Source organism: Haematobia irritans, chromosome 4 (genome assembly GCF_050003625.1).
Source record: "Haematobia irritans isolate KBUSLIRL chromosome 4, ASM5000362v1, whole genome shotgun sequence".
NCBI lineage: Eukaryota > Metazoa > Arthropoda > Insecta > Diptera > Muscidae > Haematobia > Haematobia irritans.
Window position 1 is genome coordinate 94,897,757 of NC_134400.1, and position 60,948 is coordinate 94,958,704.

The 60,948-nt window shown below is 34.9% G+C and overlaps 1 protein-coding gene and 1 long non-coding RNA gene across 4 annotated transcripts; one reads left to right on the forward strand and one right to left on the reverse strand.

Moving 5' to 3' along the window:
* The first annotated feature begins 38,316 nt into the window (after positions 1-38,316).
* On the forward strand, positions 38,317-42,176 carry LOC142234262 (uncharacterized). Its single transcript, XM_075305351.1, has 2 exons — positions 38,317-38,390; positions 39,901-42,176. Exons 1-2 carry the CDS (start codon positions 38,388-38,390, stop codon positions 42,055-42,057), a joined length of 2,160 nt encoding a protein of 719 aa, XP_075161466.1. The 5' UTR covers positions 38,317-38,387; the 3' UTR covers positions 42,058-42,176.
* A 5,691-nt stretch (positions 42,177-47,867) lies between these two features.
* Positions 47,868-49,295, reverse strand: LOC142235070 (uncharacterized). 3 transcript variants are annotated; one of them, XR_012721785.1, is made up of 5 exons: positions 49,071-49,295; positions 48,888-48,976; positions 48,674-48,733; positions 48,353-48,576; positions 47,868-48,285 (listed from the first exon to the last, which is right to left on the reverse strand). It is a non-coding gene; the product is annotated as an uncharacterized LOC142235070 (long non-coding RNA). The 3 variants fall into 3 exon arrangements; XR_012721786.1 differs by lacking the exon at positions 48,674-48,733; XR_012721784.1 differs by having other exon boundaries at positions 48,674-48,976.
* Positions 49,296-60,948: the final 11,653 nt, after the last annotated feature.

A 60,948-nucleotide genomic window follows, 5' to 3' on the forward strand; every position in this document is an offset into this window, starting at 1 on the left:
TAGCATGTCCGCCTTTCATGCAAAGGGTCGTAAGTTCAATCCCTGTTCCGACCGAACACCAATTTTTTTTACACATTTATATTTATACCATATTACATTTTTATAATGAAACTTCAAAATGTGGGTTATTAAAGATTTACAGTCAGAAACAGTGCTTGATATAAACGAAATGGGCTGAGCTTTTGGATAAAATATTATTTTTTTTTTATTGGAAAAATAACAATTTTGTAATAAAAGAACTGTTTTTGGTATAAAAGTTTGAAATTTTGGAAGGAATTCAAAAACTCCAACAAAAGAAGAACGTGGAGTCGAGTATAAGCATACATAAATAATTTTATAATATACACATAAATTTATTTCGGCGTATAAAGTTTTTTACTAGCATTTAACACCATTTTAAATGCATTTAAAACTTATCGTGTTTTGTACTTAATTTCATTTTTACTTTTAAAGCCGATATTAAGTTGGCATTATTGCTCTAAAAGAAAATAAATTTAAAGAAAATAAATTTTTCAATAGTTGTAGCTGCAAAACTCGAACTTAATACCCGCTTTTATATAAAGTGGAACTAAACTAAAGGGGAACACTATACTCTACAAAGAGTATAGTGCGCTTTCGTTATTTTTATGAAGATCCCTTTGTATTTTTTTTTTACTTACTCCACGTACGTTCCGATTTCTTTTAATGAACCAAGAAAGAAATTGCGCCCACACGGACGAAAAAGACTGTTTTTCATATGTTTGGGTGTAAAAATTATATGTTTGGAACTCAAATTTTTAAACACAATATTTTGAAGTGCAAGCATATAATGTTCATAAACTAGCATAATATGTTTGGGAAATATATGTTAATATGTTAGAACATATTATGTTTGGGAAATAAAATGTTTGTAAATATAATATGCTTGGATGCAAGCATATATTAATTTAGAAATAGACTATAAACATATATGAGTTTAGCAAGAGAGACATAAAGTGTATGCTGGAAGTAAAATAATTAAAGTAACCAATTGGCGCCTTAAAAATAAAGGGTGATTTGTTAAGAGCTTGATAACTTTTTTTTTTTTAAAAACGCATAAAATTTGCAAAATCTCATCGGTTCTTTATTTGAAACGTTAGATTGGTCCATGACATTTACTTTTTGAAGATAATTTCATTTAAATGTTGACCGCGGCTGCGTCTTAGGTGGTCCATTCGGAAAGTCCAATTTTGGGCAACTTTTTCGAGCATTTCGGCCGGAATAGCCCGAATTTCTTCGGAAATGTTGTCTTCCAAAGCTGGAATAGTTGCTGGCTTATTTCTGTAGACTTTAGACTTGACGTAGCCCCACAAAAAATAGTCTAAAGGCGTCAAATCGCATGATCTTGGTGGCCAACTTACCGGTCCATTTCTTGAGATGAATTGTTCTCCGAAGTTTTCCCTCAAAATGGCCATAGAATCGCGAGCTGTGTGGCATGTAGCGCCATCTTGTTGAAACCACATGTCAACCAAGTTCAGTTCTTCCATTTTTGGCAACAAAAAGTTTGTTAGCATCGAACGATAGCGATCGCCATTCACCGTAACGTTGCGTCCAACAGCATCTTTGAAAAAATACGGTCCAATGATTCCACCAGCGTACAAACCACACCAAACAGTGCATTTTTCGGGATGCATGGGCAGTTCTTGAACGGCTTCTGGTTGCTCTTCACTCCAAATGCGGCAATTTTGCTTATTTACGTAGCCATTCAACCAGAAATGAGCCTCATCGCTGAACAAAATTTGTCGATAAACACATTTCGAACCGAACACTGATTTTGGTAATAAAATTCAATGATTTGCAAGCGTTGCTCGTTAGTAAGTCTATTCATGATGAAATGTCAAAGCATACTGAGCATCTTTCTCTTTGACACCATGTCTGAAATCCCACGTGATCTGTCAAATACTAATGCATGAAAATCCTAACCTCAAAAGAATCACCCTTTATATATACACAAAGAAAATTCCATTAAAGATTGGAAAAATACTATGTGCGTATATAAACAAGTGTAAATACAAATTTGGAGTAAACAAATATATGTTGTGATATAAGACCGCCAAAAATTGTATATGCTTAAGTAAAAAGATTAAAATGAGTATTCGGAGAGAAAATTCATTCGGAACCAAGAGAAAAGACATTAAAAAAAAAGCATGAGTTTTGTTTATCATTTCCGCATTACGGACACTTTTTTCCGTTTCGTCAAAACAAATCGGAACGTACACTGAAAAACCAGTGAAACCACCAGGAAGAAAACTTTCGATTAATTTTAGAAAATTTTGAATATTTGTAGAAAATTTTAACTAAACAGTATTACAAACGTTGGCATCACGCCGATGTCATAAAAATAAGTAAATGTTTTTCGACAAATACAAGAAAATTTATAAGACATAACTAAGTTTTTTCACTTGTTAAAGAAAATTTTGTTGTTTGAAGAAAAAACTTGGAGTTCAAAATTGCAAGAATGTCTTTAGTGACATACGAATTTTTGGTAAAATTTACAAATTTAAAGAAATTCTGAACTATTTTGTGGAAGACACGAATTTAGTTAATCTTTATGCTTCATTTGAGTATATTGTTTTCCTCGGGTTTAGTTAATTTAACTAACGTACACAAAAAAGTATTAGAGTAAAGAAAACTTTCTCCAAACATAATATTTCTATGAACTAAAATAAAGTTAAATTGGCTTTAGTGAAATAGAGAGTTCACTTTTTTTTTTTTGAGTGTAGGACGAGTAAGTCAAAATATTCAAACAAAGGTAAACAAAGGGATCTTCATAAAAACTAACGAAAGGGCACTATACACTGAAAAATAGCATGCCCGGTTCCAAAGATTGTGTCTCTATTTTAAAAATTTTGGTATTGATTCCGAGCCAATGAAGCCGAGAATTCAAGTAAGGATACTTTTAAGACACAATTCTCTTTTAAATGTGGGTTTTGTGTATTTGACTCTATGAAGCAAATTTTAATTTTTCGCTTTTTCAGCTTTTTTCATATGCTAGGTTAGGTTAGGTTATGTGGCAGTCCAATGTATCAGGCTCACTTAAACTATTCAGTCCATTGTGATACCACAGTGGTGAACTTCTCTCTTATCACTGAGTGCTGCCCAATTCCATGTTAAACTCAATGCAAGGGACCTCCATTTTATAGCCGAGTCCGAACGGCGTTCTACATTGCAGTGAAACCATTTAGAGAAGCTTTGAAACCCTCAGAAATGTCACCAGCATTACTGAGGTAGGATAATCCACCGCTGAAAAACTTTTTGGTGTTCGGTCGTAGCAGGAATCGAACCCACGACCTTGTGTATGCAAGGCGGGCATGCTAGCCATTGCACCACGGTGGCTCCCTTCATATGCTATAAAAAGTCCGTTAAAAACAAGACAGTAGGAATTGTGCTATGTTTCAAGTAAAACGTCTTTGAAATAAAGTGTTGAAAAACATGTCCTATTTTTTAACGATTTTTGCTTTGTAGTCAAGATGCAAAAATGCAACAAATTTAAAGACAATTTCATTAGTTTTAAAGACTGTTTCTGAATTATTAAAGTCAAGTTGACCTTAGTTCAAATTTTTTTCTTTCATGTTATGATACCCATTTTCAAGTCAAATCACTTAATTATAAGGACAACACGACTTCATTGAAAAGTTTATCGACTTTTGAACATGGAAAAAATTTTATATTAGAGAAATGCGTCGTCTAAGCTAAGCAAAATTTGTATTGTTATTTTAAGGACATGAAATCTTTGGCGTCACGACAATATTTTTTTCAGTGTACTCTTTTTAGAGTTGTTACAGTAAAATGAAAACATTGGGAAACAGTGAAAAATTAAACAGTAAGATCTATAAAAACAAAGTTTAGTTCCTCTTTATTAATAAGTAGTCCAAGAGGAGATGACGGATACTTTCGAAAATAAAAGCGGACATTGAGTTTGAGTTTTGCCACTAAAAGTATTTCTCATTTTAACGGCAAAACTCGCATCGGTAAAACCAGAATAACATTATAACATTTTTAGGCAAATTGTATTATAACTTGGTGGGGAATGATCCAAAGTAGAGGTGGGCACGTGACACGAAATTTTCGTGACTCACGAAAATTTTCGTGACTCACGCGTGAGCCGTGAGGCACGATGGAGTCAATCTCGTGAGCGTGCGTGAGCGTGATCAAGCTGAAAATTTTCGTGCGTGAGCGTGAGTCACGAAAAAAAATTCTTCGTGAATGTGCGTGAGTAAAAATGTTTGATAATTACACTCACGAAAACAAAATCACGCTCACGATTTGAATCACGATAACTACTTTAATCACGCTCACGATTTAAATCACGCTCACGATTTTAATCACGCTCACGATTTCAATCACGCTCACGACTTGTATCACGCTCACGATTTGAATCACGCTCACGAGTTGAATCACGATCTCGATTTGAATCACGATCACGATGTCAATCGCACTCACGATATCAGTCACGACCACGATTTGAATCACGCTCACGACATTGGTCACACTCACGACTTTGGTCACACTAAACCTTCCAATGTATGGATTGTGTAATAGTTTTTTTTCATTTAAAATTAATTGATTAAAAAAGTAATGTTGAAGCGCTGGTTTTCGGTGCAAAAACCGAGTATAGTGCCGTTCCTTAAACAATAAAACCTTTTATAAAATATTGCTGTGTTTTTTTTTCTAACGAAAATGAGAAATATTGTCGAAAAAGTGTACCATAAAAATTGGTAGATTAAATAAAATTCGAATTAACGAGTAAAGTAGAAAGTCGGGCCGGGCCGACTACATCATACCCCAAATCACCCCTACTGAATTAGTGAACATTGTAGGGTATCAATGATATAGGTTTGGGGAAAACCACATTTCCAGATTTAATAACATTACTGGGTACATGGGAGTTTTATCATAATCTGAACAGAAATGCCTGATATTAACATAGGAGTATAGTTGATTCTGAACCTACAGAGTTATTTAGTATGCTACTAATGTTGAGTCCTTTATTAAAAAAACTGGAAATCACTCAATTAGTGTGGGTAATAAATTCAAATTTCTGAAAATAGGGTAATAGATTTATGTAATAGCTACATACAAGTCTCAATACGATCGGCTAATACATGTTTATTTGAAATTTGAGCTACATAGGTTAATAAATAAGAATATTATGGTCAAATTTGGGAAAATCGATCGACGAATTTATATGGGAGCAATATCCATATATTGGTTGATACCACAGAGGGTTGCCTTGTGCTAAATTAGAGTAAGATCGGGTATTAGATAAGGCTACTATGGTTAGAAATAAAGTTACAAGGGGTACATTTTTCAAAAACGGGCGAAAAATATATATAAGAGCTATATCTAAATATGACCCGATTTGGATTATATTTTGCAGGTTTTGTTGATATTACAGGACATTACCTTGTGCTAACTTTGAGTAAGATCGGTTAATAAATGAGGCCACAATGGTCAACAATAAGGTTATAAGGGGCAAATTTTGAAAATTGGGCGCTAGCTATATATATGGCAGCTATATCCAAATCTGCACCGATTTGGATGATATTTTGCACGTAGAGTCAGTGGATCACATTGTGACAAATTTGACGCCGATCGGTTAGTAAATGAGCGCAATCTGACCCCATTTATCGAAATCGGGCGATACATATACACAGTCTTACACAAGTTTACATACGGTTTAAGAAATTGTATTTTCTTTAATTATTAAAATATAATAAAATATGCATATATATATATATATATATATATATATATATATATATATATATATATATATATATATATATATATATATATATATATATATATATATATATATATATATATATATATATATATATATATATATATATATATATATATATATATATATATATATATATATATATATATATATATATATATATATATATATATATATATATGCTTTAGATTTTGTAAATTAATTTGAAAAACAAAGTATTTGTCCATTTTCAAGAAGATGTTTTTAGTCTGGATTATAAACAACAACAAGAAACATGTTTAGTTATAAGGTAAAAACCTCAAGGGTATGTAAACTTATGTGAGACTGTGTATATGGGAGCTATATCTAAATTCAATAGCGTTCGTCCTTGTGCCAATAAAGAGCCACATACCAAATTTAATCAAAATCGGTTAATAATTGCGACCGGAATCCTGCGAACAACAAATACATGGACGGACGGACACCAAGGGCTAGATCAACTCAGGAGGTGATTCTGAGTCGAACGGTATATATGTATTTTAATTTCCATTAAGTTAGCATAGAAAAATATTTTAGTTCATTCGTACTAAGAAGTATTCAACCTTTCAATTAAGCCAACTGCCTAAACATTTGAGAATAACAATTCGAAAATTACCAAGAAGTATTTATTTTTGTCATTACAAATAAGTCATTATAACTCACCGCAATGTAATGCAACGTGTAATGACAGCTTTACTCCTGGTAATGCCAATTCTAATGAGATGTGGTTGCCTAGTTTTTGCTGGGTATATATATTATTTATCGTCAAATTAGCATTTCTACAGTCGTGAATGTGCATAAATTCTTCACAAAATTTTTCGTGCATTTGTAACAATTCTTTGTCGCGAGTGTGAGCTTCAAGAACAATTTTCGTGCGTGAGTTTTGGAAAATAAATTCCTTCGTGAGTGTGCGTGAGCGTCTTGAAATATTTTCGTGCGTGAGCAAAAAATTTCTTTCGTGAGTGTGCGTGAGCGTGATTTTTTAAAATAAATCCATTCGTGAGTGTGAGCGGCTCGAATATTTTTCGTGCGTGAGCGTGCGTGAGCAAAAATTGTCTTTCGTGAGTGTGCGTGAGCGTGAATGCCTCGAATTTTTTTCGTGCGTGAGTGTGCGTGAGTAGAATTTTTCTATCGTGAGTGTGCGTGAGCGTGATTTTTAAAATAAATTCATTCGTGAGTGTTCGTGAGCGTGAGCGGTTCGAAAAATTTTCGTGCGTGAGTGTGCGTGAGTAAGATTTTTCCGTCGTGAGTGTGCGTGAGCGTGAGTAAAATATTACTCACGTGCACACCTCTAATCCAAAGCAACAATTGAATAAGTTTATTTTCTTTAGAATGAATTATTAAAGAAAGCAAACAATTGTTCACACCTCAATAAGTTTATGTGTTGGTTGTAAAATTATTGTTTCGAATTTAAATATAATGTGCTTTTGAATGGTTATCGTTAACTTTAGGAATCGATGGAAAAATATTTATATATTACTCGAATTCACGTTCTTTCTTGGTAAGAGTTTTTTGAATTTCTTCGAAAATTTCAAACTTGTGTACAAAACCCTTTTTTGTTACAATTTTTTTATTTTGGCAATAAAAAATAATATATGATTTGAAATCAGTCCATTTCGTTTATATCAAGCACTGTTTTTTTCTGAATTTAAGTCTTTTATAAGACACACTTTACATTTTCGTAGTAAAAAGTTAATATAGTAGTATGTAATGTTGAACACCTTTTCGGGATATTCCGAACGTATTTGGAATATACGTAAAAAAATATATGTAAAAAAAAAATAAAAATAAATGGTGTCGGTCGAAGCAGGGATCGAACCCAGGACCCTTGGCATGCAAGGCGGACGTACCAACCACTGCTCCACGTCGCCAACAAATGTATGTTTAACAATGTTATGTTTGCATCGGCTCGTGGGCGCCGCAAGCTATGCTATATAAATATGACTTATAACGATAATTATCTCTTGATGACCATAACAGCTACGTAGCCCAGTGGTTAGTGTGCTGGCTTACAAACTGTGTGGTTCGCTGTTCGAATCCCCGTCCGCCAAAAGGTAAAATTTAAAAAAATTATAAAATTAAATAATTTCTTCTACAATGTTTATATTACACATGCTGTTTTTTTTCAAATCTTTTTTCTTTACTCCGAATACTCATTCTAATATTCAAATTAAATAATATTTAGACTTAAGCATATCAAATTTTTGGCCTTATCATAAAGCAGTTTTCCGAAACAAGATACAAGCGGTTTCACAGAAGTTGCTCTCTTTTGATTCTCTCACTGTGTTATGTTGATGTCTTTCCTCAACCCTCCCGGTTTCCATCTCTATTTCTTTCTCTATACTCTCTATCTCTCTCTCTCTGTCGCTCTCTTAATAAAATATCACAACATATATATGTTTACTCGAAATTTGTAAATGTATATATGTTTACATTCATACATATTATTTTTTTGAAACATTCATGCCCCAAACATAATATATTCTAACATACTTACATGTGTCCCAAACATTTAGAGTTAGTTTAGGAACATTACATGTTTGCACTTAAATATATTGTGTTTAAAAATTGTGCCCGAAACACATTTTGTTATATCGGAACATATGAAAAACATATTTTTCTAACAGTGCATACACACAAAGAAAAAAAAAAACGTTTGGAAAACGTGTATCGAGAACGTTTTTCTTTTGTTAGAGTCTTTTCTTCGAAAATTTTAAACTTTTATCACCAAAAAATTCTTTTGTTACAAAATTTGTATTTTTCAATAAAAAAAAATAATTTTTGAACTAAAAACAAAGTCCATTTCGTTTATATCAAGCACTGTTCTTCTCTGTTTTTAAGTCTTTAATAAGACCCATTTTACAGTTTCATGGTAAAAATTTAATATAGTACAGTAGGTAACGGATATAAGTCGTTAAAAACACCATTCCCTCTTTTTCTTTTGAAAAATAATTGCCTATAAGAAACAAAAATTGAGTGTGTTACTGAGTTTTTTATATCCGTTATCCACTGTAGTAGGAAATGTTGAACATCGTAATCTTCCGAACATATCTGGAATATATTAAAAAAAAAAAACAAACCTTTTTGGTGTTTGGTCGAAGCAGGGATCGAAAATTAAAAAAAAATATATAAAATCGAATAATTTCTAAAATTAAAAAAAACGTACTAAAATTTAAAAAAAAAAATTATAAAATCGAATAATTTCTTCTACATTATTTGTATTACAGAACTAAGAACTAAAAACCTCGTGGAAGTGAGTTTTGAGTTAGTCTTTATGAAAATGTTTTTACATCACAACGTTTATCACAAAAAGTATATACTTCCAAATAAACTTCCTTACAGCGAAAAGCAAACGAGAAACGAAATAATTATTTCGTTTGCGTGTACATAAAATGCTGTTTTCAAGGCTTTTTTCAAATGTCTTTTCTCTTGGTTCCGAATGACTATTCTCTTTATTCCGTATACTCACTTTAATATTCAAATTAAATTAACCAAAAGCATATCAAATTTTTGTCCAAGCTTATTAACATGCCAAGCGCCCATACCAAATGAACTCATAAAACAGTTTTCCGAAACAACAGACAAGCAGTTTCATAGAAATTACTCTATTTTGATTCTCTCGCTGTGTTATGTTGATATCTTTCGGCAACCCTCCCGGTTTCCATCTCTATTTCTTTCTCTATACTCCCTCACGCAAAAAAATAATTCTTTCCTCCCAAACGAAATTTTAGACAAACAAAGTTCGTTTCTCATTATTTGGAAGAAAAGTATATACTTTTTGTGATAAACGTTTATTCTTTTCCAGGATGTAAAAACAATTTCATAAAGACGAAAAAAACATTGTTTTCTTGCTAATTGCATTTTCCCTCACATCTTTCTCACATCCACGAGGTTTTAGTTCTTAACACCTTTTCCTGTAATACCAACAATGTAGAAGAAATTATACCATTTTATAAATATTTAAACATTTTTTACCTTTCGCCTGGACGGAGAATCGAACCGCGGACCACGCACTTTGTAAGCCAACACACTAACCACTGAGCTATGTACCTGTTATGGTCATCAATAGATAATTATCCATATAAGTTATATTTATATAGCAGAGCTTGCGGCGCCCACGAACCGAATAAACAAAGTTTATTTAACAGAACCAAACATTTATTTTGGCACCGTGGAGCAGTGGTTGCTACGTCCGACTTGCATGCCAAGGGTCGTGGGTTCGATCCATGCTTCGACCAAAGTTTTTTTTTTTTACATATATTCCAGATATGTTCGGAAGATTCCGAAAAACTGTTCAACATTACATTGTAGTATATTAAATTTTGAACTGTAAAATGTGTCTTATTAAAGTCCTAAAGTCAAAAAAAAAAAAACAGTGTTTGATATAAACGAAATGGACTGTGTTGTTGTTTCAAAAATAACTTTTTTTTATTGAAAAAATAAAAATTTTTTTGGTGATAAAAGTTTAACATTTTCGAAGCAATTCAAAAAACTCTAACAAAAGAAAAACGTTTTTTTTTCTTTGCGTGCTCTGTCGCTCCCTGAATAAAATATCATAACATATATATGTTGGGAGCCACCGTGGTGTAATGGTTAGCATGCCCGCCTTGCATACACAAGGTCTTGGGTTCGATTCCTGCTTCGACCGAACACCAAAAAGTTTTTCAGCGGTGGATTATCCCACCTCAGTAATGCTGGTGACATTTCTGAGGGTTTCAAAGCTTCTCTAAGTGGTTTCACTGCAATGTGGAAAGCCGTTCGGACTCGGCTATAAAAAGGAGGTCCCTTGTCATTGAGCTTAACATGGAATCGGGCAGCACTCAATGATAAGAGAGAAGTTCACAAATGTGGTATCACAATGGACTGAATAGTCTAAGTGAGCCTGATATATCGGGCTGCCACCTAACCTAACCTAACCTAACATATATATGTTTACTCGAAATTTTTAAACTTACATATGTTTAAATTCACACATATTATTTTTATGAAACATTCATGTCCCAAACGTAATATATTGTAACATATGTACCCACACATTTAATGCTAGTTTAGGAACATTACATTTTTGCACTTAAATATATTGTATTGCCCGAAACACCTTTTGTTTACATCGGAACATATGAAAAACATATTTTTCTAACAGTGTATGAACTATTTCATGTGCTTTTAAGAAATTGTGTACTTTATTTTTTATGATTTTTTCTCATTTTACAGTCAAAAAAATTTGAACTCTGTATTTCACTAAAGCCAATTTAACTTTGTTTTAGTTTATGTTTGGAGAAAGTTTCCTTTACTTTAATAATTTGTTGTGTACGTTAATTAAATTAACTAAAAAACGGGAAAAAATTATACACAAATTAATCATAAAGATTTACTAAATTCGTATTTCTCACAAAATAGTTCATAATTTCTTTAAATTTGTCACCAAAGATATTCTTGTAATTTTGAACTCCAATTTTTTCCTTCAAACTACAAATTTTTCTTTAACATGCGAAAAAATTAATTATGTCTAATAAATTTTCTTGAATTTGTCGAAAAATATTTCCTTATTTTTGTGATATCGGCGTAATGCCAGCGTTTGTAATACTGTTTAGTTAAAATTTTCTAAAAATATTCAAAATTTTCTAAAATTAATCAAAAGTTTTCTTCCTGGTGGGTTCACTGTTTTTTCAGTGTAGTTCATATCAATTAAAGTGAGATGAAAATAAGTGAGTAAAGTAGAAAGTCGGGCGGGGACGACTATATCATACCCTAAACCACCCCTACTGAATTTGTAAACATAAGCATTTGTGGGGTAACATTGGTATAGGTTTGAGTGATAAACCGCATTTCCATATTTAAGAACTTTAAAGGGTACATGGGAGTTTTATCACAATCTGAACAGAAATGTCTGATATTAGGAGCTATAGTTGATTCTGAACCTACAGAGTTTTTATGCCACTAATATTGAGTCCATTATTAAAAAAGGATGAAATCGCTCAAACAGTGTGCGTAATAAAGCCAAATTTCAGAAAATAAGATAATAGATTTATGTAAGAGCTACACGCAAAAAAATAATTCTTTCCTCCCAAACGAAATTTTAGACAAACAAAGTTCGTTTCTCATTTGCTTTTCGCTGTAAGGAAATGTAGTTGGAAGAAAAGTATATACTTTTTGTGATAAACGTTTATTCTTTTCCAGGATGTAAAAACAATTTCATAAAGACTAACTCAAAAAAACATTGTTTTCTGTCTAATTGCATTTTCCCTCACATCTTTCTCATATCCATGAGGTTTTCTATTTCTTAACACCTTTTCCTGTAATACCAACAATGTAGAAGAAATTATACGATTTTATAAATTTTTAAAATTTTTGTACCTTTCGCCTGGACGGAGAATCGACTTGCACTTTGTAAGCCAACACACTAACCACTGAGCTATGTACCTTTTATGGTCATCAATAGATAAATATCCATATAAGTTATATTTATATAGCATAGCTTGCGGCGCCCTCGAACCGAATAAACAAGGTTTATTTATTTAGCAGAAACAAACATTTAGTTTGGCACCGTGGAGCAGTGGTTGCTACGTCCGACTTGCATGCCAAGGGTCGTGGGTTCGATCCCTGCTTCGACCAAAGTTTTTTTTGTTTTTTTTACATATATTCCAGATATGTTGGGAAGATTCCGAAAAAATGTTCAACATTACATTGTAGTATATTCAATTTTGAACTGTAAAATGTGTCTTATTAAAGACCTAAAGTCAGAAAAGAACAGTGTTTGATATGAACGAAATGGACTGTGTTGTTGTTTCAAAAATAACTTTTTTTATTGAAAAAATAAAAATTTTGTAACAAACGATTTTTTTTGGTGATAAAAGTTTAAAATTTTCGAAGCAATTCAAAAAACTCTAACAAAAGAAAAACATTTTCGGTACACGTTTTCCAAACGTTTTTTTTTGTGTACATGTAAGTCTAAATAAGATCAGCTCATACATTTGAATTTTGAGCAAAATTGGTTAATAAATAAGAGTATTATGGCCAAATTTGGGAAAATCTATCGATGCATATATATCTAAATCTGAACCGATTTCGATGATATTTTTCAGATTTGGTTCATACCACAGAAGGTTAACTGTGCTACATTAGAGTAAGATCGGGTATTAAATAAAGCTTTTATGTTATTGTCAGAAATAAAGTTGTAAGGAGTAAATTTTTCAAAAACGGGCGATACATATATGGGAGCTATATCTAAATCTGAACCGATTTGGATTGTATTTTGCACATAGAGTCAGTGCTATAGAAGATTAGAGTAAGCCAAGTTTGAGTAATATCGGTTGATAATTAAGGGTTTTATGGGCAAATTTGTGAAAATCGGGCGATATATATATGGGAGCTATAGCTAAATCTGAACCGATTTCGATGATTTTTTACACATATAGTAAGTGCTATAGAAAACTAGATTTGGCCAACTTTGAGTCAGATCGGTTGATATTTCCATGAAATTTTGCACACTTAAAGGGTGGTCAATTAGATTACTTTGTGGCAAATTTGACGCCGATCGGTTGCCAACGAAGTTGTCATCCGAATCACCATCTTGTGGATAGACAACATTCACCCAGGAATGTAAGGGTTGATCTTCACCTTCTACACGCTCACAAAAAATCGCTTCTGTAACATATACTCCCAAACATATTTTGCTTCAAGCATATATATTTTTGGGTATTGCCCAAACATTTATATGTTTGATCTCTTCCAATATATAATATGTTTGAAAGCATATTGGTCTAAACAATATATGTTTGGGTAGTCTAAGTTCCAAACATTTTGTATTTTTGCATCCAAATTCAATAATGTTGTCTTCCAAAACACAATATGTTATTATGTGAACATATAATGTTTGGAAGCATTTTGCACCCAAAAATATTATATGCTTAAAAAAAATTCTCCCAAACAATATTGTGTTCAAAATTTTATTTATTTATTTATATATTTACAATCATAATTGTAATTTACATAAATTGGCCGCTATGTGGCTTCAAATTACATAATGAAAATAAAATAAATAAATAAATAAATTATGAAAATAAACAGGTAATATAGGTGCTAACAACATAGGTTTTCGACCTGAATGTTCAAAATTTTGTTTCTGCCTAATTGTATATTCCCCCACATCTTTCTCACTTCCACGAGATTTTTTAGTTCTTAGCACCTTTTTCTGTAATACAAACATTGTAGAAGAAATTATTCAATTTTATGATTTTTTTTTATTTTAATTTTACCTTTTGCCGGACGGGGATTCGAACAGCGGGCCACACAGTTTGTAAGGATCAAAGAAGTAGCTGATCAATTGCCCAAGGAAAAATAAAATGTTAATTTTGTAATAACAAGCAACAACCACCAACTTAATTCAATATCGCTCCCTGTTAAATAGCGCTCCAAGCTACCAAACACATATATGTTTATAGGCTATTTCTAAATTAATATATGTTTGCATCCAAGCATATTATATTTACAAACATTTTATGTCCCAAACATAATATGTTCTAACATATTAACATATATGTCCCAAACATGTTATGCTAGTTTATGAACATTATATGCTTGCACTCAAAAATATTGTGTTTAAAAATTTGTGTTCCAAACATATAATGTTTATAGCCAAACATATGAAAAACAGTCTTTTTCAACCGTGTAGAGCCCGAGATCCAGCGTTACAAAAGAGAGCCTCTAGATCAGGCAGCATACCACACAGGTCTGAACAGGATTCATGAGGATACTGTAGCTGAAGCGGTGAGAAGCTACAAGGTTAATCCTGTTCTCGGAGTCCGACCACCGCCCATAGCACCGGAGGAGAGAGCCCTCCCACGCCAGACACACAAGCATAGAACAAAATGGATGAAACTACATTAAAAACTGTTGCAACAACAACGCCATATACCGAATTTCATAAAAATCGGTTAATAATTGCGACCGGAGTCCTGCGAACAACAAATACATAGACGGACGGACGGACACCAAGCGCTAGATCGACTCAGGAGGTGATTCTGAGTCGATCGGTATATATTTTATAGGGTCTAAAATCAATATTTCTGGTAGGCACATTTTTTGGCAGATCAAAGTTATTATACCCTGACCACTATGCGGTTTAGGGTATAAAAAACTGAAATAAAAATTAAAAATTTCTCAAATATGACAAAATTTAATTAACTACTAATTTTCATGAAATAAAATAAGATTAAAACGGCTATAGAAATTTTCGTTAACTGTTTTTAGAGATTTAATCATTAGTGGTACAATGTATAATATGGTCGACTCGACTTTACACTTCCCTTACTTGTTTCATATTAAATTCAAGTGGTTAAATCGGAATTTGTCCATTGGTGATAGTAATAAAGTACCAGATACGAGTATGAATAAAATTTTTAAACAATATAAACCGTAACAAAATTGAATGGTATTGTTTTTTGTTTTGCTGCCACTTAAAAATTAGGACCACTTTGTGATTCAATGAATGAGTGGATGGTTGGGCCATTGGATGTGAATGGTCGGTCACAATAATAACTTCGTTGCTTAGACTGTCGCCAGACACATCTCTATTGTTCTTCTTTGACACAATTGTCGTAAAAGATAACTTGAAGGCAAATAAAAGCACCATTTAAATATGAATGCCTTCCCCTGATCACTCATTTGATTGTACCGTTTACCGGCATAAAGCCGAATATAAACGAAAAGGCCAAGAACGAAAAGGCCACTGAATGCGATTTGACTGGTATCATTGACTTCTTCATTGTTTGGGCAAACATTTCGGCATCAGTTCACAAAGGTATTATACCGCGTTTGCAGAGAGAAAAAACTCCATATACTATATGACATGGTTTAAAATGATAAACAGAAAGTCGAATTTTTCTGAATGTGAAAAAACCATATATTTGAACTGTTCGACTCTGTCATAATTTGGAAATGTCGACTTTTGATTTTTAAGATTATTGAAATTGGAAAATCTATCACCGATTTTGGTCAATATCAAGAGACAATTAGTCGAGTTTGTCAACATAAAAGTTCGATTAGATTAATTTGTCTCGATTTTCAAAACCAGAAAATCATGGCTTGATTTTAAATATTTTAGACGAAAATTCGATTATATGACTTTTGCATCCTCAAAAAATTCAAATTTATTTCAGTTCATGAAAATTAGTTGATTTTAGTTAAATTTTACCAAATGTGAGAAAATACTCCTTGTTTTAATTACACTAGTTTACACTGCAAATGTCCATTTGATGAGAATTGACTCTTCTTATGTATTTTGATCTGCTGAATCCGAAAATTTTTTTTTAATTTTTTATGGGACAGTTTTTGAGATATCCCGTTATTTTTAGTTTTTCGCTCTTTTTTCACTAAACAAATTATATCTCGAGTTAGAAATGTCCAATTATATCGCTGTTCATACTTAAATGAAAGGTATTAAGATGATGAATAATCGTGTATAATTGGATCTGTGGTAAAAAAAAATGTATATTACAATGAACCTTATCCGCCATTATTTTGTTTAACTTAACCATTTTTTGGCAAACCCTATTTTTAAATACATCTTCCCACAATACAGAGAAATTAAATAATTAAATGTTTACTTTTAATGTATGAAAATCTTCATACATTAAAAGTAAACATTCTTTAAGCAAAAGTACTTTATTATAAAAACTTATGATGAAAGATCTTAATTCAGTGGTTTTAATGAATAAAAATTATGGCCACGTGGAACAAGAGAGTAGTTTATTTTAACTCGCAGTTTGAACACTTTTAGTTATCCTTAGTTCTTTATTCATCGTAAGAGTATTTTTCACATATCTTGCTGAAAAATTGGAAGGAATAATGAAAATGTGTAAAATTTAACACCATGTAATAAACAAATATATTTTTTTAATTATTCACTTCATATTAGCTTGTAGTTTACCATATGTGGGAGCATTTTATAAAATGACGTAAGGCATTCAACTGTTCCTTCCTACGTAAACGTATCTCATAAAATTTTTACCTGAAACAATAAGAGAAATAATAAAGTAGCCTATATTAACACAAAAAAAAACTAAATATTCTAGTTAAAAAAAAATAAAAAATCTAATTTAAGAAATAATAATATGCATACAAAACTAAATATTCTATTTGAAATAAAGTTAAAGAAAACTTACCAACCCACTTATAAATTATAAGCTGAGGAGCAATAAAAAATGTCCAAATTCTTCCGGGGTTATTCTGAAATTACATTTTGTACATAATATTTATACCCTTCACCACTACTGTGGTACAGGGTATAATAAGTTTGTGCATTTGTATGTAACGCCAAGATATAGTGGTCATAGACCCATCTTTTAGCATTCCGATCGGCTTAGAATTAAATTCTGAGTCGATTTAGCGATGTCCGCCTGTCTGTCTGTCTGTCCGTCCGTCCGTCTGTCTGTATATGTAATTTTGTGCACAAAGTACAGCTGGCAATTTAAGTCCGATCGTCCTCAAATTTGGCAGAGGGCCGTTTCTTGGGACAGATACAATCGCTATTGGTTTTGGACAAAATCGGTTCAGATTTAGATATAGCTGCCATATATATTTTTCACCGATCTGGTCATAATTGGCGTGTATATCAACCGATCTTCCTCAAATTCCGTACATCCGAATATTTTATGAGTCTCGAAAAACTTGCAAAATATCAGCCAAATCGGTTCAGATTTAGATATAGCTCCCATATATAGCTTTCGCCGGATTTACATTCATTTGCCCACAGAGGCCAATTTTTTGCTCCGATTTAGTTGAAAATTTGCACAGGGAGTAGAATTAGCATTGTAGCTATGCTTGTCAAATTTGGTTGAAATCGGTTAAGATGTAGATATAGCTCCCATATATAGCTTTCGCCCGATTTACACTCAAATGACCACAGAGGCCAATTTTTCGCTCCGATTTAGTTGAAATTTTGCACAGGGAGTAGAATTAGCATTGTCGCTATGTGTGCCAAATTTGATCGAAATCGGTTCAGATTCAGATATAGCTCCCATATATAGCTTTCGCCCGATTTACACTCATATGACCACAGAGGCCAATATTTTGGTACGATTTAGTTGAAATTTTGCACAGGGAGTAGAATTAGCATTGTAGCTATGCGTGCCAAATTTGGTTGAAGTCGGTTCAGATTTTGATATATCTCCCATATATAGGTTTCGCCCGATTTACACTCGTATGACCACAGAGGCCAATTTATAAATCCGATTTAGTTGAAATTTTGCACAGGGAGTGGAATTAGCATTGTAGCTATGCGTGCCAAATTTGGTTGACATCGGTTCAGATTTAGATATAGCTCCCATATATATGTTTTTCTGATTTCGACAAAAATGGCCAAAATACCAAAATTTTTTTTGTTAAATCGCCACTGCTTAGTCGAAAAGTTGTAAAAATTACTCTAATTTTCCTAAACTTCTAATACATATATATCGAGCGATAAATCATAAATAAACTTTTGCGAAGTTTTCTTAAAATTGCTTCAGATTTAAATGTTTCCCATATTTTTTTACTAACATTGTGTTCCACCCTAGTGCATTAGCTGACTTAAATTTTGAGTCTATAGATTTTGTAGAAGTCTATCAAATTCTGTCCAAATCGAGTGATATTTAAATGTATGTATTTGGGACAAACCTTTATATATAGTCCCCAACACATTAGACAGATGTGATATGGTATCGTAAATTTAGATCTACAAAGTGGTGCAGGGTATAATATAGTCGGCCCCGCCCGACTTTAGTCTTTTCTTACTTGTTTTTTAATATGAAAGTGGTTTCCAAAAAATTAACTATTAAAAACTTGTATTTTTGCCGATATGAAGGTCATAAAAGGTAAATATTCCAGTTAAAAGATATTAAAAGAAAACTTACCACTTCTCTATTAAATTATTCGCTGAGGGGAAATATAGTTTCAGAAAACTTACCAATTCGCTATTAAATTATAAGCTGAGGAGTAATAAAGGGTGATACGGTCAAAATTTGGTCTTGACGTGTTTCTTTCAATTTTGCATTTAAAAAACCTGAACACCCCTCATTTTGAAGGTGTGTGTGTAGAATGTTGCTCCTATTTTGATTTTGGAATTCACTCTTCAGTTGTCAAAATGCCGTCCAAGCAAGAAGAGCAGCGTATCATCAAAAGTTGCCAAATCAACCGTTAAAAATGTAATTAAAGTGTTTGGGGAACGTTTGTCGACAACCAGGAAGTCTGGATCGGGGGGAAATCGAAAACCGGAAGCCGCTGAGACGACAAAGAGAGTTGCCGGTAGTTTCAAGCGAAACCCTAACCTCTCTCTCCGAGATGCCGCAAATGAGCTGGGTGTATTGTCTACACTCGTGCATCGAGCCAAAATACGACGGCCACAGCGCGATCCCGGAGGCTGTACACGACGATGCTGACGAAGTTTGACTGCGTGGTAATGGACGACGAAACCTACGTCAAAGCCGACTACAAGCAGCTTCCGGGACAGGAGTTTTATACGGCAAAAGGAAGGGGAAAGGTAGCAGATATTTTCAAGCACATAAAACTGTCAAAGTTCGCAAAGAAATATCTGGTTTGGCAAGCCATCTGTACCTTGTGGCTTGAAAAACAGCATTTTCATAGCTTCCGGGACCGTCAACCACGAAATTTATGTGAAAGAGTGTTTGAATAAACGTCTGCTGCCTTTCCTGAAGAAACACGGTTGTTCCGTATTGTTTTGGCCGGATTTGGCATCTTGCCATTACGGTAAAAAGGTCATGGAGTGGTACGCCGCCAAGAACGTGCAGGTGGTTCCCAAGGACAAGAATCCTCCCAACACGCCAGAGCTCCGCCCAATTGAGCAATACTGGGCTATTGTCAAGCGGAACCTAAAGAAGACCAAAAAAACTGCTAAGGACGGGCAGCAGTTCAAGGCAAACTGGCTTTCTGCGGCGAAGAAGGTGGACAAGGTGGCTGTACAAAATCTGATGGCAGGTGTCAAGCGTGAGGCCCGGCAATTCGGATTTGGAAAAGCGAAAGCCTAACTGAATATTTTCCTGAATTTTATACTAATTGAACTTGAAAAAGAAATTTAATTTGATTTTTTAAATAAACGATTTCAACGATTTACTCGCGTTTTCCCTTGACCAAATTTTGACCGTAAATAATTTTCCAAATTGTTGGATTTGGGATTATTCTGAAATTAAAGATATTAAATTGGTTGTCAAAAAAAGATTAAAGAAATAATAAAATAACTATTCAAAACCTGTGTTTTTGCTGATATGATGGTCATAAAAAAGTAAATAGTCTAGTTAAAAGCAAGCCTAAGAAGACTTTCCAATTCTCTCTTCAATTATATTTTTTTAGAACAAAGAAAAACATTAAACTGGTTTCCAAAAAATGTAATTAACAAATAATAATATACTTAAAAATATTATTTTAAAAGAAAGCCCCATTTTTAAAAGAATACTTACCAATTTACGATTAAACTATAAGCTGAGGTGTAACAAAAAATTCCAAATTCTCCAGGGGTTACTCTGAAATTGAATATTTATTTTTATACCCTCCACCATAGGACGGGGGGTATATTAACTTTGTCATTCCGTTTGTAACACATCGAAATATTGCTCTAAGACCCCATAAAGTATATACATTCTGGGTAGTTGTGAAATTCTGAGTCGATTTAAGCATGTCCGTCCGTCCGTCCGTCTGTTGAAATCACGCTAACTTCCGAACGAAACAAGCTATCGACTTGAAACTTGGCATAAGTAGTTGTTATTGATGTAGGTTGGATGGTATTGCAAATGAGCCCTAACGGACCACTTTTAACAGGTTGGCTGATAAGACCCCGGTCTGGCGTCGCTAGTATTAAATGCATATATACGTCTGTAAGTCAATTAGTTGGTGAGATAGAGCGTCTTTTGTGAAGCAACTTTTGTTATTGTGAAAAAAATGAAAAAAAAAGGAATTTCGTGTTTCGATAAAATACTGTTCTCTGAAGGGGAAAAATACGGTGGAAGCAAGAACTTGGCTTGATAATGAGTTTCCGGACTCTGCCCCAGGGAAATAAATAATAATTGATTGGTATGCTAAATTCAAGCGTGGTGAAATGAGCACGGAGGACGGTGAACGCAGTGGACGCCCGAAAGAGGTGGTTTCCGACGAAAACATCAAAAAAATCCACAAAATGGTTTTGAATGACCTAAAATGAAGTTGATCGAGGCCTTAAAGATATCAAAGGAACGTGTTGGTATATTATTCATCAATATTTGGATATGCGGAAGCTCTGTGCAAAATGAGTGCCGCGCGAGCTCACATTTGACCAAAAACAACAACGTGTTGATGATTCTGAGCGGTGTTTGCAGCTGTTAAGTCGTAATACACCCGAGTGTTGTCCGACGATATGTGACAATGGATGAAACATGGCTCCATCACTACACTCCTGAGTCCAATCGACAGTCGGCTGAGTGGACAGCGACCGATGAACCGTCTCCGAAGCGTGGAAAGACTCAAAAGCCCGCTGGCAAAGTAATGGCCTCTGTTTTTTGGGATGCGCATGGAATAATTTTTATCGATTATCTTTAGAAGGGAAAAACCATCAACAGTGACTATTATATGGCGTTATTGGAGCGTTTGAAAGTCGAAATCGCGGCAAAACGGCCACATATGAAAAAGAAAAAAGTGTTGTTCCACCAAGACAACGTACCGTGCCACAAGTCATTGAGAAAATTCATGAATTGGGCTTCGAATTGCTTCCCTGCCCACAGTATTCTCCAGATCTGGCCCCCAGAGACTTTTTCTTGTTCTCAGACCTCAAAAGGATGCTCGCAGGGAAAAAATTTGGCTGCAATGAAGAGGTGATCGCCGAAACTGAGGCCTATTTTGAGGCAGAACCGAAGGAGTACTACCAAAATGGTATCAAAAAATTGAAGGTCGTTATCAGCCAACCTGTTATAAACCGACCCCCAGATTTGGCTAGCGGAGCCTCTTGGAGCAGCAACATTCATCCGATCCGGTTGACATTTGGTATATGGTGTTAGTATATGGTCTCTAACAATCATGCAAAAATTGGTCCATGTTGCACTGTTAGAAAAATATGTTTTTCATATGTTCCGATCTAAACAAAATGTGTTTCGGGCACAATGTTTAAACCAGAGATCCGAAGCGGAGCAAGCCCTTTTTTAGCCGGAGCGGGAGCGGCATTTCTAAAATCCGGAGCGGAGCGGGAGCGGAGCGGTTTCCAAATGAAAAACCGCTCCGCTCCGCTCCGAATAAAATATTACTTGAATGAAATGTGTAACTTTGAATTCACACTGTGTAGGTAATTTCAAATTTAGCTAGTACTTAGCGTAGTGTGAGCAAACGTTTAAAATGTACGATATGTATTTTTGTACGTACGTACATTGGGGAAAACACAATGTGTTTTTTTTAGTAATTGTTTTCAAAAACGGCAAATGTCAAAATATATCTCTAGTATGTGTTGTAAAAGTAACAACAGTACTTTCGATCAATTTCATCCCGTATTACTACAAAAATGTTTGTAATGAACGTCAAATAAATGCAATTAAACGATCTTATTTATATTTAATTTTTTAGTTTTCTACACTAAAAAAAATATTGTCGTGAAGTCAAAGATTCCATGTCCTTAGAATAAGAATGCAAATTTTGTTTAACATGGAAGACGCATTTCTCTAAAATAAAGTTTTTTTTCTTGTCCAAAAGGCAATAAACTTTTGAATGAAGTTGTAATGTCCTTATAATTAAGTGATTTTACTTAAAAATGTGTATCATAACATGAAAGATAAAATTTTTGAGGTAAGGTCAACGTGACTTTAATAATTAAGAAAAATTCTTTAAAATTAATAAAATTGTCTTTAAATTTGTTTCCTTTTTGCATCTTGCCTACAAAGCAAAAAATAGTTAAAAATAAGACATGTTTTTCAACACTTTATTTTAAAGACGCTTTTTACTTGAAACATAGCATAATTTCTACTGGAAGTCGAGTCTTAATATGGAAAAGGATTTTGATAACAACTGACGAAAAAAATCTAAAAAAAATTAAAAATTAACATTTGCTTCCTAGAAGCAAGTACATAACCCCCAAATTTAAAAGAGAATTACGTCTTTAAAGTATCCTTACTTGTATTCTCCGCTTCTTTGGCTCGGAATTAATACCCAAACTGTTAAAGTAAAGACAAAATCTTTGGAACCGGACATGCTTTTTTTCAGTGTAAGGACATTCATATTGCTTTACTATTGTACTATATCCTAGCATTCTCTTATTTCTGATATTAGTTCTCGAAAATTTAATTAAAATTATGGATAGTTTAAATTTTGGTTGAAAAATGTGCGCATATACATTTATTATACAATAAAGGGGAAAAAAGCGAAATTAGGTAACACTAGATCTGAGTAAGAATATTCGTAGGTATACCACGGACTGATGTCGATGGAGGTTGTTGCAAACATAAACATACACACACACATTACAAATATAACAAAACCTCTTCTCTACGTCTGTAGAGAAGAGGTTTTCACACAGTTTTGCATTTCGAATTTTGAAAAAGGGCGTCAAATTGATGTGATATATACTGATTTTGCTAAGGCTTTTGATAAAGTTCCTCATAAACTCCTATTACATAAATTATCTAAAATTGGTTTTCAATATGAATTGTTGTGTTGGTTAAGGTCTTATTTGTCATCCCGAATGTGTGTTGTAGACTGTGAAGGTTGCTATTCCCAGTCTTATGTTCTGAAGTCTGGAATACCACAGGGAAGTGTCCTTGGGCCGTTACTTTTTAATATTTATATTAATGATGTCTCTAATTGTTTTCTCCATTCCAATTATCTACTGTACGCAGATGATTTAAAAATTTTTAGTTGCATAAGGAACTCTGTTGATGTAATTAAATTGCAGGAGGATCTTGATAGATTGTCTTTCTGGACATTGGTTAATGGGCTTCCACTTAATCTTAAAAAATGCCAGAAATTAGTATTTCATAGATGTAGGGATGTCGTTATATCTGATTATACTATATGTAACCAATTGTTAGAATCTGTGAATGGAAAATTGGATTTAGGAGTTGTTTTTGATTCTAAATTGAATTTTTCGGATCACTTGAATTATATTATTCCTAGATCGTATTCTAGTCTATATTTTATTCGAAGGAATGCTGATGAGTTTGCTGACCCGTATACCAAGAAGAACTTGTATTGTGCTTATGTTCGTTCTAAGTTAGAGTACTGTTCATTTGTTTGGAGCCCTAATGCTTTGAAGCATATTAATCGCATTGAAAGTGTTCAGAAGAAATTCGTCAAATTTGCTTGAGTAGATGTGCATTGATTTCGTTGCAGTCTTTGCGCTCTCGTAGAGAGATTGATTCGTTGGTATTCTTGCAAGGAATTGTAAGTTCTTCTATTGATTGTCCAGAACTTTTGCATCTTATTAATTTCAATACGCCACCTCGTTCTCTTCGGTACTATTACCCTTTTCATATAAATACACATTCTACTTCTTATGCTACAAATGAACCATTAACTAAGGCAATGAGACTTTTTAACACTTATAATGAGTTCTTGGATTTTACTTTTACTAAGTATAAATTGAAAAATTTGCTATACTCCCTAATACATTAAAGGTTATTGTATTTACATTTTTTTATTATTTACTTTACTTTTTAATTTTAATGAAATGTTATGCGTAGTCTGTAAGGGTTATGTAATCCATAGACATAAATAAATAAATGAAATGAAATTTGGTCCGATGGTCAGACCAAACAGAATTTGGTCCATTTTGGTCCATTTTCATAAATTTGGTTTCTATCACATATTAAATAGTAGATGGTGCACCGCAAAGAATATTGTCGGGAGGCCAAATATTTCACCTGCTTAAAATACGAATTTTGCTTAGAATAGAAGACGTATTTCTCTGAAAAAAAGTTTTTCCTTGTCTAAAAGTCTCTAAACTTTTCAATGAAGTCTGTTTATCCTTATAGCTAAGTGATTCGACATAAAAATGTGTATCCTAACATGAATGCAAATTTCGTTTTAATGAAGTCAAAATGGATTTAATATTTCTGAAAAAATCTTCAAAATTAATAAAATGTTTCAACACATTGTTTTAAAGTCATTATACCCTAAACCACATAGTGGTTAGGGTATAATAAGTTTGATTTGCCAAAAAATGTGCCTACAAGAAATATTGATTTTAGACCCCATAAAATATATACCGATCGACTCAGAATCACCTACTGAGTCGATCTAGCGCTTGGTGTCCGTCCGTCCATCCGTCCGTCTGTCCATGTATTTGTTGTTCACAGGATTTCGGTCGCAATTATTAACCGATTTTGATGAAATTTGGTACAGGGAGTTTTTTTGGGCACAAGGACGAACGTTATTGAATTTGGAAGAAATCGGATCCAATTTAGATATAGCTCCCATATATATGTATTGCGCGATTTCGACAAATGGGGTCACGTTGCACTTTTTTACTAACCGATCGTCGTAAAATAGTCTTCTGTATCACCCTTTAAGTCTGAAAATTTCATCGAAATCGGTTCAGATTTAGATATAGGTCCCATATATATGTATCGCCCGATTTTGCCAAATTAGGTCATAAAACCCTTATTTATCAACCGATCTTACTCAAAGTTGGCGAAATGTAACCTTCTATAGCACTAACTATATGTGCAAAAAATCATCGAAATCGGTTCAGATTTAGCTATAGCTCCCATATATGTACCGCCCGATTTTTCAAAATAAAATAAAACTCAATTGAACAAATAATACAATGTTTGTACTATAATTTTCTCGAAGAGGAGCGGAGCGGAGCGATTTTTTTTTCTCGGAGCGGAGCGTTTTTTTTTCTCCTGAGTGGGAGCGGAGCGAAAAAAATGGACCGCTCCGGATCCCTGGTTTAAACACAATATATTTAAGTGCAAACATGTAATGTTCCTAAACTAACACTAAATGTTTGGGACACATATGTTAATATGTTAAAATATATTATGTCTGGGGCATGAATGTTTCATAAAAATAATATGTGTGAATGTAAACATATGTAATACGGTGTTCTCACTAAGCATGTTTTGGGGTTTGAAATGTTTTCCCTTTATAAGCATTTCAAAACGAGTCGTTTTCGCCATACTAAAAAACAAGTTCAAAACACAAGTTTTCCTCCAAAACACGTCAATTTTAGAATGTGAACCCACCTAATTTGGAATATACCCCGAATAACATACCCTATTCAAAATATATGTCAACATATTGAAATAAGTTTCGTAGAAAAAAAGAATAAACAAAGGCTTTTAAGAACATGGACATATGAAAATAACATAAAATTTTTTTCCCTTTGCGCTCGCGGTAATTATTTGGACATAGGTTGCATATATGTGCATTTCGAGTAAATGTGAATTTCTAGTTTCCATGGTAACTGTCAAACTAAAACATCTCAACCCGGTGTGAATGGTGAAATGTTTTGGAAAAACGAATGAGGAAAACGAGTCGGTGGGAACATAGCATAAGTTTACAAATTTCCAGTAAACATATATATGTTATGATATTTTATTCAGGGAGCGACAGAGAGAGTATAAAGAAAGAAATAGAGATGGAAACCAGGAGGGTTGACAACAGATATCAACATAAAACAGCGAGAGAATGAAACCGCTTGCATGTTGTTTCGGAAAACTGTTTTGTGATAAAGCCAAAAATTTGATATGCTTAAGTCTAAATATTATTTAATTTGAATATTAGAGAACCAAGAGAATATACATTTGAAAAAAAAAAACAGCTTGTATTTTCGCCTTGAGAGCAGCATTTTACAGTTTTATAATGTTGTGTTTGCATGGGACATGTGTTTTGTTTATCATTTTGGCGTTATGGGCGCAATTTTGTTCTTGGTTCGTTAAAAGAAATCGGAACGTACGAGGAGTAATATACCCCCATAGGATGGGGGTATATTAACTTTGTCATTCCGTTTGTAACACATCGAAATATATATATATTGCTCTAAGACCCCATATTCTTGGTCGTGGTGAAATTTTGAGTCGATCTAAGCATGTCCGTCCGTCCGCCCGTCTGTCCGTCTGTCCGTCCGTCCGTCTGTCCGGCTGTCCGTCCGTCTGTGGAAATCACGCTAACTTCCGAACGAAACAAGCTATCGACTTGAAACTTGGCACAAGTAGTTGTTATTGATGTAGGTCGGATAGTATTGAAAATGGGCCATATCGGACCACGTTTACGTATAGCCCCCATATAAACCGATCCCCAAATTTGGCTTGGGGAGCCTCCCGGAGCAGCAAAATTCATCCGATCCGGTTGAAATTTGGTACGTGGTCTTAGTATACGGTCTCTAACAACCATGCAAAAATTGGTCCATATCGGTCCATAATTATATATAGCCCCCATATAAACCGATCCCCAGATTTGACCTCCGGAGCCTCTTGGAGGGGCAAAATTCATCCGATCCGGTTGAAATTTGGTACCTGATGTTAGTTTACGGCCTCTAATAACCATGCAAAAATTGGTCCATATCGGTCCATAAGTATATATAGCCCCCATATAAACCGATCCCCAGATTTGACCTCCGGAGCCTCTTGGAAGAGCAAAATTCATCCGATCCAGTTGAAATTTGGTACATGGTGTTAGTATATGGTCTCTAACAACCATGCAAAAATTGGTCCATATCGGTCCATAATTATATATAGTTCCCATATAAACCGTCCCCAGATTTGACGCCGGAACCTCTTGGAGGAGCAAAAGTCATCCGATACGGTTGAAATTTGGTACATTTTGTCAATATATGGCCTCTAACAGCCATGTAAAAATTGGTCCATATCGGTCTTTAGTTATATATAGCCGATGACTTATTACACAAAAATTGGTCCATATCGCCAAAAATAATCTACCAAAACTTTATTTCCATAGAATATTTTGTCAAATTTTATTACTATAGAAAGTTTTGTCAAAATTTCATTTCTATAGAAAGTTTTGTCAAAAGTTTATTTCTATACAAATGTTTGTCAAAATTTTATTTCCATAGAAAATTTTGTCAAAATTTTATTTCTATAGAAAATTTTGTAATCGACCAAAACTTTATTTCCATAGAAAATTTTGTCAAATTTTATTACAATAGAAAGTTTTGTTAAAATTTCATTTCTATAGAAAGTTTTGTCCAAAGTTTATTTCTATAGAAATGTTTGTCAAAATTTTATTTCTATAGAAAATTTTGTAAAAAATTTATTTCTGTAGAAAATTTTGTGAACATTTTATTTCTATACAAAATTTTGTCAAAATTTTATTTCTATACAAAATTTTGTCAACATTTTATTTCTATAGAAATTGTTGTCAAAATTGTATTGCTATAGAAAATTTTGTCAACATTTTACTTCCATAGAAAATTTTGTCAACATTTTATTTCTATAGAAAATTTTGTCAAGTTTTTATTTCTATAGAAAATTTTGTCAAATTTTTATTTCTATAGAAAATTTTGTCAAAATTGTATTCCTATAGAAAATTTTGTCAAACTAGATTATATACGTATTTAATCGGCCTTTTTTTGTTTAATATATACCCCGTATGGGCTAACTTACAATTTAGAAGACAGTGTTAAAAAGTTTTACGATACCTTGCCATCGGCAAGTGTTATCGCAACCCAAGTAATTCGATTGTGGATGACAGCCTTTAGTAGACGTTCCTACGCAATCCATGGTGGAGGGTACATAAGATTCGGCCTGGCCGAACTTACGGCCGTATATACTTGTTTTGTTTAATATATACCCCGTATGGGCTAACTTACAATTTAGAAGACAGTGTTAAAAAGTTTTACGATACCTTGCCATCGGCAAGTGTTATCGCAACCCAAGTAATTCGATTGTGGATGACAGCCTTTAGTAGAAGTTCCTACGCAATCCATGGTGGAGGGTACATAAGATTCGGCCTGGCCGAACTTACGGCCGTATATACTTGTTTTGTTTAATATATACCCCGTATGGGCTAACTTACAATTTAGAAGACAGTGTTAAAAAGTTTTACGATACCTTGCCATCGGCAAGTGTTATCGCAACCCAAGTAATTCGATTGTGGATGACAGCCTTTAGTAGAAGTTCCTACGCAATCCATGGTGGAGGGTACATAAGATTCGGCCTGGCCGAACTTACGGCCGTATATACTTGTTATAGTAGGGACAGTAAAATTAAATAAGGAGGAAATAGTGAAAAATTAAACAGTAAAATGTATAAAAACAAAGTTTAGTTCCTCTTTATTAATAAGTAGTCCAAGGGGAGTTGACGGACAATTTCAAATATAAAAGCGGGCATTAAGTTCGAGTTTTGCAGCTAAAACAATTGAAAAAGTTTATTTTCTTTAAAATGAATTATTAAAGAAAGGTAAAAGGCAAAACAAATAAAATTAATTACAAAACACGAAAAGTTTTAAATGCATTTAAAATGGCGTTAAATGCTAGTAAAAAACTGTTCACGCCTATATAAATGTATGTGTATATTATAAAATTGTTTATGTATGTTTATTCTCGACTCCACGTTCTTCTTTTTTTAGAGTTTTTGAATTCCTTCCAAAACTTTTATGCCAAAAACAGTTTTTTGTTACAAAATTGTTATTTTTGCAATACAAAAATAATAGTTTATCCAAAAGCTCAGTCCATTTCGTTTATATCAAGCACTGTTTCTGACTGTAAATCTTTAATAACCCACATTTCGAAGTTTCATTATAAAATTTTAATATAGTATAAATATAGATGTGTAAATAAAAAAATGGTGTTCGGTCGGAGCAGGGATTGAACCCACGACCTTTTGCATGCAAGGCAGACATGCTAACCACTGCTCCACGTGGCCAACAAATGTAAGTTTATGTTAAATAATGTTGTGTTTGCATGGGCACGTGGGCGCTGCATACTATGTTATATAAATGTAACTTATAACGATAATTGTCTACTAGTGACTATAACAGCTACGTAGCCCAGTGGATAGTGTGTTGGCTTACAAACTGTATGGTCCTCGATTCGATTCTCCGTCCAGGTGAAAGGTAAAATTTAAAAAATTATAAAATTGAAACATTTCCTCAACATTATTTGTATTTCAGAAAAAGAACTAAAAAATTTCGTGGAAGTGAAAATTATGTGAGGGAATGAGCACAATCTTCTTTCGGGAAAATTATTCCAAGCATATAATATTTTTGCAAAATATGTTTGGAACATATGTTCGAGAAGCGGTTTTTTTTTGAGGGTGTAGAAATATAAAAAATCATAAACCTATTTTGTCACAAAAGGTGTTTCAGTAAAAAATTTACTTGTTTCAGTAAAAAATCCTAAACTGAAAGCAGTAAGGATTAGTTCGTTAACTAGAATAAGGCATAGAATTTTACTAATACTGTTTTCTTCGCGGGGTACAAGAATTTACTTCTGAACAAGAAAATTTTATTCACTGATAACAAAGCATTCGTAAAAATAAACATATACCGAACTAAAACAAAGTTTCCTCAAATTCAGTAAAATTTCTTATAAAATGATAATTCTGACTTCCTTTATTATAGAAAGCTTATCATACATACGAATAACACTTAGCATAGAAAAATATTTTATTTCATTCGTACTAAGAAGTATTCTATCCTTTCAAAACGTAAGGAAACACACTTGTTAGAATATAGGAAATTTTCCTATATTTCTTTAATCTACCTGTAATCGATACCTGTCATCGATGTAATCGATATATTTGCGCGTGGGTTGTTATACCCTGCGCCACACTGTGGAACAGGGTATTATAAGTTAGTGCATATGTTTTTTAGTTGGAATCGTGTTGTTATGGTATACGGAGAGTTTGTTCAAACAATCATAATAATATAGTAAAGTAATATAATAAATAACAAATAAAATATAAATATATTTGTTATACCCTCCACCATAGGATGGGGGTATATTAACTTTGTCATTCCGTTTACAACACATCGAAATATTGCTCTAAGACGCCATAAATATATATTCTGGGTCGTGGTGAAATTCTGAGTCGATCTGAGCATGTCCGTCCGTCCGTCTGTTGAAATCACCCTAACTTCCGAACGAAACAAGCTATCGACTTGAAACTTGGCACAAGTAGTTACTATTGATGTAGGTCAGATCGTATAGCAAATACCCCCCATATAAACCGATCCCAAAATTTGGCTTGCGGAGCGTCTAAGAGAAGCAAATTTCATCCGATGCGGCTGAAATTTGGTACATGGTGTTAGTATATGGTCTCTAATGACCATATACCATATAATTATATATAGCCCCATATAATTATATATAGCCCCATATAAACCGATCACAACATTTGACCTCCGGAGCCGCTTGGAAGACCAAAATTCATCTGATTCAGTTGATATTTGGTACGTGGTGTTAATAAATGGCCTCAAACACCCATGCAAAAATTGGTCGAAATCGGTCAATAATTATATATAGCCCCCATATAAACCGATCCCCAGATTTGACCTCAGGAGCCCCTTGGAAGAGCAAAGTTCATCCGATTCGGTTGAAATTGGGTACGTGATGTTAGTATATGGTATCCAACAACCATGCAGGAATAGGTTCATATCAGTCCATAATTATATATAACCCCCATATAAACCGATCCCCAGATTTGACCTACGGTGCCTTTTGGAGAAGCAAAATTCATCCGATCTGGTTGAAATTTGGTACGCGGTGGTAGCATATAATATTTAACAACCAAAAATGGTCCATATCAGTCCCGATCCCGAGATTTGGTTTTGGAGCCTCTTGGAGGAGCAAATTTCATCCGAGTCAGTTGAAATTTGGTACATTGTGAACAATCATGCCTAACTAGGTCCATATCGGTCTATAGTTATATATAGCCCTCAGATAAATCGATCTCCAATCACACAAAAATTGGTCCATATCAAGTTCATATAAGCGACCCCCATATTTCAATTCTGGCTCCCTACGTACCGTGCAAAAGTCCATATCTATTCGTAATTATTTGTAGACTTACCTACACATACCTTTTTTGTCTAATATATACCACGTGTGGATAACTCACAATTTAGAAAACGATTTAAGATACCACAAAGTAGTGCGATTGTGGATGACAGTCTTTCGTAGCAGATTCTACGCTATCCATGGTGGAGGGTACATAAGATTCGGCCTGGGCGAACTTACGGCCATATATACTTGTTTTTTTTTTTTTTTTTTTTTTTTTTTTTTTAATTAGTGAGAAAATTTTTCTTTTTTTATACCCACCACCATAGGATGGGGGGTATATTAACTTTTTATACCCACCACCATAGGATAAAGTATATATATTCTGGGTCGTGGTGAAATTCTGAGTCGATCTGAGCATGTCCGTCCGTCCGTCTGTTGAAATCACGCTAACTTCCGAACGAAACAAGCTATCGACTTGAAACTTGGCACAAGTAGTTGTTATTGATGTAGGTCGGATGGTATTGCAAATGGGCCATATCGGTCTACTTTTACGTATAGCCCCCATATAAACGGACCCCAAAATTTGGCTTGCGAGGCCTCTAAGAGAAGCAAATTTCATCCGATCCGGCTGAAATTTGGCACATGGTGTTAGTATATGGTCTCTAACAATCATGTAAAAATTGGTCCACATCGGTCCATAATTATATATAGCCCCCATATAAACCGATCCCCCGATTTGGCTTGCGAGGCCCCTAAGAGAAGCAAATTTCATCCGATCCGGCTGAAATTTGGTACATGGTGTCAGTATATGGTCTCTAACAACCATGCAAAAATTGGTCCACATCGGTCCATAATTATATATAGCCCCCATATAAACCGATCCCCCGATTTGGCTTGCGAGGCCTCTAAGAGAAGCAAATTTCATCCGATCCGGCTGAAATTTGGTACATGGAGTTAGTATATGGTCTCTAACAACCATGCAAAAATTGGTCGACATCGGTCCATAATTATATATAGCCCCCATATAAACCGATCCCCCGATTTGGCTTGCGAGGCCGCTAAGAGAAGCAAATTTCATCCGATCCGGCTGAAATTGTGTACGTTATGTTAGTATATGGTCTATAACAACCATGCAAAAATTGGTCCACATCGGTTTATAATTATATATAACCCCCATATAAACCGATCACCAGATTTGACCTCCGGAACCTCTTGGAAGACCAAAATTCATCTGATTCAGTTGAAATTTGGTATGTGGTGTTAATATATGGCCTCAAACTCCCATGCAAAAATTGGTCGATATCGGTCCATAATTATATATAGGCCCCATATAAACCGATCCCCAGATTTGACCTCCAGAGCCCCTTGGAAGAGCAAAATTCTTGCCATTCGGTTGAAATTTGGTACGTGATGTTAGTATATGGTATCCAACAACCATGCAGGAATTGGTTCCTATCAGTCCATAATTATATATAACTCCCATATAAACCGATCCCCAGATTTGACCTCCGGTACCTTTTGGAGAAGCAAAATTCATCCGATCTGCTTGAAATTTGGTACGTGGTGGTAGTATATGATATTTAACAACCATGCCAAAAGTGGTCCATATCAGTCCATAATCGTACATAGCCCCATATAAACCGATCCCGAGATTTGGTTTTGGAACCTCTTGGAGGAGCAAATTTCATCCGAGTGAGTTGAAATTTGGTACATTGTGCTAGTATATGGTCGTTAACAACCATGCCTAACTAGGTCCATATCGGTCTATAGTTATATATGGCCCTCAGATAAATCGATCCCCAATCACACAAAAATTGGTCCATATCAAGTTCATAATTGTATATAGCCCCCATATAAGCGACCCCCATATTTAAATTCTTGCTCTCTACGTACAAAAAGTCCATATCGAATCGTAATTATTTGTAGACTTAACTATACATAACTTTTTTGTCTAATATATACCATGTATGGACTAAATCACAGTCTTTCGTAGAAGTTTCTACGCAATCCATGGTGGTGGGTACATAAGATTCGGCCTGGTCGAACTTGCGGCCGTATGTACTTGTTTTTAATTCTTGAAAACAAAAAATCTATCAATGTTCGTGATAGTGTATAAAGAAAGAAAACACCAACAGAATAACAACCCCTTCATTCGTCTTCATTTTGGGAATTTTCAATTATCAGGTAACATTCAGTGACGCTAACCATTTGTGAAAAAATGGAAATTGGAAATAGTCGAATAATAAACTAATATTTCAAGGCCAGTCGATGCTGTCGATTCTAAAGAAATATATTTAATATATTAATGAAACATGTCTTTTATTGAAGAAAAAAATTCCTATATAAATAAATAAAATTTTATTTAAAAACGAAGGTAAGCAATTCTAATTTTGAAATAAAGGGTTTACCACAAATTTGTAAGTTTGGTCCAAATGAATGAACATTTTATTGAAAACGGTTCAGATTTAGATATATATGTTTTTATGATTTCGACAAAAATGGTCAAAATACCAACATTTTCCTTGTAAAATCGCCACTGCTTAGTCGAAAAGTTGTAAAAATGACTCTAATTTTCCTAAACTTCTAATACATATATATCGAGCGATAAATCATAAATAAACTTTTGCGAAGTTTCCTTAAAATTTCTTCAGATTTAAATGTTTCCCATATTTATACCCTCTATCATAGGATGGGGGTATATTAACTTTGTCATTCCGTTTGAAATACATCGAAATATTGCTCTAAGACCCCATAAAGTATATATATTCTGGGTCGTGGTGAAATTCTGAGTCGATCTAAGCATGTCCGTCCGTCCGTCTGTTGAAATCACGCTAACTTCCGAACGAAACAAGCTATCGACTTGAAACTTGGCACAAGTAGTTGTTATCGATGTAGGTCAGATGGTATTGAAAACGGGCCATATCGGTCCACTTTTACGTATAGCCCCCATATAAACCGATCCCCAGATTTGGCTTGCGGAGCCTAAAACAGAAGCAAATTTCATCCGATCCGGCTGAAATTTGGTACATGGTGTTGGTATACGGTATATATCCAGATTTCCAAAGTTCACATTTTTTAATGAGCACTTACAGTTTTAGAATCTCTCACTGATTGTAATAAAAACTGTGAAAAAAGATTTTGAAAAACTTTTGCCAAAAAGTTGCTCAACGCGGTTGAAGTCAGGATTTTGGCAATTTTCGAAAATTTTAAAGGTATACGTACAAACAAAATTTTAAATAATTTATTAGTAAATATAAGAAATATCTAAAAGCGCAATCTTTGAGCTAAATGCTCAAGCAAATAACAAAAAATTCAAATTTATTGAGCCGTTTGCTTGCTGTAGCCTCTGGAAATCAAAAAATGCAGAAAATTTCCGCAATTTTTTTTTTCAATGCATTATATTTTTTCGAAAAAAAAAAATTATATACGTTTGTATATTTTTTATATATTCTTGGAACAATAAGGTATAAAAAAATGTAGGTTAAGAATTTTTGGATGTGTCATTAGTCGCTAAAAAATTAATTTCTTTATGAAAGGTCTCACTTAACCCATATGTGTTATTGTGAAATATCAGTCTATGAGCTAAAAGTCAAAGCAATAATAAGATAGATTAAAATTTTTAAAAAGTGCCACATATAACTAAAAGTAAAATATTTAAGTGAGACCTTTCATAAAGAAATTAATTTTTTAGCGACTAAAGGGTGATACGGTCAAAATTTGGTCAAGGGGAAACGCGTGTAAATCGGTGAAATCGTTTATTTAAAAAATCAAATTAAATTTCTTTTTCAAGTTCAATTAGTACAAAATTCAGGAAAAATATTCAGTTAGGCTTTCGCTTTTCCAAATCAGAATTGCCGGGCCTCACGCTTGACACCTGCCATCAGATTTTGTACAGCCACCTTGTCCACCTTCTTCGCCGCAGAAAGCCAGTTTGCCTTGAACTGCTGCTCTTCCTTAGCAGTTTTTTGGTCTTCTTTAGGTTCCGCTTGACAATAGCCCAGTATTTCTCAATTGGGCGGGGTCTGGCGTGTTGGGAGGGTTCTTGTCCTTGGGAACCACCTGCACGTTGTTGGCGGCGTACCACTCCATGGCCTTTTTACCGTAATGGCAAGATGCCAAATCCGGCCAAACCAGTACGGAACAACCGTGTTTCTTCAGGAAAGGCAGCAGACGTTTATTCAAACACTCTTTCACGTAAATTTCTTGGTTGACAGTCCCGGAAGCTATGAAAATGCTGCTTTTCAAGCCACAGGTTCAGATGGCTTGCCAAACCAGATATTTCTTTGCGAACTTTGACAGTTTTATGTGCTTGAAAATATCTGCTACCTTTCCCCTTCCTTTTGCCGTATAAAACTCCTGTCAGGGAAGCTGCTTGTAGTCGGCTTTGACGTAGGTTTCGTCGTCCATTACCACGCAGTCAAACTTCGTCAGCATCGTCGTGTACAGCCTCCGGGATCGCGCTTTGGCCGTCGTATTTTGTTTATCATCGCGATTTGGAGTCACTACCTTCTTGTAAGTCGATAGTCCGGCTCGTTTTTTGGCTCGATGCACGGTTGTAGACGATACACCCAGCTTATTTGCGGCATCTCGGAGAGAGAGGTTAGGGTTTCGCTTGAAACTACCGGCAACTCTCTTTGTCGTCTCAGCGGCTTCCGGTTTTCGATTTCCCCCCGATCCAGACTTCCTGGCTGTCGACAAACGTTCCCCAAACAATTTAATTACATTTGTAACGGTTGATTTGGCAACTTTAAGCGATTTTGCCAGCTTTGCGTGCGAGTAGCTCGGATTTTCGCGATGCGCGAGCAAAATTTTGATACGCTGCTCTTCTTGCTTGGACGGCATTTTGACAACTGAAGAGTGAATTCCAAAATCAAAATAGGAGCAACATTCTACACACACATATCTTCAAAATGAGGGATGTTCAGGTTTTTTAAATGCAAAATTGAAAGAAATACGTCAAGTTTATATTGACCAAATTTTGACCGTATCACCCTTTAATGACACATCCAAAAATTCTTAATCTAAATTTTTTTATAACTTATTGTTCCAAGAATATATAAAAAATATGCAAACGTATATAATTTTTTTTTCGAAAACATATAATGCATTGAAAAAAAATTGCGGAAATTTTCTGCATTTTTTGATTTCCAGAGGCGACGGCAAGCAAACGGCACAATAAATTTCACGTTTTGAATTTTTTATTATTTGCTTGAGCATTTAGCTCAAAGATTGCGCTTTTAGATATTTCTTATATTTACTAATAAATTATTTAAAATTTTGTTTGTACGTATACATTTCAAATTTTCGAAAATTGCCAAAATCCTGACTTCAACCGCGTTGAGCAACTTTTTGGCAAAAGTTTTTCAAAATCTTTTTTCATAGCTCTTATTACAATCATTGAGAGATTCTAAAACTGTAAGTGCTCATTAAAAAATGTGAACTTTGGAAATCTGGACAGGTCTAGGACTTACATACAATTTAGAAGATGGTGTTAGGAGGTTTTAAGATACCTTGCCATCGGCAAGCGTTACCGCAACTTAAGTAATTCGATTGTGGATGGCAGTGTTTAGAAGAAGTTTCTACGCAATCCATGATGGAGGGTACATAAGCTTCGGCCTGGCCGAACTTACGGCCGTATATACTTGTTTTTTACTAACATTGTGTTCCACCCTAGTGCATTAGCCGACTTAAATTTTGAGTCTATAGATTTTGTAGAAGTCTATCAAATTCTGTCCAGATCGAGTGATATTTAAATGTATGTATTTGGGACAAACCTTTATATATAGCCCCCAAAACATTTGATGGATGTGATATGGTATCAAAAGTTTAGATCTACAAAGTGGTGCAGGGTATAATATACTCGGCCCCGCCCTCTTAAGACTTTCCTTACTTGTTTTTTACTGTGTATTAACTTTCTTTTAATTCTAGTGACATGTCTTTAATAGTGTTTAAATGTACGATTCGTCGAACAGTTGGTCACTCATACTTGTTAGTTTTGATCAAGAAGAAAACAATAACTAGAATTGTTCTAATAAAAAAACGAATATTTGGCTATAACAAATAAAAACCATAACAAACAATGCACTTGAACTTGAATTAATATGTTTATAAGATTTTTTTTGCTATTATTGAACAAAAAACGTGTAACAAAACACCGACAATATTTCCGGCCACAACTGAAAGTATCTGTCTGGAGCCATCATTCATAAGTGTTAGGTGGCAGTATATAATTCATCAAAAGCATAAAAGCATGACAATAGACCACGATGAGGAAGACCTACACTTGGCTAAGACACCAAAAAAATTCTTTTGTTTATTAAAAAAAAAAAAAAAAACAAAACAAAGAATAAAGCAAAGGTATTAACAAAAATCATTGCGATTTATGTTGTATTGGATATATTTGTTTAGTTTTGATGAACAACGTTAGGAAATTAAAATCAGTCATCTCCAATGGTTATGTTTATGATTTGATTTTGGACATCTTAAGTAGATTGGTTTCAATTTGACGATCTTTTCAATCACAATGTTAATGGAGCAGCCGGTTTTTTAATTGGTCGAAGTGTGAACTAAAACAATTTTGATAGTTAAATTTCATGTAAATAAACAAAAATATTTAACGTATAAATATTAAAGATAAACCATTCGATAAATCATAACACAAATCGTCTTTCATTACTCAAGTTGTTCGATCTCAAAAAGATGGTATGTAAAAAAAACATATTTTTAAAAGATTTGCAATAAATAAGTGAAATTTACCATTCGATAAATTGTGAAAATATTCAAAAAGTTTTGATGGCAATATTTACAAAGCCATTAACGACCAAAAATACCACATTCGTTATAATCACAAAGTATTAGTGAATTCAGAGCTGATGCAAAGTTCTTTTGTAGTGTAAATACTTGTATATCCTCTACAAGGATTGTGCATGAGTAGGATTCCAGAAATTAAAAAAATCGTTTTTCGAATTTAATGTGCAGTCTAAATATTTCAAACAAAGTTCGATTAATATCTGTAAAATCAAACAAATATAAAAATGAATGGATGCGAAGACTTACCCAGACTTGCCCAGCAAAAAAAGAGCTTCCAAAAAAGGAGTTTGGAGCCCCAATTTGTTATCCAGAATTAGTTTAACCTTGGATATTATCTAATGAATTTTACATGGGCTTGTCATAGGACGGAAGTACTTCGTTTTCGGATCCTTTTCATAACTTGTGCCTTGGAAGTTCAATTGAATGAAGAAATTAAAAAAAAAAAACACTTTTTCACATTTAATTTTTATCAATATATTTTATTACACTTTTATATTCTAATTATCTAATTTATACAATGAACCTGGAACGCCTTAGTTCACGCAGACACAAACGCCATTGAACACGAAGCATCGAAAAGTCAATTAAAATGTTTGTGCTATGATCGTAATATGACACCAAGGCATAACATTCTAACTACATCTCGAGATGTTCTTTATTAGTATGAGTGAAAAAAAAATAAAAACACAGGCTCAAATTACACCAACGGCAAATTTTTTTCACATATTTTTTCGAAAGATTGTTTTTTATATTGTTTATCGTTTTTATTTTGTTACTCGTATATTTAAAAACATATTTTTCCATTTAAAAAAGAAACTTTTGCAATTTGTAAAACTTTCTAAAGAGAACTTGCATGCATGCAGAGAAGGAATATGATCACTTCAAACATGTTTCAAGAGCAAAATGTTATTTTTGTATGGTGACCATGTAACATGTTTGCCACTAAAATGTTATTTTCTCGTCAAATATAACCTGCTTGCCGAAATCAGATACATGATTTCCGAAAAATAACACAGTTGCGAAAACCATGCTGCATGGTCACCACCGAAAAATAACATTTTGCTCTTAAAACATGTTTGCGGTGATCATATTCCTTCTCTGGGTGTGGAAGTGAAAAAGTGAACTAGCTCAGGTTAAAATCCTGTGCTAGTCCCCGGGATGCTCTTAAACAGAAATGTTTGTGGAATAACTTTCAAAATTTTTACTGGGATGCCGCATTGAAATTTCAAGTACATCGAAAAAAAAAATAGAACTTCTATGTCCTCATTCTCTCGGAAATCGATATTTCGATGTGTTGAATGTTAACCTTATTATGCCCCATCACCATCCTACAGTGGTGGATGTAAAAAATTATCTATATCGATTACTTATTTATATTGAATTCCTTTCTAATTTGTTTCAGAGATTCTTCATTTTTGCCTTTGCTGCCATAGCAGCTGCGTCAGCAGCTTCTATATCCAGTGAATATTTGACACCGGTTGAGGATAATAGCCTGGTAACCCAGGAGTATATTCCACCTAATTCTAATGTCGAACCTGCAGAATTATCCGATGATGGCTATCGTTACCAAGTCGTGCGTAAGCTTAGGTTAAGAAATCGCCGTGACGTCAACGAATTGCCTAGTGGTGAATATTTGCCACCCGCTAAACAAATTGCTGTGGAAGATGCTTCCGCAACGCAACAAGAGGTTGTTGTTGAAAATGTACCTGAACAAGGAGTTGCTCCCGTCGAGGCTGTTGCTGTTGAAGCACCCATTGAAGGTGCTTCCCAAGAGACCTCTGTTTTGGCCAACGATGGTTATCGTTATAAGACTGTACGTCGCATCAAATACCGTCATCGCCGTGATGTCAATGAATTGGCTTCCAACGAATACTTGCCCCCAGTTGCCACAACCCAACAGGAAGTAGCAGTTGAATCAGTGCCAGATCAAACGCAAATTGTTGAAGAAGTTTCCCCTGCCGCAGTTCCCGAAGAAACAGTTGCTCAAGAAAGTTCAGTTTTAGCTAATGATGGTTACCGCTACAAAACCGTTCGCCGCATCAGATACAGACAACGTCGTGATGTCAGCGAATTGGCCAACAACGAATACTTGCCTCCTCATGCGGATGCTCAACAAGAAAATGTTGTTGTCGAAGCTATTCCAGAACAAAGCATTGTTGCCGATGTTCCCGAAGAAACAGTTTCTCAAGAAAGTGCTGTTTTAGCCAATGATGGTTACCGCTACAAAACTGTGCGTCGTATCAGATACAGACAACGTCGTGATGTCAGTGAATTGGCCAGCAACGAGTACTTGCCTCCTCATGCCGCTGCCCAACAAGAAAATATTGTTGTCGAAGCTGCTCCAGAACAAACCACTGTCGTAGAAGATGTTACTCCCACTCAAGTCCCTGTAGATGCTGCTTCTCAAGAGTCCTCTGCCTTGGCTTCTGATGGTTACCGTTATAAGACTGTTCGCCGTATCAGATACCGTTATCGTCGTGATGTCAATGAATTGCCTGAATACTTGCCCCCAGTGGCCGCTACCAAAGTGGAAGATGTTGCTGTTGAAGCTGCTCCCGAACAAACAATTGTTGTAGAAGAAGTAGCTCCCGAACAAACTGTAGATGCTTCTACAGGCACTCTTCAAGACGGTACTACCCTTGCCTCTGATGGTTACCGTTATAAGACAGTTCGTCGTATCAGATACCGTCATCGTCGCGATGTTAATGAATTGGTCAACAACGAATATTTGCCCCCTGTAGCTGCTAGTCAACATGAAGAAATTGTATCTGAAGCTGTCCCTGAACAATCCACATTTGTTGTAGAAACTATTCCCGAAAAAGATATCGTTGTTGCTGAAGCTCCTTTCGTTAGTGCTTCACAAGACAGCGCTATATTGGCCAATGATGGCTACCGTTACAAGACCGTTCGCCGTATCAGATACCGTCATCGTCGTGATGTAAGCGAATTGGCCCATAACGAATATTTGCCTCCTGTGGAAGCTTCAACGCGCAACGAAGAAGTCGTGGAAAGCTTTCCAGAACATATCACCGTTGTAGAAGAAACTGTACCCGAACAATCATCTGCTGTTGTCCAAGCTCCCAGCGAAGAGATCTCCCAAGACAGTGCTGTATTGACCAATGATGGCTACCGTTACAAAACCGTTCGTCGTATCAGATACCGTCATCGTCGCGATGTTAATGAATTATCCTCAAACGAATATTTGCCTCCCAACGCCGCCACACAACAACAAGAAGTATTTGTTGAAGCTGCTCCACAAGAAACCGCCGTTGTTGAAGAAGTTTTGCCAGAACAATCAGTTGGTGTTTCTGAATCTGCCCCTCAAGACAGCACTATATTGGCCACTGATGGTTACCGTTATAAAACTATACGTCGCATCAGATATCGTCACCGCCGTGATGTAAGTGAACTTCCCATCAATCAATATTTGCCCCCTGCTGAGGCACAAACTCAAGAAATCGTCAATATTGTGTCTGTACCTGAGGAGTCATCTTCTGTGCTAGCCGATGATGGTTATCGTTATAAAGCTGTTCATAAACTTAAGCATAGACGTCACTAGGATAATAAATAACAATTGTTGATATAATTTTAAGTCGAATAGGAAAGAAATGGAAACAATATTTCTCAAATGAAAGACGAAATGAAATAAAAGATAAACCATACAAATATTAAAAAAAATATCGTTTTCTTAACAAGTAACTAGGGTATATATTGTGAGCAAAAACTAAGATGATTGTGTTAATAAATTTAAAAATATTTACTTTTTCTTTTAGACGAATTTCACCCATCAATTTTTTTCCACTTCCGATGAAGTTCTTTTGAACTAGTCTTAGAAAAAAAGTGCTATTCAGACCCTGAAAATCGATATATAAATTTTGGACAACGAAATGTGGCAAAAACGAATATAAAATCTATAAAAAAAAGTAAAAAGAAGTATATACGGCTGCAAGTTCGGCAAGGCCGAATCTTATGTACCCTCCACCATAAGCTTCTACTAAAGACTCTCATTCCTAATCAAATTACTTGGGTTGTGGTAACATCGTCTTCTAAAGTAGAAGCAAGTACAACATGCGGGGTATATAATAGATAAAAACAAGTAGTGTGAGTGGTATACGCATTTTTTGTTTTTCTCCGAGCAGGCTAAGATTTTACCACATTCATTTTACTAGTGTTAGCCATCCACGCGAAAAATAAGAAACCCATAATTTCGGATATATTTGCGAATTTGTGAAGAAACACATTAAGCACGAATTCATAAAATGTGCAGGTAATGTGGTAAAAGAAAATAAATGCAATATATATATATATATATATATATATATATATATATATATATATATATATATATATATATATATATATATATATATATATATATATATATATATATATATATATATTGCATTTATTTTCTTTTACCACATTATATATATATATATATATATATATATATATATATATATATATATATATATATATATATATATATATATATATATATATATATATATATATATATATATATATATATCGCAATTGCATATATTTTATGCGTATTTAGTACTCGTCAGTTATTTACATCCGATAATTAATAAATTGAAAAAATACCTTTACACAAAACGAAATGATTAAGAACCACAAAAAAACATTCGAGCACAGGTAAATGTGATTTTTTTCAGCTGTCACAAAGAAAGAGTTGCAAAAACCAAACTGATCTTTGATCGCTTCATTTTCTGACAGCCACAATCTATTCAGCTTGATTTCGTTACTCGTACACACAAAAAAAACTTTTTGATTTCAATCGCGGATTCAATCATTTTTATACCCACCACCATAGAATGGTGACGGGGGTATAATAAGTTTGTCATTCCGTTTGTAACACATCGAAATATCGATTTCCGACTATATAAAGCATATATATTCTTGATCAGGGAGAAATTCTAAGACGATATAACGATGTCCTTCTGTCCGTCTGTCTGTCTGTTGTAATCACGCTACAGTTTTCAATAATGAAGCAATCGTGCTGAAATTTTGAACAAACTCTTTTGTCTGCAGTCAGGTCAAGCTCGAAGATGGGCTATATCGGTCCAGGTTTTGATATAGTCCCCATATAAACCGACCTCCCGATTTGGGGTCTTGGGCTTATAGAAATCGAAGTTTTTATCCAATTTGCCTGAAATTTGAAATCTAGAGGTATTTTATGCCCGTAAAGAGGTGTGCCAAAAATGGTGAGTATCGGTCCATGTTTTGGTATAGCCCCCATATAGACCGATCTCCCGATTTTACTTCTTGGGCTTATAGAAACCGCAGTTTTTATTCAATTTACCTGAAATTGGAAATCTAGAGGTATTGTAGGACCACAAATACGTGTGCCGAAAATGGTGAGTATCGGTCCATGTTTTGGTATAGCCCCCATATAGACCGATCTCCCGATTTTACTTCTTGGGCTAGGATTTTCATGCATTAGTATTTGACAGATCACGTGGGATTTCAGACATGGTGTCAAAGAGAAAGATGCTCAGTATGCTTTGACATTTCATCATGAATAGCCTTACTAACGAGCCACAACGTCGAATTTTCAGTGAATGGGCCCTAGAAAAGTTGGCAGAAAATCCGCTTTTTTATCGACAAATTTTGTTCAGCGATGAGGCTCATTTCTGGTTGAATGGCTACGTAAATAAGCAAAATTGCCGCATTTGGAGTGAAGAGCAACCAGAAGCCGTTCAAGAACTGCCCATGCATCCCGAAAAATGCACTGTTTGGTGTGGTTTGTACGCTGGTGGAATCATTGGACCGTATTTTTTCAAAGATGCTGTTGGACGCAACGTTACGGTGAATGGCGATCGCTATCGTTCGATGCTAACAAACTTTTTGTTGCCAAAAATGGAAGAACTGAACTTGGTTGACATGTGGTTTCAACAAGATGGCGCTACATGCCACACAGCTCGCGATTCTATGGCCATTTTGAGGGAAAACTTCGGAGAACAATTCATCTCAAGAAATGGACCGGTAAGTTGGCCACCAAGATCATGCGATTTGACGCCTTTAGACTATTTTTTGTGGGGCTACGTCAAGTCTAAAGTCTACAGAAATAAGCCAGCAACTATTCCAGCTTTGGAAGACAACATTTCCGAAGAACTTCGGGCTATTCCGGCCGAAATGCTCGAAAAAGTTGCCCAAAATTGGACTTTCCGAATGGACCACCTAAGACGCAGCCGCGGTCAACATTTAAATGAAATTATCTTCAAAAAGTAAATGTCATGGACCAATCTAACGTTTCAAATAAAGAACCGATGAGATTTTGCAAATTTTATGCGTTTTTTTTTTTTTTTTAAAAGTTATCAAGCTCTTAACAAATCACCCTTTAGAAACCGCAGTTTTTATTCAATTTACCTGAAATTGGAAATCTAGAGGTATTTTAGGACCACAAATAAGTGTGCCAAAAATTGTGAGTATTGGTCCATGTTTTGGTATGGTCCCCATATAAAACGTCCTCCCAATTTGGGGTCTTGGGCTTATAGAAACCGTAGTTTTTATCCAATTTGTCTGAAACTTCTTGAGGGTATAGAAGGCGCACTGATCATGAAAATTGCTTGAAACTCAATGTAAAATTTCCAGATTTTACTTCTGCAGATTTAAGATTTCAAATCAAGACGTTATTTTATAATTTTCTTGCACACTTACAAGAGATGTTAATGATTCCTCTAAAACTCAAACATAAATGGTTCTTATAAATCCAGAATCTGATATAGTCCTCATAGGTGAAATCTTTAAATTTATCTTTGGGAAGTGTCCTCAAGTCCTCAAGCCCTCCTGAAATTTTAAAGGAAACCCTAATATTTGTTTCATGGTGGTGGGTATTTAAGATTCGGCCCGGCCGAACTTAGTGCTGTATATACTTGTTTTAATTTAAATGTCTTCAATTACAAAAATGATAGTATCAATCACCCATTTTGATTGAAAACCAACAGGGGTTTTCAATTAAAGATTTTATTTAATTTTTTCAGGGAATCAATTAGTTGTGTCATTAAGATTCAGGCTCACTTAGACTATTCAGTCACAATGGACTGAATAGTCTAAGTGAGCCTGAATCTTAATCGGGCTGCCACTTTAACCTAACCTAACCTAGACTATTCAGTCCATTGTGATACCACATTAACTAAAAGTACCTATTACCCAGCAAAAAAAATTGGAAGTACTTCCAAAGGCACAACTTTAAAAGAACTTCCAGAAGATGCACTCCTAATGATGTTCTTTATTTTAACTACCCAGGAAGTTCTTTTAATTCCATTTTTTATAACACACTTTTTTCATATTTTTAATGGGTAATTTCAACTTTTTTTGTTTCAAATAGGTTAAAAACAGAGTAAGAAGTGATAAAATGGTACAAATTATTTAAATTTTGTCGAAAAAAATGCTAAATCCAATCTGAACAAGTATATACGGCCGTAAGTTCGGCCAGGCCGAAGCTTATGTACCCTCCATCATGGATTGCGTAGAAACTTCATCTAAACACTGCCATCCACAATCGAATTACTTAAGTTGCGGTAACGCTTGCCGATGGCAAGGTATCTTAAAACCTCCTAACACCATCTTCTAAATTGTATGTAAGTCCATACGTGGTATATATTAAATCAAAAAAGATCGATCCAATATGTATATAATTCAGTTTGAAAAGTAGACATACAATTTTGACAAAATTTTCTACAGAAATAAAATTTTAACAAAATTTTCTATAGAAATAAAATTTTCACAAAATTTTCTATAGAAATAAACTTTTGACAAAATTTTCTATTGAAATAAAATCTTGGTAGGTTATTTTTGGCTAGAGTGGCAACCATGATTATGAACCGAATAAAATTTGAACAAAATTTTCTATAGAAATAAAATTTTGATAAAATTTTCTATAGAAGTAAAATTTTGACAATGATGAAACTTTTATTATGAACAGAATAAAATTTTAACAAAATTTTCTCTACAAATAAAATTTTGACAAAATTTTCTATAGAAATAAAATTTTGACAACATTTTCTATAGAAATAAAATTTTGGTAAATTATTTTTGGCTCTAGTGGCAACCATGATTATGAACCGATATGGACCAATTTTTGTGAGATTGGACCAATTTTGGTATGGTTGTTAGCGACCATATACTAACACCACGTTCCTAATTTGAACCGGATCGGATGAATTTTGCTCCTCCAAGAGGCTCCGCAGGTCAAATCTGGGGATCAGTTTATATGTTATGGGGGCTATATAATTATAGACCGATGTGGACTAATTTTTGCATGGTTGTTAGAGACCATATACCAACACCATGTTCCAAATTACAACCGGATTGGATGAAATTTGCTTCTCTTGGAGACTTCGCAAGCCAAATCTGGGGATCGGTTTATATGGGGGCTATATATAATTATGAACGGATGTGGACCAATTTTTGCATGGTTGTTAGAGACCATATACCAACATCATGTACCAAATTTCAGCCGGATCGGATGAAATTTACTTCTCTTTGAGGCTCCGCAAGCCAAATCTGGGGATCGGTTTATATGGGCGCCATATATAATTATGGACCGATGTGGACCAATTTCTGCACGGTTATTAGAGACCATGTACCAATACCATGTACCAAATTTCAGCCGGATCGGATGCAATTTGCTCCACTTTGAGGCTTCGCAAGCCAAATCTGGAGATCGGTTTATATGGGGTCTATATATAAATATGGACCGATGTGGACCAATTTTTGCATGGTTGTTAGAGACCATATACCAACATCATGTACCAAATTTCAGCCGGATCGGATGAAATTTACTTCTCTTTGAGGCTCCGCAAGCCAAATCTGGGGATCGGTTTATATGGGGGCTATATATAATTATGGACCGATGTGGACCAATTTTTGCATGGTTCTTAGAGACCATATACCAACACCATATACCAAATTTCAGCCGGATCGGATGAAATTTGCTTCTCTTTGAGGCTCCACAAGCCAAATCTGAGGGTCCCTTTATATGGGGGCTATACGTAAAAGTGGACCGATATGGCCCATTTTCAATACCGACCTACATCGATAACAACTATTTGTGCCAAGTTTCAAGTCGATAGCTTGTTTCGTTCGGAAGTTAGCGTGATTTCAACAGACGGATGGACGGACGGACGGACGAACGGACGGACATGCTTAGATCGACTCAGAATTTCACCACGACCCATTATATATATACTTTATGGGGTCTTAGAGCAATATTTCGATGTGTTACAAACGGAATGACAAAGTTAATATACCCCCATCCTATGATGGAGGGTATAAAAATTGTGCATTTTTTTAAATATTTGAAGTCAAATGTTTCCGAGAAGCGTTAGAATCCATTAAAAATTATAAAAAATTATAAAAATTATTTATTTGACAAAATATCACAGAATTTTTTAATTTACATCCAAAAATTAAATTCGGATCACACCTAAAGAAGTGATGCAAATTGAGAGCAACGGCTGTTGAAATGGAGGACTTCCGTCCTATGACAAGTCCATGTTAAATTCATCGCTTCTGCGGTAATTTTACACCACTTCCGGATCCAAAAAGAACATTTTCATTACTTTTTTGGCGACGCTTTTTTTGCTGGGTACATATGGGCACTTCTAGTTTTAACCGCTGAACCTTCTTGATTATTTTTCTTTGTTGAACCAACCAGATTGTTCCAAAAACATTAGCAGACTTCTTAAAAAAATAAACTGATATGTAGATGCGCCTAGATTTCCAATAAATCAGCAGCCTGTAAGCTAAATTAGTTTTTCTGAAAGTAAACAGAATTATTCGAATTTAGTTTTGTTCAATTTAAAGTTAATTTTGTTGAACATTACCTGCATAGAATATCAAGCTCTTAGTTCTAGGTTGCAGATTATTTTTGCAGTTGTAGTCTTTTAGCATAAAAATGTGTATTAAGGAGCTCGGTAATTTAATTTTAGTAACAATTCTTTTCCAAAATTTGCACACATTGAAATCGTCTATTAAAATTTAAACCAAAGACAAAAATAATGGGAAAACAATGTAATATTGGAATTATATTGATGATACTTTGCAAATTCTGGAAATAGAAAAAAATATATAAATGGAAAATACATATTTTTATTATTTTCGGATATTTTTCATATTTTTAAATCCAAAAGAAATAACTTTTTTACCATTACATAATTCAGCTCATTAGTTTATATCAGATATACTGCTCTCTACTTGGGTTCAAACTGAAAAAGGCAGGTAAAACAAAAATGCAATTTAATGCCAACGCTACTTCGCAACTTCAAGGCGAATCTTCCAACAAACCCATACCGCTCTTGGTTTTAACAAAACTAGGAGTGAACAAATTTTACAATTTTAAAAGATCAATACGGTACCCACCTTTTAACTGCAAACAATTTCTTATATTCCTATATATTTGATAAAATGATGGAGTTGATGGGATTGATTTCACGAAATAAAATTGCTCACTAAAAGAAATGAGTAAAAAATATATTATTTTAGTAGGTTTAATGTAAACACGCTTCAATGGAAAACGTTATTCACATTTCATAATTGCCTTACCTTCAATAAACGTAGATTGTTTTCCAATTTTACAATACCACAAAGCACAACCACAGGTAATTTCAAATGCGTTCTACCATATATTTTTTCAAACCTTTACCACGTGGCCATTTGTTGTTCCGCACTTTATGTATTTCAACCCTTTGCTATGATTTTTTGTTGCGTTCAAAATATTTATGCACATATTTCGAACGCAGAAGACAGAATATCACCAATCATGTTTTCAATTTAGTGTGTAAATATAACCATAGCGATAGACGGTAGGCCAACACTTATTTACGTGTATTTCTTATGGGAAGCCCAAAATCCCCGACGGAATACCGTGACGGCTAGCGGCGTGTCGCTAAATTAAAACTTATTCTAACTCCTTGGCGAAAACTGGTATAGTGTTGCCATCGCTTATCAAATTTTGTAACTCACCACTAGGCATTGCTGTTGCCTGGACACGTGTAGATTATTTTTTCTTGAAATAACTCAACAAATAACAAGCCATTGTATGTTTTTATTCAACGTCATTGTTTAATATTGTCAAAACATGCTGTATTGACAACAAAAACGCTAGGAAACGTGAAAAATTGAATTATTCGCCGTCAAGCTTATTGTATTTGCCGTTGCGGCAAAAATGTTTCGCCTACCGCCTATCGCTATGGTTATATTTACACACTTACGCGAAAAAGAAAAACCCAACCGTTCGTTACGAGTTACTTACACAGACTGATCTCTCCATCATACGTTGTTGAATAAATACACATTCCCTTGTTCTCTTTTCGCTCTTTCCATCGTTCAAAATTATTCAAGTTCAATCACAAAGGTAATTGGAAACGGAAAATTTTTCAATCACGTTTGTAATTGAAAACAAGTAAGGAAAGTCTAAAGTCGGGCGGGGCCGACTATATTATACCCTGCACCACTTTGTAGATCTAAATTTTCGATACCATATCACATCCGTCAAATGTGTTGGGTGCTATATATAAAGGTTTGTCCCAAATACATACATTTAAATATCACTCTGAAGCAATATCAAATCTGAAGCAATTTTAAGGAAACTTCGCAAAAGTTTATTTATGATTTATATATGTATTAGAAGTTTAGGAAAATTAGAGTCATTTTTATAACTTTTCGACTAAGCAGTGGCTATTTAACAAGGAAAATGTTGGTATTTTGACCATTTTTGTCGAAATCAGAAATAACATATATATGGGAGCTATATCTAAATCTGTAGCGATGTCAACCAAATTTGACACGCATAGCTACAATGCCAATTCTACTCCCTGTGCAAAATTTCAACTAAATCGGAGTTAAAAATTGGCCTCTGTGGTCATATGAGTGTAAATCGGGCGAAGGCTATATATGGGAGATATATCCACATCTGAACCGATTTCAACCAAATTTGGCACGCATAGTTACAATGCTAATTCTACTCCCTGTAAAAATTTCAACTGAATCGGAACAAAAAATTGGCCTCTGTGGATAAATGAGTGTAAATCGGGCGAAAGCTATATCTGAACCGATTTGGCTGATATTTTGCAAGTTTTGTCGAGACTCATAAAATATTCGGATGTACGGAATTTGAAGATCGGTATATACCAGGGATCCGGAGCGGTCCATTTTTTTCGCTCCGCTCTGCTCCGCTCCCGCTCCGGAGAAAAAAAACCGCTCCGAGAAAAAAAATCGCTCCGCTCCGCTCCTCTTCGAGAAAATTATAGTACAAACATTGTATTATTTGTTCAATTGAGTTTTATTTTATTTAGAATAATCGGGCGGTACATATATGGGAGCTATAGCTAAATCTGAACCGATTTCGATGATTTTTTGCACATATAGTTAGTGCTATAGAAGATTACATTTAGCCAACTTTGAGTAAGATCGGTTGATAAATAAGGGTTTTATGACCTAATTTGACAAAATCGGGCGATACATATATATGGGACCTATATCTAAATCTGAACCGATTTCGATGAAATTTTCAGACTTAAAGGGTGATACAGAAGATTATTTTGTGCTAAATTTGACGACGATCGGTTAGCAAAAAAGTGCAACGTGACCCCATTTGTCGAAATCGAGCTATACATATATATGGGAGCTATATCTACATTTGATCCGATTTCTTCCAAGTTCAATAACGTTCGTCCTTGTGCCCAAAAAAACTCCCTGTACCAAATTTCATCAAAATCGGTTAATAATTGCGACCGAAATCCTGTGATCAACAAATACATGGACAGACGGACGGATGGACGGACGGACGCCAAGCGCTAGAGGAGGTCGGTATATATTTTATGGGGTCTAAAATCAATATTTCTTGTAGGCACATTTTTTGGAAGATCAAACTTATTATACCCTAACCACTATGTGGTTTAGGGTATAATGACTTTAAAACAATGTGTTGAAATATTTTATTAATTTGGAAGATTTTTCAGAAATATTAAATCCATTTTGACTTCATTAAAACGAAATTTGCATTCATGTTAGGATACACATTTTTATGTCGAATCACTTAGCTATAAGGACAAACAGACTTCATTGAAAAGTTTAGAGACTTTTAGACAAGGAAAAACTTTTTTTCAGAGAAATACGTCTTCTATTCTAAGCAAAATTCGTATTCGTATTTTAAGCATGTGAAATATTTGGCCTCCCGACAATATTCTTTGCGGTGCACCATCTACTATTTAATATGTGATAGAAACCAAATTTATGAAAATGGACCAAAATGGACCAAATTCTGTTTGGTCTGACCATCGGACCAAATTTAAAAATTAGAAATCTTTTGGACCAATTTTGGTCCGATCGGACCAAAACGGTAACGCTGATTGGAATTGAAAGTATATACACAGAGTAGAAGTAACTACTCTCCGAAAGTTTTTTTTGTTTTGCAACAGACGTAGAGAAGAGGTTTTGTTATATTTGTAATGTGTGTGTGTATGTTTATGTTTGCAACAACCTCCATCGACTTCAGTCCGTGGTATACCTACGAATATTCTTACTCAGATCTAGTGTTACCTAATTTCGCTTTTTTCCCCTTTATTGTATAATAAATGTATATGCGCACATTTTTCAACCAAAATTGAAACTATCCATAATTTTAATTAAATTTTCGAGAACTAATATCAGAAATAAGAGAATGCTAGGATATAGTACAATAGTAAAGCAAATGTGAATGAAAAAAAGCATGCCCGGTTCCAAAGATTTTGTCTTTACTTTAACAGTTTGGGTATTAATTCCGAGCCAAAGAAGCGGAGAATACAAGTAAGGATACTTTAAAGACGTAACTCTCTTTTAAATTTGGGGGTTATGTACTTGCTTCTAGGAAGCAAATGTTAATTTTTCATTTTTTTTAGATTTTTTCGTCAGTTGTTATCAAAATCCTTTAAAAACGAGTTAACGGGTTATTTTTTTCCATATTAAGACTCGACTTCCAGTAGAAATTATGCTATGTTTCAAGTAAAAAGCGTCTTTAAAATAAAGTGTTGAAAAACATGTCTTATTTTTTAACGATTTTTTGCTTTGTAGGCAAGATGCAAAAAGGAAACAAATTTAACCCTGCTATTATGTTGGGGTCATTTGATGACCCAAATCGAATTTATTATTACCCCATTTCTTTGTGGTGGAATATAATTAAAAGATCTCACTACTCAGTGCATGAATTGGTGAAATGTACTTAATCCAATAGGGTTTGTTAAAATTTTATGTTCGTAGGGTTTTTTATTCTTGGTGTATACACATAACAGGTTGGGGTCATTTAATGACCCCATATATTACACAGGGGAACAAACACGAACTTTTTTGTGTTGATTTGAAATTTATAGCAAATTTTAGTAATTTGAGGTCGCTGAATCCAAATATACACTTGGTTTTTATCCATCAGTTTGACTTTTCGAGATATACCGGTATTTTCATAATTAAGGCACTTCACTACATATATTGGAAAAATTTGAAAACGGTTCACCATTTTAAATAAAAACAAACCGAAAATCCCAAAGAATATTATCTTTAAGCCGTCTTTACATTGCTTTTCAATTTTCTAAGTAGTTTTAGAGATATCGTTTAAGTTTTGAAAAAAAAATTGAAATTTTTAACAAAAAAAAATTTGTTCTTTAAAAATTCCTACAAAATAAAAATGGGTCGAAAATCACAGTTTTGGTTCAGAAATAGTTAGTTTAATATATTTCGAATAAAATGAGCTTTATTTCATTACAATCGGTGCACGACTTTTAATATTGTTCACGATTTACTGAATTGATATAAATCGCGATTTCCGTATAAAAATTACATTTTCTAATGGGTGAATGTTTGTATTATTATTATTTTATTATTTATTAATAGATTTATTTATTCCGTACCATATAAACATATAATAAACTAAATACATATAAATTTCAATTATAAATCTATATAGGCGTAGCAAAATTGCTGTTTGCCTGATTGGCTTGTATATTGTACATTTGTTAGTATTTTGTTTATATGTAATATCTTGAAAAAAAAAGGTTTCCTCATTTTGTTCTAAGTGTTGAATTCATTTATAAGAAAAGTTCTATATTTTATGCATGATTTTAGATATTTATATAAGGTATTAAAATTCGTGCCATTTAGTATCGTATATACTTCATTTTCAGTAAGGATATTTCGGCCAAAGTATTGTCTTCTAAAATTGCGATATATTGGGCATACGCCGATAAAGTGAATCGTATTTTCAGACGCATCCATGTTACATATTGAACACAGTCCGTTAGTATTATCTCTAAAACATCTAGCATTCAGATCTAAAAGACCACATCTAGCTCGGATAATTAAACCAGTGGCACGACATGAAAATACGGTAGATAACGCTGGAGCGATATTGTAACTCAGTTGGGGGTACAGATCGTGAAATTGCGAATTAGACGCATCTATGCAGAAATTTTCAAATTCCTTAGACCTAAACCTTTCCATTATGTCTTGCCAAAACACACAAATAGGAACTGACGTGTCCGGTGTAACATAGTCAAGGTACTGGCATAGAGTTGTCCATTCATTAGCCCAATATATATTTAGTTCAATAACCCTCTCAGCAAGAACACGTGGAAGTCTATGATGTCCGAGTTTCAGAACCCTGTTTATATATCTAAAATGTGACTCTAAAGTAGATGCATACATGGAACCACATCCCATCTCTAGATGCAAAACATAATTCGGAGTATTTCTGGGGAGATATAGCATTCTCTTAATAAAAAATCGGAGCAGTTTCTCAACATCTATAAGTTTTTCGAAGCCCCAGATTTGTGCGGCATAACACATTATCGATCTGGAACAGGCATCAAATATTCTCATCTTATTCTCTTTCGAGATATTTGGGTGGTTAATATACTTCCCCCAAGTAGAATTTATAGCAATCTTAGAGGCAGTGAGTTTTTTGTTTACATGCTTTCTAAACGAAAGATTATATGTCAGTTCAACCCCAAGATAAGTATAACAATTAACCACTTCTATCCGCTGATTCGCAAAGTACCAATCCAAATTAGACGCGATTCTGGAGCTCTTGCGAAAAACCATAACCTTAGATTTTGTTAAATTGACCTTTAAATCCCATAGGGAGCAGTACCTTTCGAGGTTATCAATCATCTTCTGGAGGTCTACAGAATTATCGGCAAGTAGGACAATATCGTCCGCATATAACAAAACCTTTATTTCCACATTGTCCACACTCACGCCACATGGTAACATGGATGGAAGGTCATTGACGTATAGAGAGAACAAAATAGGGCTTAGTATACAGCCCTGTCTAATTCCAGTCTGTACTGGGAACGAGTCAGAGAAAGAAAACCCATCCCATATTCTACTCTCGCACTTTTTATATAGAAGCATCAGAAGTCTGATTATCTTTGACGATAATCCCATATGTAATAAGTTAGTTTGTATGAATGTTTGTATGTAATAAGTTTGTTTTTTTTTTATGGTTCTGTTGATGAAGAACTGAATATTGTTTTTATAGTTATTTGGGACGATGAATCCAAATCTGCACGTGGTTCCACATTTCGGTGAAACCACATAGAGAAGCTTTGAAACTCAGAAATGTCACCAGCAGAAGATATATTATTCCACCCGCTGAAAAAATACTTTGGTGTTTGGTCGAAACTGGGGTTGAACCCATGACCCTTTGTAAAACGGGCATGCTAACCATTGCGCCACGGTAGCTCCCATTACCACCTACATACAACTTTTTTACAACCAAAAGGCACGAGTAAATTAAAAAAGTGTAAATTTTTTCATTAAAGAAAAACTTCCAATAAAGCATAACTGGCAAAATAAACGGTATGTTCGTCTCAACGACAGAAAATTCCAGTAACAACAACCTATTCCGATGATCCCAAACTATAAAAAACCTTTTAATTAGATACACATTTCATTTTATTTTACAAAATTAAGTGTGGGTCATGATATGACCCCAACATAAAATCTGTAAGTTTTTTCTAACATAGTAGCAGCGTTAAAGACAATTTTATTAATTTTAAAGAATTTTTCTTAATTATTAAAGTCACGTTGATCTTACCTCAAAAATTTTATCTTTCATGTTATGATACACATTTTTAAGTAAAATCACTCAATTATAAGGACATTACAACTTCATTCAAAAGTTTATTGCCTTTTGGACAAGAAAAAAAAACTTTATTTTAGAGAAATGCGTCTTCCATGTTAAGCAAAATTTGCATTCTTATTCTAAGGACATGGAATCTTTGACTTCACGACAATATTTTTTCAGTGTAGAAAACTAAAAAATTAAATATAAATAAGATTAGTTTAATTGCATTTATTTGACGTTCATTACAAACATCTTTGTAGTAATACGGGATGAAATTGATCAAAAGTACTGTTGTTACTTTTACAACACAATACTAGATATATATTTTGACATTTGCCGTTCTTGAAAACAATTACTAAAAAACACGTTGTGTTTTCCCCAATGTACGTACGTACAAAAATACATATCGTACATTTTAAACGTTTACTTACACTACGCTAAGTACTAGCTAAATTTGAAATTACCTACACAGTGTAATTTCAAAGTTACACATTTCATTCAAGTAATATTTTATTCGGAGCGGAGCGGTTTTTCATTTGGAAACCGCTCCGCTCCGGATTTTAGAAATGCCGCTCCCGCTCCGGCAAAAAAAGTGCTTGCTCCGCTCCGGATCCTTGGTATATACACGCCATCCCGAAACGGGACCCTATACCAAATTTTAGGACAATCGGACTAAAACTGCGAGCTGTACGTTGCACACAAAAATACATCAACAGACAGACAGACGGACAGACAGACGGACATCGCTAAATCGACTCAGAATTTAATTCTAAGCCGATCCGTATACTAAAAGGTTGTTCTATGATTACTCCTTCTTAGCGTTACATACAAATGCACAAACTTATTATACCCTGTACCATAGTAGTGGTGAAGGGTATAATTATTTCCGAATTGATTAACAAATTGATTGAATCAATTAATATTTTAATTGGAAACGTAACAAATATCAATCATTTTTTAATTGGTTTGTTTTCGGATTTTATTAAATAATTAATTGAATCAATTAACATACCATGGATAGCGTAGAAACGGAAGACTGCCATCCACAACTGAATTACATAGATTGTGGTAATATTTATCGATGATAAGGTATCTTAACACTTCTTCACATCGTCTTCTAAATTGTGAGTTAGTTTATATATGGACATATACCACGTGTACGTGGTATATATTAGACAATAAAGGTATAGGTTAGGTTAGGTTAAAGTGGCAGCCCGATTAAGATTCAGGCTCACTTAGACTATTCAGTCCATTGTGATACCACATTAACTAAAAGTACCTATTACATATGGGCACTTCTAGTTTTAACCGCTGAACCTTCTTGATTATTTTTCTTTGTTGAACCAACCAGATTGTTCCAAAAACATTAGCAGACTGCTTAAGTTAACGTTTTCCATATCCGCCAGTAATCTGAAGCTATATGCTTCTAAAAGTTGCTTGCGCTTTACACAAAATGCAGGACACTCACACAAAAGGTGTTTAATTGATTCTTTTTCCTCCGCATCATGACAGCTCATACAATAGTCATTATACTTCGCGCCAATAGTTTTTGCAAAATCGCCTATCAGGCAGCGACCCGTTATAGCAGATATCAGGAGTGATATCTGACGTCTCGAGAACATTAGCATATCTAGTGTGCGGTTTAAGTTGAAATGGGGCCATATTTGCTTGGTGTCGTTACAACCCTTGCAATTCTCCCATCGAACATTTGCCATCCTAACAGCCTTCTCACGCAGCATGAGCTTGCAGGTAGCTAGGGGCATACCAACAAATTCCAGTTCCCCTGGAATATGTAAGGTAGTCCCTAGCCTTGCCAACTCATCCGCTTCGCAGTTCCCCGGTATGTTCCTATGGCCAGGCACCCATATTAGGTGAATATTGTACTGCTCAGCCATCTCATTGAGAGATTTGCGGCAGTCGATGGCCGTTTTCGAGTTGAGGAACACAGAGTCCAAGGATTTTATTGCAGGTTGACTGTCTGAGTATATATTAATGCCAATATTTGTTGGAACATTACTTCTCAGCCAATTCGCCACCTCTCTTATTGCTAATATTTCAGCCTGAAAAACACTACAGTGATTAGGTAATCTTTTCGCTATTCGAATTTCCAGATCTTTAGAATATACTCCGAACCCCACTTGTCCATTCAATTTGGAGCCATCAGTATAGAAATCTATATATCTTTTATTCCCCGGGGTCTGTGTACACCACGCCTCACTGTTGGGAATTAGAGTTTCAAACTTTTTGTCGAAAAGTGGTTTTGCCAGGGTATAATCCACTACGTTAGGCACATCTGGCATTATTTTGAGAACCGAACTATGACCGTACATTTTTTCCGACCACAGCGATAGCTCGCGCAACCGCACAGCCGTTGTTGCAGCTGACTGTTTGGCCAAAATGTCTAAAGGCAATAGATGTAGCATGACATTAAGGGAGTCTGTTCCTGTCTTACTAAATGCGCCTGAGATACATAAGCTCGCCATACGCTGAACTTTATCTAAACAAGTCGGTTTCTGAAGTGCCGGCCACCAGACTACAACACCATATAGCATTATAGGTCTAACTACTGCAGTGTATAGCCAATGCAATAGGTTTTAGTCCCCACTTTTTCCCTATTGCCTTTTTGCACGAGTACAAAGCTACCGTGGCTTTTCTCGCCCTCTCTTCAATATTAAGCCTAAAATTCAGCTTCCTGTCCAAAATAACGCCAAGGTATTTTGCACACTCACCAAAGGGAATTTCAGTACCCCCTAAGGAAATGGGCCTAACCGTGGGAGTTTTACGATCTTTGCAGTACATGACTAGTTCTGTCTTTGCTGGATTTACACCAAGACCATTATCTTTCGCCCATTTCTCAGTCATCCGGAGAGCTCTCTGTATAATATCTCTGATTGTGGATGGGAATTTTCCCCTGACTGCTAGCGCCACATCATCTGCGTATGCCACCACTTTTATCCTTTCTTTTTCTAGGGAAACCAGAAGGTTGTTTATAGCAACATTCCAAAGAAGAGGTGATAGAACTCCTCCTTGGGGAGTGCCTCTGTTCACATACCTTTGTATGTTTGCTTGCCCTAGTGTGGCTGAAATACGTCTCTTTATTAGAAGTTCGTCTAACAGCCTAAGTATACCTGGATCAACATTCAGAGTTGTCAGTCCATTAAATATCGAGCTCGGATGGACATTATTGAACGCCCCTTCGATGTCTAGAAACGCCACGATTGTGTATTCTTTGACAGATAGTGAGCTTTCAATAAAGCTGACTAGTTCATGCAATGCGGTCTCAGTAGACCTGCCCTTCGAGTATGCATGCTGTCGTTTCGAGAGCAAACTTGAATCCACGCTAGTTCTAAGATACATGTCTATCATCCTCTCCAGGGTCTTAAGTAGGAATGAGGATAAGCTGATTGGTCGGAAATTCTTCGCACTCGAGTGAGAGGCTTTTCCTGCTTTAGGTATGAAGACGACTTTTGTTTCCCTCCACTTTTCTGGAATATATGCTAAGTTTACACATCGTTTATATATCACCGTCAACCAGGGGATAACTCTTTCAGCCACTGCCTGTAACTCCGCCGGAGTAATTCCATCGGGTCCGGGGGATTTGAATGGTCCAAAGCAATTTAAAGCCCATTTTATTCTAGATTCCGACACAATTTCCTCGATAGGAAATGATCGCTGAGCCTCTGTTACACCGCCGGAACATGGTTCAACCGTCTGATTTCCAGGGAAGTGTGTGTCCAAAAGTACCTCCAACGTCTCCTCACTGGACGTTGTCCAATTTCCCTCCGATGTTTTAATGAAACCTGGAGCGGTGTTAGTGGATGCTAGTACCTTCCGTAGTCTGGAAGCCTCTGACGTATTCTCAATACTGCTACAGTAATCATCCCAAGAGTTTTGTTGAGACCTTCTCAGTTCTCGTTTATATTCTCTCAGATTCATCTTGTAAGTGTCCCAATCCTCCGGAGCTCTTGTGGACTTTGCTTTGTTAAAGAGCTTCCTGCAGGATTTCCTCATATTACTTAACTCCGTAGTCCACCATGGCGGCCGATTTTTTCCCCTTGGCTTTCCTCTAGGGCAAGCAGCTTTCAGTGAAATGTTGAAGGCCTTAGTAATCCGCTCCACTGCGTGTTCGATATCTTGCACAGTGCTCATATTTGTCTCCGGCATTTCCGGTATCATCGAATTGAACGATTCCCTATACCTATTCCAATCAGCTTTCCTAACATTTGGCGGAAATATGGTCTTTGAAGTACGAACAGCCAATCTGAAACTGATGTAGCGATGATCTGAGAAGCTATGTTCCCTCAAAACTTGCCACTCAGATATCTTATCATTCAGTTCCGGAGAGGTCAACGTTACGTCCAAAACCTCTTGTCTGTTGCTGGTGACGAAGGTTGGTGCATCTCCCTTATGGCAAACTACCAGTTTAGTACGCAAAATAAACTCTATTAGCGACTCTCCCCTTGCATTAGTATCACTACTTCCCCAAATACTATGATGTGCATTTGCATCGCATCCCATAATGAGTTTTGTCTTTGTTTTTAGTGACTCCTCAACTAAGGTCTTAACGGCACAGGGTGGCATCTCCCTATCATGTCCCATGTAGACCGAAGATACCCAATATTTGCATGTGGATATCTCTAGACTGGCTACGACAGTGTCTGCATTGCTCAATGAAGGAAGCAGAAACAAGTTTAGTTCGTTTTTAGCAATTATACATGCTCGATTTATATCGGTACCGGTATTATGCAAAAGTTTGAAACCCGGAGTGCTTAATTCACAGATCTTGTTCTTATATATGTATGGTTCTTGAATAAGAACTATATCTATGTCTCCTTTCATCAGGAGAACTTTTAAGGCAGCACAAGCGGCCTTACAATGGTGAAGATTTATCTGGAGGAACCGTAGAACCATCCAAATTTTCAACCACCGTCACATCAGCCGCTTCAATTGAGTCATCAAGGGCTTCCTCTTCACAGATCTCGGTGACTCTCGCAACAATCCGCGGTTCAGTTTTGGTGAGGCTTGAGCCTGTAGAAACTTCCCGCATATGATTTTCGCCATAGTCTGCAGGTTTTATGTCTCCTTCGGCTTCGCTAGGAGATTTTTCCACTGCTGACTCTACCGGAGGCTTGTCCGTTTCGGAATCCTTTGCCTGATCGCTTTTGTATACCTTCATATGGATATCATGAAAGCCATAACTTACGCGTCCTTGGGTCTGGGCTAGATGTGGCAGCGACTCTATGTTTAATATAAACACCGCATGTCGTCTTGGTCCATCCACCTCATCCAAACGACCAACCTTCCAATCGGCGGTTGGAAGATCTG